The sequence below is a fragment of the Heloderma suspectum genome, chromosome 5 (assembly GCF_057233095.1).
Source record: "Heloderma suspectum isolate Gila_16-S chromosome 5, 16-S_ref, whole genome shotgun sequence".
Lineage (NCBI taxonomy): Eukaryota > Metazoa > Chordata > Lepidosauria > Squamata > Helodermatidae > Heloderma > Heloderma suspectum.
The window spans coordinates 173,732,849-173,804,937 of NC_139462.1; the positions used below are offsets into that span (position 1 = coordinate 173,732,849).

The following is a 72,089-nucleotide window of genomic DNA, read 5'->3' on the forward strand; positions in this document are numbered from 1 at the left end:
TTCGCGGTGGGGGGGGGGAGGCACTCTGTCCTTACCCCCGGAATCCTCAACGGGGGGGGAGGCACTCCGTTCCTCCCCCCCGGAATCTCAGCGGCTCCGTGGAGCAGCCAGCCAGACCCAGGCCAGAGCCATCCGCAGCCGGATTTCCGGCTGCGGAGGGCTCTGAGTAAAAAAACAAACGCGTACGCAAATGGCGGCGGCTACGGCTGCCGCCATTTGCGTTCCTTATTTTTGGCCGTCTTAGTCTACATAAATATTTACATAGACTATTACAGTGAAAATAAAGGGGACCGCAAATAGCGCCCGCTACGCTATTTGTGTTCCAATTTATTTTGGCTGTAATAGTCTACGTAAATATTTACGTAGACTAAGATGGCCAAAAATAAGGAACGCAAATGGCAGCGGCCGTAGCCACCACCATTTGCGTACACGGGTTTTTGTTTTTTTTAGCTTGCCGTGATAGGCTACGTAAATACTTACGTAGCCTATCACGGCCTCGCAGGGACGCAAAAGGCGTCCCTGCGTTAGCTGTGATAGGCTACGTATGTATTTACGTAGCCTATCACGGCATGAAAGAGGAAGTGAGTGGCGGCCACAGGGCGGCCATCATTCGCAAGTTGGTGCCGACGGGAGCAGGTAAGTGCTCCGTTTCGCGCTATTTTTGTGGGGTGGGGGCTTCATGCCGCCCGACTTTCGTGGGTTGGGGGAGGTGGGGGCTTCGTTCCGCGATGGATTTCGGGGTGCCAAATGCACTTGCATTCGGCCTCACTGAGATCCGTCGCGGAATTCTCTGACATCCCTAGTACTCAGTCCAGCACCAACATAGGTTGGAGGGCTGGGGAGGGGGGGGAGTTGCTGTGTTTCATAGAACTTCCATCTCTATCACCAGGAGACCACTCCACCTTGGAGCGGGCCTTGAGGGGTTGCACCTGGTGTTGGGCCATAGAGACAAATTGGGGCTGCTGCTGGTTTACCGCCCACCCTGCTGCCCAGCATCTTCCCTGACTGAGCTGGCGGAGGCAGTCGCATGTGTGGTGTTGGAGGAACCCAGGTCGTTCTGGGTGACTTCAACTTCCATGCTGAGGCTGTCTCTGGAGTTCCAGCTCAGGACTTCATGGCCTCCATGACAACCATGGGGCTGTCTCAGGATGTCATCGGCCCAACACATGAAGCAGGGCACACCCTTGATTTGGTTTTTGCTCCAACTTGTGAGATGGGGAGTCTGAAGATTGGGGGGCTCCAAGTAACCCCATTGTCATGGTCAGACCATTTCCTGGTGAGATTGGAACTTGCGGCATTACTCTCCTTTTGCGGGGGTGGGGGGCCTATTTGGATGATCTGCACTAGGAGACTGATGGAATCCAATGGATTTCTGAATGCTCTTGGGGATTTTCCAGTGGAGAGAGCTAGTGATCCAGCCGAGGCCCTAGCCTCACTGTGGAACAGTGAGATGCGGAGGGCCATCGACATGATCGCACCTGAGTGCCCTCTCTGGTACTGTGGAGCCCGTTCTGCTCCCTGGTATACTGGGGAGCCGTGGTCAATGAAACAGGCTGGATGTTGGCTGGAGCGCAAATGGCGCAAGAGTCAAAGTGAAGATGACCAAGCATGCTCTGGAGTGCATAATCATGCCTATTGTGTGGCAGTGCGGGCAGCAAAGGTTTATTTTGCTGCCTCCATTGCGTCCTCAAGTAACCGTCCAGCGGAGCTCTTCCGGGTGGTCCGGCGGTTGTTAACATCTTCCCCAGTAAATGGGGCCTTGGCCCCGTCAAGGACCCGCTGTGACCTTTTTGCATCACACTTTGAGGACAAAATCGCTTGTCTCCGCAGCGACCTTAATGCTGTTGTTAGTGCAGTACCAGTCGAGGTGTCTGATGCCACCATCTGCCCGATTTTGTGGGATCAGTTCCAGTTGTTATGGCCTGATGATGTGGACAAGATGCTTGCAATAATGTGAACGACCATGTGCCCTCTTGATCCCTGTCCCTCCTGGCTAATAAAAGCTAGCTGAAGGGGTATGACTGGGTGGGTCCAGGGAGTGATAAATGCTTCCCTACGGGAAGGGGTGGTCCCTGCTGTCCTTAAAGAGGCAGTAGTGCGGCCACTCCTGAAGAAGCCCACCCTGGACCCAACAGTATTAGACAACTACCGCCCAGTCGCAAATACCCCTTTTCTAGGGAAGGTACTTGAGAGGGTTGTGGCGAACCAATTGCAGGCACTCTTGGAGGATACTGATTATCTAGACCCATTTCAGTCTGGGTTTCGTTCTGGTTACAGGACTGAATCAGCCTTGGTCGCCATGATGGATGGCCTTCACTGAGAGAGGGACAGGGGGAGTGCAACCCTGTTAATTCTGCTCAATCTCTCATTGGCTTTTGATACCATTGACCATGACATCCTCCTGGATCGACTCCGTGGGATGGGTATTGGAGGCACTGTGCTACAGTGGTTCTGGACCTACCTACGGGGCCGATTTCAGAGAGTAACATTGGGTGACTATTCCTCGGCCCCTTGTCAATTGAGCTATGGGGTGCCGCAGGGTACCATCCTGTCCCCAATGTTGTTTAACATCTATATGAAGCCGCTGGGAGTGGTCATTAGGGGATTTGGAGCTAAATGCCATCAGTATGCTGATGACATGCAGCTCTGTCTCCCTGTGACATCTGAATCAGGAGAGGCTGTGCAAGTCCTGAAACAGTGCCTAGACTCAGTGACGGGCTGGATGAGGGCCAATAAACTGAAGCTGAATCCTGGCACGATGGAAGCCCTGTGGGTGAGTGGTTCCTGGGTCTGGGAGATAGGCTCATTGCCTGTTCTGGATGGGGTTGCACTCCCTCTGAAAGATCAGGTCCATAGTCTGGGGGTACTCCTAGATCCATCATTATTGCTGGAGGTCCAAGTGGTTGCGGCAGCTTGGAGTGCCTTTTACCAGCTTCGGCTGGTTCGCCAGCTACGGCCTCTCCTGGACAGGGATAGCTTAACCACGGTGGTACAGGCATTAGTAACCTCAAGACTGGATTACTGCAATGTGCTCTATGTGGGCTACCCTTAAGGCTGGTCCGGAAGCTGGAGCTAGTGCAGAATGCAGCAGCTCGGCTGTTGTCAGGAGCTGCCCCTTTTCAGCATGTAACTCCTATGCTGAAGGAACTGCACTGGCTCCCTATTCGCTACCGGGTCAGGTTTACGGTATTAGTACTAGTATACAAAGCCCTAAATAACTTGGGACCAGGATACCTGAAAGAGCGCCTCCTTCTCTACCAACCTGCCCGGTCACTGAGGTCATCAGAGGGCATGTTCCTGGTGGTTCCACATGGAACCTATGGCCCGGTTGGAGTCCACCAGGAGAAGAGCCTTCAGTGTGGTGGCCCCCTTCCTGTGGAATTCCCTGCCTTTAGAGGTCAGGCAGGCGCCAACATTGTGTTCTTTCCGGCACCTCCTGAAGACGGTCTTTCAAGAGGCCTTCCTTGCACGACCAGCCATGGTTTGTTGAATTCCACTTTGTTGGGATTTGTCTTTTTAAAAATGTTTTAACTTTTTAAACTCTTTTAACCATTGTTTTATTCTTATCATGTTGTTCACCGCTCCGAAATCTTCTGATGAGGAGCGGTATAAAAATATTGTAAATAAATAAATAAATAAAATCACAAAAGCAGAATAAAACAGCGAGATTAGAATTGCGGAGTCATGTTATGTCACTGTCCTGTTCCAACTGTGCCTCGTCAGTTGGTCAGAAAACATCTGTAATGCCTCCTATGCTACTGAAAAGATCCCACTAATTGCCAGAGTGACTATGGGCTCCTTCACACTGAGCTTTTATCCTGCGATTGAGATTGCGCCTTCACAGAAGTTTGTGGGCTCTTTACATGACACCATGATCCTGCCGTGACCCTCCAGGGCATCTCCTGCACTAAATGCCCTTTGTTCTGTTTTTACATAGATCGCAGATAATGTGATATCAAATTACCCCATTGTGTTCCGCTTCAGTTTCCGCCGTGAAAAGAGTTAAAGCGGCAAGAAGAGGCGCGAGATCAATGAAAGATAATGGAGGACTCAGATATGGGGAGAAGGAGAGGGGAAGGGGAGAGGGGAAAGGAAGCTCATGTAAAGGGAGTCAGTTGTGATCCTGCATTTAAAACGGAAGCAGAAAGCCCTATTTTAAATGTGGGATTTTACACTGGTGTAGAGATGCCCTATATGGATATATCACAACCATCTATGGTGCTGTGATCAAGTTCCAAGGGTTGGGGGACCACCTTGCTCCTCCAGACTGTACCGGGGACCATACCCTGACAAGTGTTGTGTTGCTGAATTTGCTGCTCAAATGTGAAGACTTCTAGGAGCGTGATTTTGGTCCATGAGCACTTGTTTTAAACTGAAAGCAAAACTGCTGTTTGTTTTTTGCCACCACCATAGCAAATTCCATTGTGGCTGCAGTGGGGGCTGCAAAACAGCCCGGGTGGGGCACATTGTTGCCCACCCTGATCTATGTACCCCCCGCTCCTGATTTATGGCTGCAATCCTATGTATGTTTACTTGGGTGTAAACACCATTGAACTTAGTGAGACTTACTTCTGAGCACCCAGTACATTGACTGGATAAATGCATGTTCCAGTCACAACAGAATTTATTGATGCCCTAAAGAACTGTGCCCTAGAACAGTTGGTCATGGAACCAACCAGAGGGAAGGTGACCCTGGATCTAATCTTAAGTGGTGTTGCTCAGGACCTAGTACAAGATGTGAATGTTGTAGACCCAATTGAAAACAATTACAGCAGTGCTATCAGATTTAATATGTATTTAAGTGGAAAATCGCCAGGGAAGTCCAACACAGTCACATTTGACTTCAAAAGGGGAACGTTTTCTAAAATGAGGGAACCAGTAAAAAGGAAGTTGAAACAGGGAGTCAAGAGGGTTAAATCCCTTCAAAATGCTTAGAGGTTACTCAAAACCAGAATAATAAAAGCTCAGCTAGAATGTATAGCATAGGTTAGGAAAGGTAGCACCAAGTCCAAGAGCTCACCAGTATGGTTACGAACAGTGTCAAGGAAGGTGTAAGAGAAAAGAAAGCTTCCTTCAGAAAATGGAAATCTTGCCGAAATGAGGAAAACAAAAGGGAGCACAAGACTGCACAAAGGAGATGCAAGCAGACTATAAGAGATGCAAAAAAAGTATTTTGAGGAGCATATTGCTAACAACATCAAGGCCAATAATAAAGAATTCTTTCAATATATCAAAAGCAAGAAACCAGCGATGGAAACAGTTGGACCGCTGGATAACAATGGAATCAAAGGAGGATAAGTAGATTGCAGAGAAGCTGAATGAATTCTTATCTGTCTTCACTACAGAAGATGTACGACAGATACCTGTGCCAGAACTGATGTTCTGAGGAACTGAGGCACGTAGTAGTGACAAAATATGGAGATCTCAATCTTATTGACAAATTGAAAGTTAATAAATCACCTGGCCCACATGGTATCCATTCTAGAGTTCTCAAAGAACCCAAATATGAAGCTGCTGATCTTTTAACAAAAAAATGTGATGTGTCCATAAGATCAGCCTCTATACCAGAGGACTGGGGAATGGCCAATGTAACACTAATTTTTAATAAGGGATTCAGGGGGACCTGGGAAATTACAGGTCAGTTAGCTTAACGTTTGTTCCAGGAAAATTGGTTGAAAGCATTATTACAGATAAAATTAGTAAGCATATAGAAAGACAAGCCCTCCTGTGAAAAAATCAACATGGTTTCTGCAAACTGCCCTGCAAACTGCCCTGTCTCACTAACCTTTTAGAGTTCTTTGAGTGTCAATAAACATGTGAATGGGATGACCCAGTGGACATTGCTTACTTGGACTTCCAAAAGGCTTTTGACAAAGTCCCTCACCAAAGGCTCTTGAGCAAACCTAGGAGTCATGGAATAAGAGGAGAGGTCCTCTTATGGATCAGTAACTGGTTAAAGAACAGAAAGCAGAGAGTAGGAATAAATGGAAAATTCTCTCAAAGGAGGGATGTAAACAGTGGGGTCCCACAGGGATCTGTATTGGAACCAATGCTTTTCAACTTATTCATAAATGATCTGGAATTAGGAGTGAGCAGTGAAGCGGCCAAGTTTGTTGACAACACCAAATTACTTAGGGTGGTTAAAATAAAAAGGGATTGCAAGGAGCTCCAAAAGGATCTCTCCAAACTGGGAGAATGGGCATCAACATGGCAAATGCGGTTCAATGTAAGCAAGTGTAAAGTGATGCACATTAGGGCAAAAAATCCCAACTTCAAGTATAAGCTGATAGGATCTGAGCTAGTGGTGACTGACCAAGAAACAGATCTTGGGGTTGTGCTGAACAGCTCAATGAAAATGTCAACCCAGGGTGCAGTGGCTGTGAAAAAGGCTAATTCCATGTAAGGTATAATTAGAAAAGGGATTGAAAATAAAACTGCCAAGATCATACACCTCTCATACAAATCTATGGTGTGACCACACTTAGAATATCACACTTGGGTATGGTGACATTTCTGGTCACCACACCTAAAAAAGGATATTGTAGAGTTGGGAAAAGGGCAGAAAAGGGCAACTAAAATTATCGAGGGGCTGGAGCAACACCCCTATGAGGAGAAGTTACGGCAGCTGGGATTGCTTACCTTAGAAAAAAGGCAAGTAAGGAGGGACATGATAGAGGTGTACAAAATTATGCACCATGTGGAGAAAGTGGATAGGGAGACATTTTTCTCCCTCTCTCATAATACTAGAACCCGAGGTCATCCCATGAAGCTGACTGGTGGGAGATTCAGGACAGATAAAAGGACATCTTCACACAGCGCATAGTTAAACTATGGAACTTGCTACCACAAGATATAGTGATGGCTGCCAACTTGGATGGCTTTAAAAGGGCCATCCAAAAGACAAATTCCTGGAGGAGAAGGCTATCAAAGGCTACTAGACTTGATGGCTATATGCGGCCTCCAGCATCAGAGGCAGTATGCCTATGTCCACCAATTGGTGCTGTTGCAGTCATGTCCTGCTTGTGGGTTTCCCATGGGCAGCTGGTTGGCCACTGTGTGAACAGAATGCTGAACTCTTGGTCTGATCCAGCCTGTCTTTTCTTGTGTTCTTACACATGGACATCTTTTTTCTTTTCTTTTTTCAGATGCAGTCTTCCTTCCAGGTCTTTATCATCTTCATCTTAATTGCAAATACTTTATCTCTAAAAGCATAATTTCCCTGGAAAAAAAACTTTTTTGTCTCACAAAATATGCCCATAAGCATTTCAGATCATCGCAAGTAAATCTGCCCTTGGTTTTCAATATTCAGCCAACATGCTGGATACGTTTCTGCACTGTTTAGTTCAAATCAAGAGAATAATTACACAAAACTGGCTCTAGAGGAGAGGAAGAAATGAGATAAACATGCAAACAAGTCACACCACTAAATACTTCCTGTAAGCAATTAATATTAACACAGTGACGGGTAGCCTTTGTAATAACATTAGATTAGAATCACACTATATACATGTCTGTAGTAATAGTAGTGCTGTTGATATTGTGATGTAACAAAAACATACCCATTAGAACTTTACAGAGTAAACAATTTTAAGGCTCAGCTGAAGGTGACTTTGTACCATTTTGGCACTAAAGCAAATGTAGATATATTTATGAAGTTATACCAAGAAGATGGGTGGAAGGAAAAGCTAACAACTAAGTACAAGAGGTAATGACCTGAACAATGGAGTAGAAACTGGAAAAGGTTGTAGGAGTAGGGCCCTAAGGAAAACAGGAATGACCTGCTTGACACTGTGAAGCGACATTCTTAAATGCTTTAATATTACTGGAAACAATGCAGAGAGCAAACAGGATGAGGCAAAGGTCTTAGCACATGAAGAAACCTATGACTGAATTGGCATCACAATTACTTGATGGGACAATGCTGTTCACAAATCTTTAATGTTGTTCTTCAGGAGAATATATTACTATTGTTATTTTAATTGTTTTAGCATCAGTTGTACTTTAGGTGGTATAAATAAAACTGGCATCATCTGCATGGAAAGGATTTGCATTATATACTGTTATGCACACCCTAATTCCCAGAGCAGTGAAAGATTTTGGAATTCCACTGCTCATCTAGGTTCAATTCCCTTTGGAAGGAAGTCAGAGGAGGCTTACAGTTTTGGGGTAATATTTGTATTTATTTCCAGGTATACAGGTTGAGCATAGGTAGAGCTTCACAGCTAAAACCAACAGACACTGCTGCCTAGCCGATTTCTAGGGGACCTGCCAGGCCTTTCAGATTCCTGCAGACAGCAACTCAGCCCTCCCTGTGCCTCTTTCCCAGCCTGGTCTCAGTCTGCTTCCAAAACTGACAGGCACTTGAATTACAACATTTCTCAAAGGGGAGGAGGAAGAAGAGGCCTCCCATTCAAATATATGCTGTTGTTAAGGCCCATAAGCCTACTAAGAGAGCAATCCTATAGTCCTTGGGAGAGCATTCCAGGGCCCATAGGATTGCTTAGAAAACCCCTTCCAAGGTCAGAGACAGCACTCCAGCCTCAAAAGGGGGAGTCAGAGATCTGCCCCCCTCCCCTGCCTCCTCACAGCTGGTGCAGAAAGAACTGCACTGGCTGCCCTCCAGGGTGGTGAAAGTGAACTTGGATGAGAAGGAAGGAGGCATTCCAGTAGGTGGGGAGGGGAGTAGACCAGAGACACCAGGTTACAGGATTTCCTGAGCATCCTCCAGGCTCCTTCCCTCCCCCTCCAAAGCAACGATATGAAAACCACCAAAGACAAGACAGGGGGGCAAAGACAGGCATAGGAATCTCAAAAGCCTCTGAGTTTGGAGGTTTCCGAGCACTGAGGACAAAATCAATAGGATTGTGCCCTAAATTACCAATCATTGGTTGTACATAGGCCAGATTAGGTGTCTGGATGATACCTACCTGGCAGGTTTCAGTCAGTCATCTTCTGTTCTAGAATTATTAGTTGAGACCGTGTCTGTCTACACTGCAGCATGGCCACAACATCTGGCCAAATTTTTGGACTTTTCTGTTTCTTCCCTCACTCTCTGCTTTTTGTATCACCAACCTTTCTGAAGAGCTCTGGAGAACTTGAAAACGTGAACATTTTTGTCGAATTTTGGTTCCACAAAATACCTAATAAAGGTATTGCCCAACTGTGGCACCCTTTATTAGGGTACTACTTTGGATTCTTTTCTCCTCATGGACCAGCACAACAATCTTTTTTTGTTAATGAATTGGAAGGGACCCTGAAAAGTTATCCTGACTAAATTCCAATCCCATAACAATATTTAATAGACAAGACAGTGGGAAGATGTTTAGTACTGAGCACAATGGGTACAAAGTATGGATAAGGGTCAGATGGCAATGAAAGCAGAACACGTGTGTGTGAATAGGTAGTCCAGGGAAATTTTTGGTAAAAGAATTGGCTTAATGGGGGAGAAGGGATCAGCTTGGCAAACAGAGAAAGGGAAGATATTTTACTGTTTAGAGATCGCAGAGCATACAGAGTTGGAAATGGGAGATGGACACCTAGTGAGCAGATAAACATGTGTGGAATGGAAGGAACAATGAAGGATGGAAATATAGTTGAGGGGGAAAGGCAGTCTGACTTGAAAGTAAAGGCTATAAGTTTGGGGCTCAGGCAGAGTATGGGAGGGAGGGGGAAGAGGAACAACAACAACAACCATTCCAACAAGAGAGTGTAATGAATTCTGAGGAAGAGATCTCAGCATAACAGGACTGCCAAGGTGGAGGTTACACTAGTTTAGACAAGACACATGGAGGTCTGCCTCAAGCACATGTAAAGTGGGACTGGGTGCAATTTTTTTATTATTCTTGGAAGGAGGCATGACCCTATCCTCTCCCCTAAGAAATGTGCTAATGCAGAGGTCTGTAAATAATTTTTGTAGTCTGAGGCAGACAAGATTCAGGCAGCAGGTGAGAGAGCTAAATGGAATTCTGGATGCATTTTTAGGATGCAAGAGGAGAAGTATCTATTGGAGTGTTCAGCTGGGAATTTTCACCTATGCTCAACCTGTATATTTGTAAATCAATGCAATATTACAAAACACCATAACCCTCCAGTGACCTCATTCAAAAGAAACCAAAACCCTGGGTAAACACTTGCATCCCCAGAGTTCTCACTGCTTGAAGGATATGTGACAGCATACCAACAGTTTTAAAAACCAGCCCAACATATAATGCAGTGCCATAATCAAACCTGGAGTTTGGTGGAAGGGCATTCCACAATTTGGGCACCACTCCAGAAAAGGTCCATTCGTGAGTAGCCAACCATTGGAGTAGCACTTGGAGCAGGCCTCAGATGATGATTTCAGGGAATAAGCAGGAACATGTAGGAATAGGCCGTCCTTCAGATACTGTGGCCCCAAGCTATAAAGGGCTTTATAAGTTAGCACCAACACTATGTCTTGAACTGGGCCCGGAAACAGACTGGGAGTCCGTGAAGATGGTACAATACTGGCGTAATATAGTCATAATACCTACTTCCAGTCAGTACCCTAGCTGCTATATTTTGTACTAACTGAAGTTTCTGGACCATCTTCAGGGGCAGCCCCACATATAATGTACTGCAGTAATCTAACTGGGAGGTTACTATTGCCAAATATGAACAAGGTAATGCCTTTTTACTTACATTCTGAACATTTTCAGAAGCACCTTTAAGTGTGGTCTTAAAATCAGTGTGTCTAGTTTAGTATCCAGTCCCAATCAGAACCTGACCTTCAACACAATTTTCTAACACTTGAATTATTTCTATTTATTTTCAGCGTTTCATGACAAGTCTGCAGAAAATGAGGCTATCTAGTGGGAAGAATAAAAGCTGAACTAGAGCAACAGGCTCGACATACAAATTTCAGATTTGGTTCCTACCCTCTGAATCAGACTGTAAAACTACCATTTAGGTTTAGTATCAATGTCCCTGAGTACAGCTGTCCTCTATAAGTGAATGGTAGCCTTACTCCTATTTGGGAAAGGAAAGGGTTGCATTATGTAAATGGATACACCACTGAGGCATATTCCACCTCTAGGATGGCCACTTACACATCACCAAAAGAGAGGAAATGCATAACCAAAGCAGAGGACAAAAGAGGACACAGATTTGCATAAAAATATTTAGATGCTAATTTAGAAGTAATTACTATAATGAAATATAGTACATCTCAGCATAGTTGGAAAGACTGTAACCAGATGACCTGTGTGTTTGCCTGTTCAGTCTGCTGCCCAGGTGCTAAGTGCTGTCCAGGTGCCAACTTCAAGGCCCTGATCTCCCTTCTTTATCTCCAAATCAGACTTGGACTGGAACACAGGACACCTTCAAATAGAGAACTGTCCTCTGTAAAGTAGGACATAGGGCCACACTACCCACCTCTGCTAGTCCACTGAGAGGGATGCACAAATATACACTGGGTTGGATCTAGAGGAAATTTGTCACACTTTAACCCCATTGAAATTAAGTAGGATAAGTTAGTCATGACTCTGTCATGGAAAATTTAGAGGGCACCAACCAGGAAGCCAGATAACTTTGTTGTCTTTCACCAACAGGAATGCAACAGCAATAGGAAACTCCTGACTCCACCCAGATACAATTAAGTCCAGTGCCATCTAGTGACTAACCTATTATAACGACACTATCTACAGGATGATTAACTTAAACCCCCCTTGATTTCAATGGAACTTAAGCGTGACTAACTTTCTCTGGATACCTCCCATTTTGTCTCATTAGCTCGGGGCCATGAAATCTCTCCATGTTTCTGCCCATCATAATGACAGGCATTTTGCTAAGATTAAAACATAATTTCATGGAGAAAATTTCTGGGGATACAGCAAGTTATTTGACATGCATCAGTGCAGTAAGCAATGCTATCTAGGAAAATAGGAAGCTGCTTTATATGAGTCATAAGAACATAAGAAGTCATAAGAACATGGACCAAAGGCCTAACTGTCCAGTGTTCTGTTCTCACAGAGGCCCACCAGATGCCTATGAGAAGCCACAGCAGAACACAAATGCAATAGCACCCTCCTGTTTGTGTTCCCTCACAACTGGAGGTAATATATAGCCATCATGACTAGTAGTCATTGATAGTCTTATCCTCCATGATAAAGAATCAGATCATTGGTCTATTTAGCTTAGTATTATTTACATTGACTGGCAGTGGCTACCCAAGGTTTCAGACAAGAGTCTTTCCCAAGGTTTCAGACAAGAGTCTTCAGCTGTACCTGAAGATGCCAGAGATTAAATCTGGGTTCATTTGCATGCAAAGCATGTGCTCTGTCTTTGAGTTATGGTCCTTTCCCAAAAGGAAGGTTTGCTCATCGCTCTAAAGCATAAGAGACATAACAAACTTTATAAAAGCAGATGTTGCTTGATTAAGTTATCTTGAGATGCATGCCAAATAACTTGCTGTATCCCCAGAAGTGTTTTTTATGTAATTACATTTTATTCTTAGCAAAATGCCTGTCATTATGATGGGCAGAAACATGGGGAGATTTCATTTATAAATGAAGATTGGATTATTCTTGAAATAAGTTAAAGTTAAGTATTTTGCATCCCCCCCCCCCCCCACACACACACAGAAATATAACTTTTGCATTTAGTTATATTCAAGTTTTTGACATTTATAAATGAATCTGAGCTGGATAAATTTTTGGAATGATGGAGTACAAGAGTTAGGAAAAAGTCTATAATAATTTAAGGGTGCAATCCTATGCTTCTTTAGACAGAAAAATAAGTCCTATAACTCCTAGCATACCCCAGCCACATGACTGGCTGGAGCATGCTGGGAGTTGTAGGACTTTTTTTTTGTCTAAACTTACATAGGATTGTGCCTTAAATAATTCCCTTTTTATGCATGCATAGATATCTCCTGAGATTCCTCACTTATGTAAACCATCTTTCTTAGGTTACTTTGAGTAGTGAGGGTGAAGGTTACTTTGAGTAGTGAGGGTGCACAATCAAAATCAATATATAGATCAGTTATCCCTGAACATACTTTAACTTTCCTTTAAAAATGCAGTTAGGGTTATTGAACAGTGGGTGCAAAGATAAGGTGAGCTTCTGAAGGCATGTTTATGCATTATTAAACAGAAACCGCATTGCTCTGTGGAACAGCATGATCAAATATGAACGTGAATTGGAAGATTACTTGATCAAAATGAATATATTCTCCCCGAGAAGATCCTTTACTATCAGAATTCAGTTAATGACTACTAAGATAACTTTCCTGTGTGCCAGCTTCTTTGCTTTGGTCAAAGCCTGTGTACATTTTGTTAAATCTTATATTTTGGCTTGAGGATCACAGCAATATATATTTTAAATTATGAACGGCTTAATTTACTACACCCAGTGTATAGATTTTGCAATGGCTAATGGATGACATAAACAAACTGAAACTGACTCCAGCATGGTTCAAGGCATGTTAATCCTGGAGGCTGTGCCAGGTCACCTTTGTGAAGCAATAATGAAACAATAATGTGAAGCAGTAATAAAAATGGTAACTCTGGGCATTTACTTATTTATTACATTTTAATCCTGTCTGTCCTTCTAGAAGCTCAAAGCAGTGTGCATTGTTCTACTTCCCTGGTTTGTGGTTTTATCTTCACAAAACCCCTGTGAAGTAACATAAGAACGTATGAAGAGCACTGCTGGATCAGGCCAAAGGCCTATCTAGTCCAGCCTTCTGTTCATACAGTGGCCAAACAGATGCCCATGGGGAGCCCACAAACAAGACATGACTGCCACAGCACCTTCCTGCCTGTGGCTGTCAGAGGTGTACTGCTCCTGGTACTGGAGGTAATATATAGCTATCATGACTGGTGGCCTTCTTCTCCATGAGTTTGTTTAATCCTCTTTTAAAGCCATCCAAATTGGTGGCCATCACCACATCTTGTGGAAGGTGATTCCATAGTTTAAACATGTGCTGTATGAAGAAGTGCTGTCTTTTATCTGTCCTGAATAGGTTAGGCTGAGAGATAGTGACTGGCCAAAGGTCACCCAATGAGTTTGGTGGCTAAGGTTTGTTTCTTCAGTCTCCCCAGTCTCAGTCTGGCACTCTACGCACTACACCAGTATCTAAAGCCTCAGCCTGCCTATGCTCAGAATGTATCACTTAAGCCTTAAATGCTAAGGTGCAGTTGATCACCAGCATCTCTCTTTTGAGAGCCAGTGTGATGCAGTGGTTAGAGTGTCGATCCCAGGAGACCCGGGTTCAAATCCTCACTTGGCCATGGAGCTCACTGGATGTCCTTGGGCCAGTCACCCACTCTCATCCTAACCTACCTCACAAGACTGTTGAGGATAAAATGGGGCAGGCAGGATAGGACCATATGCCGCCTTGAGCTCCTTGAAGGAAAGGTGTGATATAAATGAAATGCACGCATATAGCGGTACAGGTAGGTAATTTTAGACTCTGGACTTAACATTCTTATGCACCACCCCCCCCCCCTTTGGATAGCCATATGTATTACTTCACTTGTGAAACTCAAAACTAACATTTCCTCCAGACCCCCCACCACACCCCAACTGCCTATGCTTTACAACAGCTACTACCTTCCTGATATGGTAGAACGACAACAACATAACGGTTTGCCCTTGAGTCAGTGTGGCGTAGTGTTGGACTGGGACTCGGGAGATCCGAGTTCAATCCCCACTGGGCCATGTAACTCACTGGGTGACTTTGGGCTGGTCACAGACTCTCAGTTTAACCTGCCTCGCAGGGTTGTTGTTGTGAGGATAAGACGAAGAAGAGGGTTTTATGTAAGATGCCTTGGGTTCCTTGGAGGAAAAGCAGGCAGAATATAAATGTAACAAGGAACACGTGCAATTTTGTTTTCAAAAACTCACTGAAATCATAGCACCAGCAGAGCTACAGGAATAAAACACAGAGTCTGCTTCTCATCCCCTGCTGCTTTCTGGGTAGGCCGGGCCCCGGGGGGGGGGCTGAACTTTGGCTCCAAGGTTCAGCCCGCGACTGTCACTGGCTGAGAACATGAACAAATAAACCCGGGGAGCGAAGAGAGAATTAATTCACACGCGCCCGTGACGGGGTCTTGGCGGGCGGCGCTGCCCCTGTTGCTAGGTTACCCGAGCAAACATCCTTTTCCTCGAAGCTCCTGCTGGCGCTGAGGCCTCGACTTCGTTCTCGAAGCGGATCCCTCCCGCCAGGATGGTGGGGGGGATCCCCGCCAAAGGGCTGCGCGGGGCCGCCAGGCAGGCGTATCAGGGGAAGTTTGTCGACCGATTTCCCGAGCTGCCCGCCGTGAGTTTTGGCCGCGCTCCTCCCGCCTTCCCTCTCTCCCCTCCAGCTCTACGGAGACGCCTCGCAGCCGCTCGGCCGTTTCTCTCGCGTCTTCTCTGGTTCCCCAACGGCCCCAGGGAAGGCTCAGACAAGATTTCTTTCTGAGGAATGGCCCTAGCTCAGCCTCGCCCACCCTGGGGCCCCCCAGAGGGGTTGGACTACAACGCCCAGCACCCCTCTGCCATAAGGAAAACTTCCTGACTGTTAGAGCAATACGACAGCGGCACCAATGACCTAGGGAGGTGGTGGGCTCTCCCGCGCCGGAGGCCTTCAAGACGAGGCTGGACAGCCATCTGTCAGGGATGCTCTGATCTGGATTCCTGCATTGAGCAGGGGCTTGGGCTCGATGGCCTTGTAGGCCCCTTCCAACCCTACTCTTCTATGATTCTGTGATAAGAACATAAGAAGAGCCATGCTGGATCAGACCAAGGTCCGACTAGTCCAGCATTCTGTTCACACAGTGGCCAAGCAGCTGTAGATGGGAGACCCACAAACAGGACATGAGCGCAACAGCACCCACCCGCCCATATTCCCCAGCAACTGGTGTACATAGGCTTACTGCCTCTGGTACTGGAGGTAGCACATAGCCATTAAGACTAGTAGTCACTGAAAGCCTTTTCCTCCAGGAATTTGTCCAGTCCTTTTTAAAACCATGCAAAGTGGTGGCCATCACTACTTCTTGTGGAAGTGAATTCTATAGTTTAACTATGCACGGTGTGAAGCAGTACTTCCTTTTATCTGTCCTGAATCTCCCACCAATCAGCTTCATGGGATGGCCCTGGGTTCTAGTATTATGAAAGAGCACATGATCTGCTTGCAGACGGTCCCCAGTCTATTCTCTGGCATCCGCAGTTACAAAGACCTCTGTGTTTGTGGATCTGGAGGGTGGATCTGGACTGAGGAAGGGTGGAGGAGGGTAAATCAAGGATCTGGACATCGGCAAGGGGAGGTATGATGAGCATTCTCATTACATTATATCATGGGTCCCCAACCTTTTGGGGCCAGTGGGCACATTTGGAATTTTAAGAGAGGGTCACAGGTGCTCTCACAAAATTGCTGCCATGCCAGGTGTGACCGGTCATAAAACACTCATTTCCCAGAAGGCAGAATGTGTCTGAGCTCCAAAACACAAAACCACCCTTTTGAACCCACATTTCAATGCCCGTTTCACAGAAGGTAAACTGAAGAAACTCAGAGAGAAGTAACTTGGCCGAGAAACTGAGTACAAGGCAGAGGTGGGGACAGAGCTCCAATGCCAAACCACATATCTGCTCCCACAAAGCTCAACAAAATGCCCATTTGACAGAAAGCAAACTGATGATGCAGAAGCACACACACACGGGCAAAACATATATCACATACACAAAACCCAGGCAAACACATCAAACAAACAAACAAACCTTCTGGAAATGAGGTATATAAATGTTATTAATAAAAAAATAATCAGTATGATAATAAAAATATATGTGTGAATGCAAAAGAATCCCCATTCACACATATATACTCTCAGTGTTATAGGCCTTTTTTTTCTATGATGTCTTGCCTAGATGGCTTGTGTTCACGTGCTTTTTGCAGGCTGGAAAGCTGATACCGGTTGGAGATACAGCTGCCACTTGTCTGACAGATATCTTACCCCGGGTAAGTGCCCTATATCTTCTGTCTGTCTGACTGACTGTCTGTTTATCAATCCTTCCCCCACCTGCCAGTCTATTGTTCTATACAGTACAATATTGTTCTATACAGTAACCATTGCATGCTGTTACTTTTTAACTGGCTACACCACATTCTCCCTTCACACATTATAGGCTTACTACCCCACAATTACATTCATATGTGTGAACAAACAGTGCAAAAGAAGTTGAAAGGTGCTTTTAGTGTCATGTGTAAGCGTGAAAGGACGCCGCAGATGGAGTTTCTGGTACAGGCTGTAGTGCGGCCTTCCCCAACCTGGTGCCCTCCAGATGTTTTGGACATGAACTCCCATCATCCCCATACAGCATGGCCAATGGTTAGGAATGCTGGGAGCTGTAGTCTGGAGGGTGCCAGGGCCAGATCTACACATATTGATACGATCCCATCATGGTGGCACAACGGCATCTGTTGCAGTATCTTGGTTAATACAGAACAAAAAGCAGGAAATAGCACTAGAAAAATGGTATATGGAATGTGTAATGCGCGTCAACAGTTATCAGTGCACTTCAATACTGATAAAAAGCACTAGTGTAGATCTAGCCCAGGTTGGGGAAGGCTCTTGCAGTGGATCGAGAATGGCAGTAGTTTTCTCCAATCCATATATTTAGTCCATCTTTCCCATTGTGGCTGCCAGTTGTTCAGTTGTGCTGGCATTAGAGAGAAATCTTGTTGTTGTTTTAATAGTGTGCCATGTAGATTAGTACTGTAGTGCAAGCATCATGAAAACATTTCTGAAGGCTGTAGCCTCTGACCACTAGAGAGGCAGAACTTTGAGAGATGTGGAGAAGTCCAATTCGTATTCTCACACCTTCCACAATTTCAGTCCTGTATACCCGCTGCTAATGAAATCACTTTGCAGTATCCTGAGCCTGAATTCATAAATAGTATACCTTAGTTAACCTATCCAGTCCTCCATTCCAACACTACCGAAAGCTTCTCAGTACTGTATCCACCTGCACCAGCTGAAAAACCTCTCTGGAGGGTCAGGGGCCACTCATAAGCAACGAGGGGTGGGGCACGTGTCACTTTGCTCAGGACAGCCCCCTGGAGAGGCTTTTCTGGGCATACGGGGCTGCAGGTGGAAGGAGGGGATGGGAACCTTTCCTTCTGTGAACTTCCTTAAAAGTGCAATCCTTTGCATGTTTGGACAGAAAAAAGTCCTACAACTCCCAGCGTTCCCCAGCCAGCATATAGGCAGTAGGACTGTTTTTTCCAGCGAAACATGTGTAGGGTCGCATCCAAAGTTAGGATGCCAGCGCATGAGCTTTCCCCTTGTAAATTGTAGTACCTCCTTAAAGAAGTACAAAGTTTTGCATGATTGGCCTGGAGAAAGATCTCATATGGGCCCTCCTCTTGACCACTGCCACATCCCTCTTCTGTTATAATGTGGTATGTTCCTTCCATTTCCTCCGTCTGGAATCAAACAAAGGAACTGGAGGCTCAAGTTGCAGGGCATATTCACAATACCAATTTCAGCTCTTCCAGATATCGAAATAGTAAGAATAGTAGCAAGCGAGTTTTGGACAAAGACGAGAACCTGGTGCGCTGCAGATGTGTTGGACTGCAACTCCCATCATTCCCAGCAAGCATGGCCATTGCAGTCCAACACATCTGGAGGGCACCAAGTTAGGGAAGGCTGGTTCTGAAATTCAAGGATGCCTCCATTACTACTGCACACAATCTCTTTTGCATTAGCTTTGATGTGGTCTTTCATTTCTAGGAAATAATTATTGTGAAGCTCCTTTTCAGATACAACTAACTGAGGTTCCAAACCTGCTTAAGGCTGCAATTGTACACACACTTACGAGGGAGTAAGCCCCATTGAACATAGCAGGATTTAGTTCCAAGTAAATATGCACAGGTTTACGCTGTATGTTTCCAAAAGCTGCAACATAGCAAACCCCAAATATTCAAATTATGGGTCACTGATGGTCTTAGAAATTATATTTGAAAATATAAGACATGTGATGTTTATATTATTTGTCTTTTAGTTTGTGAGGCTATCCAGTATGCTGTCATAACATTTTTTAAAGCTACAACAACTTATTTCTGGAAGCTTGAAAACGAAATTCATTTTTCATCTAAAGGGAAAGCTGAGATTCTTACATAGCTGCACAGGACTCTAAAGTGGCATATAAATATTAGTGATTGGCTTCTATGGAATCGAGATCGGCTTCTGTTGACTGTACCTACTGCACCACCTGAAACTAATCTCTAGCTTTGCCAATGTAAAGGCTACTATGTTTTGTTTTGTTTTTACTTTTGTTTTCTGACTCATGTTGTTGAGGCTAGTGCTATGGACCAGGGGTATAGAACTGGTTTGTGATGGGAGCCCGGATTGCCCCTACCTTGCCTTCTGTGGTCCAGATGATGCAGTGACCAATGATATCATCCCAACCCCTGCCCATTTTGCCTTTCTCTATGCCTCTCTCAGCATGGAGAAAGGTACTCCAAGCCTCTTTCTGTGCCTCTCTCAGCCTTGAGAAACAGACTCAACCAGTGCTGGGACAGTTACTGTGGGTGTGGGGGACACCGCACAAAACCATTCAGCTAGCACTTGGACAAGCGGTCGCTCTTCCAGTCTCTGGATGAGTCCCCCACTGCCTGCATCCCCTCTTTTATTTTTGATTGGAGATTGAAGATAACAGGAGGGATTTCTCCAGGAAGTGGGGCTTGAAAGCCAAGCTCCATCTCCTGGAGGAACCCAAGGAGGCTCCACAGGCCAGATGCAGAACCTCTGCAGGCCAGAGGTTCTGCATCCTTGCTGTAAAGAGAACTGAGTAACTACTACTGTATATTTTTTTAAATGACTAGATAGCCATTTTTGCTTCTTTGTACCATAGTTCTGGGTGCATTGTGAACTGTCTGGCTCCTGGGGAGGCTAATCTAATTATGTCTGTATAACTCCTGCACACCTCCTCAAAAACCAGCACACTCCCCCTGCACACCTTCTGGACACATCTTAAGACAGTTATAAACTGCAGACTCTGAGGCAATAATACCATGCCCTCCCTGTTTTGCTCAACACCCAGGCTGATGAAGAGTTCTGGAGAGCCAGAAAGTTTGCTCATTATGTTGTGACATTTTGGTTTGTACTAGCAAAGGTGTTACCATTCTGTGACTTAGGATATTTTTTCCCTAATGGATTGATATCTGTATTTCCAGGAATGTGTATTCCAAAACTGTTTTCCTACTGTCTTGCAGCCAATTACTCCACCTGTTGTAAAAAAGTTTCGAAACACCAGCAGCCCTCCTACTGGTAGAGAGAGAGTATTTTATGGCCGAGCAAATGATCCTGATATTGCATCATATTTGACACATGGTATAAAAAGCATCCCTTCAGAGAGTGTAAGTATTTTAAATGTATTCTTTTTCTCAGCAGAGAGTTCACCATTGAATTTATGGATGTGAAACACACACTTGATTAGCTCTGAGTAAAGGGAACATTAAACTGGGCTATGCTTCTCCCATGAAAGGTTACAGTTTATACATTTATAATATCTATGTAGTGATCCCTGCACATAGGCTATTTGAACCAGGGACAGGAATAGCTTTGTGTAGATCTTGGTTGCTAGATTTGCTAAGGAAGGATTGCTCCCTTTAGACACCATGGCAAGCTGCAAGGAAAGGGAATAGATGGAGGAGGAGTAGTAGGAGGAAAACGCTAGGCTGGATCATCGTTTTCCTTCTCATCCCCTCCCTCTGTCATCACTCAGTTGTCATTCTCCTGTTTCCTGTCCTCTGCAATGGAGACTGCTCAGTGGGATCTCCACAGATGGATGGGATGAATTCTTTCTTTTTAGCTGCCTTGTAAGAACAATTTTCTGAAAGGCGGGATATACATTCATCAAATAAACAAACACATACATATTCTATGTCTCTGGAAACTGCCTTTTGGTCAATGCAGGGACTATACGTTTTCACGTAGCTCATTTTCTTAAAAAGGTGACGTATAGGTGAAGTTTAGGATGATTTTTGTCTCTTGTTTGTGATCTGTTTTTCAAAAGCAAACACTCTATAACAATATTAACAATAATAAAAAAGGTTATGTTCACTAGAAACATAACTGTACATAGTATGTCCATGGAATTTTAGTCATTACACCTTTCAGCGGTTGAATTGTACTTAAATACTGACATTCTGCATTCTGCCATAGATTCTGCATTTTGAATAATACATTTTTCAGAAATAGCAATTAAGAGAGCAATCCTATGCCCCCTAGACAGCGTCTGGGGGACATAGGATTCTTTGGTTTCTGGGCTCTGAGCTCAGAGACAGTACTCCAGGCTCGGAGCCAGGAAACCACGCCACACTCCCCTGCTCCCTCACAGCCAGTGCGAAGATAACTGCTCTGGCTGCTGTTACAAGCTCACAAACGCAAGTTTGTAGGAGGGGAAAGGGGCAGGGGCAGTGAGGGGAGGCAACTGGGGATGTGGGAATATGAGGCATCCCTAGCCATCCCCAGCCTCCTTCCTTCCCTGAAGCTTCTTGTATACAGGCGAAATTGCCCATCTAGCTAAAATGCAGAGCGAGAGATGCAATGCGTCTTCCACTCGGCATGGGATACTTGAGTTTGGAGGCTTATGAGTAGCCAGGGCGAATCCCATAGGACTGTGCCCTAAGTGATGACCATGTATAAACAGCTTCAGGATGTTATGTTACAAAAAGATGACATTAAATGTAAGGTGTATCTTAGTTTTTTTGAAAAATTAAAGTATTAAGTGCTAGAGTACCACGAAGTTAATGAAATTAACGCAGTACAAGGTAGTTCAGAAGTGCAGATTTGATGTATTTCATACTGTGTGAAATTTCTTCAGGTAGCATCACTGGCAAATCCACCTCCCAAAACATGTTTTCAACAAAAACTGAAAGAGAAGAAAGAAAGTATTTATTTGAGCAGTCGTGAAGCTCCCCTTGGGAAATCCCATGATCAGTCATTAAGATTACCTAAAGGACTGGATATGCCTAACACTCGATTTGGAGTAACAACCCTCAGAGGTAGAAACATTAGTGCTAAACAACATTGTCATTGCATATTATAATTTAGGATGGAATTTGTTAACCATATACCGGACTTCAAAATGCTATTGTGTTCCAGCCAGAGCCAGTATTCTGATATCAATGCCAGCCACAGAAAAGCAATAATCTGTAAGTCTGTACTAATGTATGTAATTTGAAATGAAGTTGCCTTAGCCAAAGCCAGTGAATACAAGATTCAGAACCTCACAAATCAATAAAAATAGTATAAGCATTAATAGAGTTGACATCAATACAAAAATGCCTACACATCATTTCAGCACCCCCTTAGTTTTTCTTGCTAGACGGAACAAGGATCTCGTTCTCCCAGGTGTTCTTGTTCCCTTTTCCCTCTAATGGCAGCTGCTTTTATCTGCTCTTTGGTCTGCCTTTTCAACTACAGACAACCGTAGACCAGAGCAGCTGATGTCAGAGAGAACAAGGAAGGAAACCAACTGCATCAATGTCTTTGTGATGATTCTCAATAATGTGAAAAACAAAGGCACTCGTGTGATGGAAAAGTACCGTCTCTCTGCTGAGACCATGGGGCAAGAAAGGCCTAGCAACAGATGCTCCTGCCACAGTGATTGCCAAAATCTAGGGCCATTACAGGCACATACAGGCTTCTATACATCTCAGTAACATATACTTTTTAATGATTTTTCAAATAGTATGTTTTTAATTAGGGATGTCAGAGAAATCCGCAATGAAATCCAATGAATTGGATTTCTATGAATCTGACCCGCAGATTCTGTAGTGGACCAGCATTTGCCAACTTGCATGGATTCCATGGACTTGTGAACCATTTTGTTTTTGTTTTACTTTCCAGAATATTAAGCAAATTTAGTCATAGAAAAATATGTAAAAGAAAAAAACACTCGTCGAAATATGCATTTCCCCCATAGGCTAAAGCATGAAAATATGCTTTTGGGGGGAGTTGCACATTTGGAGGTGGGATTTGTGCATTTTTGCAAGTGCAAATTTTGGAAATTGGAAAAAAAAAACAATTCTGCCAACGAGCGGATGACAGAATGAAAGGTACCTGACAATCTGTGAAATGCAGGTGGAATGGATTTTACAAAATCCGTACATCCTGATTTTTATTAAGGGATCATTTACATAGTGCCATCAAGCCCTGCTACTGTCCTATGATAGGATGTATATATAAATGTGTTACATGAATGAGTCCGATGTACCATATGGTCTGATGCACCAAACAATCCTGCAAGCAACAGCCTCTGGAACGAAGTATGTGAATGGTCCCTCTGTATTTGTAAGGTTTTTATGATTTATTTAGATTAGGTGATTTTATTCCATGTATTGGTTGACTTTCAGAGGGTCCTGCAGGAGAGGTTATAAATCCACTGAAGACGTTTGATGAAGTCCAAAGGGAAGCACAAGAAGGACACGAATTGTATGTTCTTACGCACAATGATTATTATGTTGGTGAGTAAGAAGGACAAATAAGTATTAAGTAAAAGTTGTAGACATAAAGAATGACAATATTTATTTCCATGTTGCATACGCATTTTCATCCTTCTATGAAGCATAGTAAGTAAAATGACACTTTTCTTTAAAGCTGTTTCCCCCCCCCCCTTCAAAATAAGGATTCTGCTTTATTGATACCAATAGAGTATATTCAATAAACAGTGGTGTAGTGGAGCAGGAACATGGGGGAACACACATTCGGTACTTTTTTCACAGCAGGACCAATGGCATCATCTGTAAGAGCAGTATTTATCAGTGTTGTAAGTTTCTGGGGTTGGAATACAGAACATGCTCTTGCACTATTTTTAAAGACACAAAGTGGCTGTTCTTGTAGGACACAAATATCCTACAACAGGGATGGGGAATGTATGGCCCTCCAGATGTTGTTGGGCTACAATGCTTGGACTACAATTCCCATCATCCCCCACGATTGACTGCACTGGCTAGAGCTGATGAGTCTCACATTCCCCACCCCTGTCCTATGATCTGTTATAAACAGTTAAAAATAAGCCTCACTAGCATGTGAAATGGTAGGGTGAGTGCTATGTGGTACTTCAGTGCTGTTCTCGTTTGTATCTACCCTTTCTCAGGGTGGCACACAAGGGTGCAGATTACCTTCGCCCCACTTTATCCTCATAATAAGCCTGTGCGATTCGCTAGGCATGGCTCGTCAGGGCTGTGAAGCCAGGTCTCCCCAGCCAAAATTCGACATACTAGTCACTACACCACCCAGTGCCAGCTCAGTAGTCTAGGACTGTCTGCTGATCCTAATAAATTGGGTATTGTGCTATGTACTGCTGGTCTTTGGGGGTTTTATCTATAATGGATCAACACAGCTGCCTGCTTTTGTGGACTCTCTTTGGGGTCCGTGGCTAAGGGACTGTCATGACAAGCTGCTGTACTTCAAAATTTACCACTACCCCACTGTCGATAAAGCTCACCGTTTGGTGCCTAGCAACAGTTCACTCTCTTCCCCCTAGCACTTTGGGGTGAACCTAAACAACCCAGGTCTGAGATTGAGCTTGTGGCTAGAATATTAATAAGTCATTTTTGTTAATTTCTATGAGCCTTCTCCAAGTTAGTGCCCCCCAGATGTGTTGGACTGCCATTCCAATCATTCCCAACCAGCAAGGAGGGCACCAGGCTGGGGAAAGCTTATTTATATTGTAGAGCTCTTTTGTATATAATAAATGATGACCTTTAATTTCACACAGGGGAGTCAATGAATAGAAAATATAACCCATCTACATTCAACAGATTTAATCTTTATGGAAAAGAAACACCTCACTTTAATGATGGACGAAATGTGGCTAGAACTTTTCACTGGCTCCATGATCTACAAATGTAAGTTGTGATACCAGTTTTCATGGTGACTGACTTTTCAACAGTTACTCCTTTCTGAATTTTGAATCCTTCTTTTGAATCCATTGTAGTCTGAATCTGTACTTTTTCTGGCATCAGTAGTCCAAATGATGGTGCCTCATGAGATATGTGTATCACCATGCTGAAAGTAGACAGAGCCAGCTCAAAACATTTTTCAGTCTGAGGTGGAGAAGCAAATACCCCCTCACCTCACATGCCTGGCAACCCAAGGCTGGCCAAGTTATTTTGGCACTTGCAGTAGAAAATCCTACAAGAAGCTCTTGCCTTCCCTGGCAATAAAATCATCATCATCATCCTACAAAAATGCTGCTCTCTCATGACATGCAAAATCAGCTGGCTGAGGTTGCTATTTGCAGCTGGGATCGCTCTATTGTGCTTTCCCATTCCAATCGATAGGGATGGTGCTTTTGTACTTATGTCCTGGTTGTGGGTTTCCTGCAGACAGCTGGTTGACCACTGTGTGAACAGAATGCTGAACTAGATCCAGCAGGACTCTTCTTATGAGGCTATCACCTCACTCTGCCTCATGGCCAGCCAACATATGTATAGTATGTTCCAAGAGTATACCAAGATGGCAGTGCATGTGATATCAAATTGTTAGGATACTGTCACTCTAGGAAGATCATTGGTTTCTTCTTTTGTCCGTTCCAGTTTTCATCCCCTTTATGTGTTGTTTGAGAGCTGGAGATGTTGGATGTATGGTTCATGGAGGAGGGGAGAGCCAGTTGAAAAATGACAGGGTTAATCTGCGCCTTAATCTGGAAAGCGCCTCTGCGATGGGCTGCAAACTTCTTAGTGGGGGGGTGGGGAGAGGGGAGGTATCGGGTGGACAACCACACCCAGTCCCCAAACTGCAGGGGCGGGGCAGGCTGGCGATGCCGGTCTGCAGTTTCTTTATATGCTGTTTCTTTATATGCTGCTTTTGCTTGCTCAATGTTGTCCTGTAAGAGGTGATGCACAGAGTGCAATTCCTCTAAAAATTCATGGGCAGTGGGCACCAAGGCAGGGCCTAGCAAGGAGGGGAAGGCCTTGGGATGGTACCCAAAATTGGCAAAGAAAGGAGTTTGGCATGTGGAGGCATGGCACGCATTGTTATAAGCAAATTCTGCCAGAGGCAGCAGGGAAATCCTGTTGTCTTGTTGGTAGTTTATATAACAGGGTGAGTATTGCTCCAGCGTGGCACTGGTGCGTTCACTCTGCCCATCTGTCTGGAGGTAGTGGGCGGAAGAAAGCCTGAGTGTCACATTGAGCAGCACAAGCAAAGCCCTCCAGAAACGAGCCGTGAATAGGGCCCCCCGATCTGAAACAAGCCCCTCAGGCCAGCCATGGAGCCTGAAAACGTGTCAAAAAGAGTTCTGCCATGACCCTGACCCTGGGCAGCTCTGAGCACAGTATAAAGTGGGCCATTTTCGAAAATAAGTCCACCACCACCAGTATGGTGGTCTTACCTTGTGAACGGGGCAAGTCAGTGATGAAATCAAGGGGGAGCAGCTTCCAGGGGCCAGAGGGTGTAGGCAGGGGATGGAGTAAGCCAGTGGGTTTGCCCATGGGGTCCTTCACTCGTTGAAAGCTTTCACAGGAGGCGACATAAGTTTTGACATCCTGACACACTTGAAGCCACCAAAAGTCCCGTGTAACTCCATATAAGGTCTTAGAGAACCAAAAGGCCCAGTGGCACTGATGGAGGACTTTTTCTCCAAGGCGTTTGGAAGGCACATAGACCTGGCGTGAGTGGTAAAGCAGCCCACCTTGCAATAAGAACGGGGTAGACTTGGGGGCACCAGCTGCTTGTCCCAATTCCGCCACCTTATTGTGCACAAAGAGATCCTGAGCCTGTTGGGTGCGAAGGAACTCTATCCAAGAGTGAGGTTCAACAGCAGCCGCCAGACTTTGGGGGGGGAAGGATCAGGGCAGGGGAGGGGCTCTCCTCACTGCCCGGCTGCAATTCCAGCTTACGGGAGGTGGCTCTCACATGGCGGATCTTGAGGTTAAATCGTGAAAAAAATAAAGACCACCTAATTTGACGCTGATTTAGGTCCCGGGCTGTCTGGAGATGTTCCAGGTTACGATGCTCAGTTCTCACTTCAACTGGGTGCTGGGCCCCCTCCAAAAGATGTAGCCACGTCTCTAAGGCTGACTTTATGGCTAACAGTTTTTTCTCCCAGATGGTATAATTTCGCTCAGACATGCTTAATTTCTTGGAGTGGTAAGCACAAGGCTGCAGCTCACCCCCTGCTGTTCCTGGCTGGAACAGCACGGCCCCCATTGCAAAATCAGACGCATCCTTTTGTACTACAAAAGCCTTCCGTGGGTCGGGACGTAAAAGGATCGGCTCAGAGCTAAATAGCCTCTTTAGCTCTTCAAAAGACTGTTGGGCAGAGGTGGACCAGTGAAAGGGAGATTTCTTGCCTTTGAGGAGGTCTGTGTGAGGAGTTGTCAGTTTTGCACAGCCAGGCAGGAACTTTCTGTAGAAATTGGCAAAGCCCAGGAAACATTGTAAGTCCTTCTTGGAGGATGGAGCCTGCAGGAGAGGACTGCTTGGACCTTTGCATGATCCATCTTGATGCCTTCTGCTGAAATAATATAATCCAGGTAGTCTGAGGATGTCAAATCAAAAGCACATTTCTCCAGTTTAACAAAGAGACGGTGCTCCCAGAGGCGCTGTAGGACAGCTTTCACATGTTGTTGATGTGAGTGGGGGTCCGAAGAAAATATAAGTAAATCATCCAGATAAATGATAAGAAAAGTGTCCAAATAATCCCAGAAGATGTCATTCATGAAACGCGAAAATGTGGAGGGAACTGACACCAGGCCGAATGGCATGACTAAAGTATTCATACAATCTGTAATGGCACGAGAAACTGATCTTCCACTTATCCCCCTCCTGGATGCAAATCAGATTATAGGCGCCACTCAGGTCCAATTTAGTGAAAATCTTGACTTGCCCCAAGCACTCCAGCATCTCAGGGATTAGGGGGAGGGTGACTGGAGTTGTCCCCTTCATGGATCACTGCCTTGTTGTGGCAAAGGGGCTTGCGTAACTCAGTGAAGCCATAAGCTATGCCGTGCAGGGCCACCCAAGACGGACAGGTCATGGCAGAGAGTTCTGACAAAATGTTGTCCACTGGAGAAGGAAATGGCAACCCACTCCAGTATTCTTGCCAAGAAAACCCCATGGAACGTATCACAAGGCTAAAAGAGATGACACTGGAAGATGAGCCCCTCAGGTCGGAAGGTGTCCAATATACTACTGGGGAAGAGCAGAGGGAATTTCCAAGTAGTGCCAGAAAGAGTGAAGCAGCTGGGCCAAAGCCGAAAGGACACTCAGCTGTGGATGTGTCTGGTGGTGAAAAGAAAATCCGATGCTGTAAAGAACAATATTGTTTAGGAACCTGGAATGTCAGATCAATGAATCAAGGTAAACTGGAGGTGGTCAAACATGAGATGGCAAGACTGAACATCGACATCTTGGGAATCAGCGAACTAAAATAGACAGGCATGGGCGAATTTAATTCAGTTGACCATCATATCTACTACTGTGGGCAAGAATCCCTTAGAAGAAATGGAGTAGCACTCATAGTCAATCAAAGGGTGGGAAAAGCAGTACTGGGGTACAATCTAGGGGTGGACGAAAGTCCCTTACCTGTCGTCGAAGGACGTTCGCGGTGGGGGGGAGGCGCCTCGCTGCTCCCCCCGCGAAGTTCAGGCCGGGGGGGGAGGCTTCCCGCCTTGCCCCAGCCGAAATTCAGGCCGGGGGGGAGGCTTCCCACCTCGCCCGGCCGCGAATGCGAATGCGAAATGTGAATGACGATTCACGTAGCCTATCATGGCTAGATCTGCAAAGTCAGCCGTGATAGGCTACATCAATCGTCACGTAGCCTATCACGGGTGACTTAAAAAAAAAAAAAAAGCGCGTATGCTAATGGCGGCCCCCATAGGGAGCCGCCATTCGCGTTCCTTATTTAGTCGCTGTAGTCTACGTAAATGTTTACGTAGATTACAGCGAAAATAAGGGCAACGCAAATAGCGTTGCCCTTATTTTCGCCGTAGTCTACGTAAACATTTACGTAGACTACAGCGACTAAATAAGGAACGGGAATGGCGCTCCCTATGGGGGCTGCCATTATCCGTACGCGCTTTTTTTTTTTTTTTAAGTCACCCGTGATAGGCTACGTGACGATTGACGTAGCCTATCACGGCTGACTTTGCAAATCTAGCCGTGATAGGCTACGTGAATAGTCACGTAGCCTATCAGGGGGCGTTTTTTTTTTCTTCTTTGATTGCAATGGCGGTGGCGGCAGCCGGTCGAAAGACTGGCTGCCGCTCCCGCCCCGCTCGAACACCCGCCGAACCACCGGCCGGACCCACCACCGGGAGGGACATTCGGTGAAGGTAAGTCCTGTCCTGGGGGGGGTGCGGGGTGCCGGGGGGGGTTCGGAGGATTTCTCCCCGAAACTTGTTCGGGGGGCCGAACACGTTGGCGCTCGGCCCCCCGAAGTTTCGGGGAGAAATTCTCCGCCATCCCTAGTACAATCTCAAAAACGATAAAATGATCTCAGTACGAATCCAAGGCAAAATATTCAACATCACAGTAATTCAAGTCTATGCCCCAACCACTGATGCCGAAGAAGCTGAGGTTGATCGGTTCTATGAAGACCTACAATACCTTCTAGAACTAACACCAAAAAAAGATGTTCTCTTCATCATAGGGGATTGGAATGCTAAAGTAGGAAGTCAAGAAATCACCAGGATAACAGGCAAGCATGGCCTTGGTGTACAAAATGAAGCAGGACAAAGGCTAATAGAGTTTTGCCAAGAGAACACGCTGATCATAGCAAACACTCTTTTCCAACAGCACAAGAGGCGACTCTACACATGGACATCACCAGATGCTAAATATCGAAATCAGATTGATGATGTCCTTTGCAGCCAAAGATGGAGAAGCTCTATACAGTCAGTAAAAACAAGACCTGGAGCTGACTGTGGCTCAGATCATGAGCTTCTTGTTGCAAAATTTCAGCTTAAATTGAAGAACATAGGGAAAACCACTAAACCATTCAGGTATGACCTAAATCATATCCCTTATGAATATGCAGTGGAGGTGAGGAATAGATTTAAGGGATTAGACCTGATAGACAGAGTGCCTGAGGAACTATAGACAGAGGTCCGTAACATTGTTCAGGAGGCAGCAACGAAATCCATCCCAAAGAAAAAGAAATGCAAGAAAGCCAAGTGGCTGTCTGATGAGGCTTTACAAGTACCTGAGGAAAGAAGGGAAGCGAAAAGCAAGGGAGAAAGGGGAAGATATATCCAACTGAATGCAGAGTTCCAGAGAATAGCAAGGAGAGACAAGAAGGCCTTCTTAAATGAACAGTGCAAAGAAATCGAGAAAAACAACAGAATGGGAAAGACTAGAGATCTCTTCAAGAAAATCAGAGATCTCAAGGGAACGTTTTGTGCAAAGACGGGCATGATAAAGGACAAAGAAGGCAGGGACCTAACAGAAGCAGCTGAGATTAAGAAGAGGTGGCAAGAATACACAGAAGAACTATACAGGAAAGATCTGAATGTCCCTGATAGCCATGATAGTGCGGTCACTGAACTTGAGCCGGACATCTTCGAGAGTGAAGTCAAGTGGGCCTTAGGAAGCATTAGTAACAACAAAGCTAGCGGAGATGACACTATTCCAGCTGAGCTATTTCAAATCCTAAAAGATGATGCTGTTAAAGTGCTGCACTCAATATGCCAACAAATTTGGAACACTCAGCAGTGGCCACAAGACTGGAAAAGGTCAGTTTACATTCCAATTCCAAAAAAGGGCAACGCCAAAGAGTGTTCAAACTACCGCATAATTGCGCTCATTTCACATGCCAGCAAGGAGATGCTCAAAATCCTACAAGCTAGGCTTTAGCAGTATGCGAACTGAGAACCACCGGAAGTACAAGCTGGGTTTCGAAGAAGCAGAGGAACTAGAGATCAAATCGCCAACATTCGCTGCATCATGGAGAAAGCAAGAGAATTCCAGAAAAATGTCTATTTCTGCTTCATTGACTACACTAAAGCCTTTGATTGTGTGGATCACAACAAACTGTGGCAAATTCTTAAAGTGATGGGAGTACCAGACCACCTTACCTGTCTCCTGAGAAACCTGTACGAGGGTCAAGAAGCAACAGTAAGAACCGGACATGGAACAACCGATTGGTTCAAAATTGGGAAAGGAGTACGACAAGGCTGCATATTGTCACCCTGCTTATTTAACTTATACGCCGAGTACATCATGAGAAACGCCGGGTTGGATGAATCACAGGTCAGAATTAAGATTGCTGGGAGAATTATCAACAACCTCCAATATGCAGACGATACCACCCTAATGGCAGAAAGCGAAGAGGATCTAAAGAGCCTCTTGTTGAGGGTGAAAGAGGAGAGTGCAAAAGCTGGTTTGAAACTCAACATTAAAAAAACTAAGATCATGGCATCTGGCCCCATCACTTCCTGGCATATAGAAGGGGAAGAAATGGAAGCTGTGACAGATTTTATTTTCTTGGGCTCCAAGATCACCACAGACAGTGACTGTAGCCATGAAATTAAAAGACACTTGCTCCTTGGGAGGAAAGCTATGGCCAACCTAGACAGCATAGTAAGAAGCAGAGACATCACCTTGCCGACAAAGGTCCGTCTGATCAAAGCTATAGTTTTCCCAGTAGTAATGTATGGCTGTGAGAGCTGGACTATAAGGAAGGCTGAGCGCTGAAGAATTGATGCTTTTGAACTGTGGTGCTGGAGAAGACTCTTATGAGTCCCCTGGACTGCAAGGAGGTCAAATCAGTCAATCCTAAAGGAAATCAACCCTGAGTGCTCATTGGAAGGACAGATACTGAAGCTGAAGCTGAAATATTTTGGCCACCTAATGCGAAAACTCTCCGGAAAAGACCCTGATGCTGGGAAAGACTGAAGGCAAAAGGAGAAGGGGATGGCAGAGGATGAGATGGCTAGATAGCATCACCGATGCAATGAATATGAACTTGAGCATGCTCCGGGAGAGAGCGCAGGACAGGAAGGCCTGGTGTGCTATGGTCCATGGGGTCACGAAGAGTCGGACACGACTGAACAAGACAAGACTGTAGTTGTAATCCAAGTAACCGCTCCAGAAGAGAGAGGACGCTCATCGATAGTCTCTACTTTCAGTGGGGTGGGCAGAAGCTGAGCAGAAATGTTGAGGGGCCGAGCAAATGTTTCATCCATAAAGCTGGTAGTAGCCCCAGAGTCCACCAGTGCCATAACATGCCTCCCCCCGGGAAGAATGGAGGTGCACAGGAAGCAGCAGATGGGAGCGGGGAGAGACGTGTGGGAGGCGTACCCCAGTTGCGGATGGTCCCTCCTCACTGGAGACCCCCAACAGACTTGGGGGGTGGCCAAGTCAGGCTTGGAGGGCAGGAGGTGGTGAGGGAGGTGAGGCTGGTGGTCGGGATCAGCAGAATCTGGCAAAATGACCTGTTCTCACCTGAAGCACCGATGTTCAGCGCACCACCGTTCCAGTTCTTCCAGCGACAGCATGGATTGGGTTGCTCCTAGTTGCATAGGGTTCTTCTCCATCCCTGCAGCAGGACTGCAGGCGGGAGGGGGCAGCTTCTGTGGGGAAATGGGAGGAAGGAAATCCCGGCTAGCAGAACTCTTCTTGGCTTGCCGGCGCCCTTCCAGCCGACTGTTGATCTGCAGGCATGACTGGATGAGCTCAGCCAGAGTCAGTGGGCTTGGCACCCGCCCTAGCTCATCTAAGATCTCGCCATTCAAGCCATCCAAAAATTGGGCCACCAGAGCTGCATCATTCCACTGTAAATCCTGCATCACTGAAAACTGGTCACATAACCTGAAACAGAGTCCTTGCCTTGCTTGAGGTGGCGGATATCCTGGGTTGCTGTCTCCACACTAAGGGGATCACCAACCCCCCCCCCCATTGCATTCATGAAACCTTGGTAGTCCGCCAGCAGGGGGTCATTAGCGAGGAGAAGCACTGAAGCCCATTTAGCCGCCACGCCCAAAAGCAGGTTAATGATAAACCCTACACGAATCTCATCTGTCTGGAAATCCTCCAGCTGGAGGCGCATATACAGTTCCGAATGGGCACAGAAAATTTGAAACAGTCCTTTCTCTCCAGCAAATTTCTCCAGCAGTGCTACTGGGCATTTCCAACGGGGAGGGATTGGGGGTGGAGTGGGCAGAGCGGGTTGAGTGGCCGCCTGCAAGGTTGAGTGGCCGCCTGCAAGCACCTGTCAAGTGATTGACCTGATCGCGAAGAGTCTGGTTCTCCTGCGTCAATGTGTTCAAAGCCTGTTCCATGGCGCCGCCCGAGAGCGTGGTCAACGAAAGAAACCGATGAAGAGAGGAGAGGGGGAAAACGAGGACGGCGGGCAGGCTGTCATGATTCCCTTAGCCCCCACTTCACTTCAGTGCCCAAACATACACAGACAAGAGGCTTCAGTCTACAGCTTTTAATCCATTACTTCACAGGGTCATACACATGCAAATTCCCAGAGAAACTCTCCGTCTACAAGGAACGCCTTCAGGGGATCCAGACGGAAGTTACGAGAGTTGCCCTCCGTTTGAAGAGGGAGGTGGTCTCGCTAGCCTAACTTAAGGGGGGGGGAGGTCCCTCTCTTCTCGTGGGGCCTCTAAGCACAGCTTCTCACGCAAGGCCAATCGGGTAGACCGTCTAAGTTCCGCCCCTGCCTTCTCTCTCTTTGCTCTGCATCTGCGCCTGGCATCTATTAGGTCAATCTCCTGTTCGCTGCCTATCACAGGGGGTGAGGAGGGACCCTCAAGCTCAGCCATCTGTACGTTTGTAACCTGAGAAGCAGGCCTACTCATATCTGGACTAGCCTGGGAAAACACCTCCCCCATGTCTGATGGTTCTCCTTCAGAATCTTAACTGCTATACCACTCCCTGCGCTCAGAAACACCCCTGACACTCACACACACTCTTTGGTTACCTCATAAAGTAAGCACAAGAACCCAGAACCCAGTCAATAAGAATTTTGCTCCCACCCCCTTTTCTCCTTTGAATTTATTCTCAAAAGCAATTTTTTTCCTATTAAATAGAATGAAAATGGTCCAAAAAATGTGGAAGACATTTACAGCACAGCATTATTTTAAATCAGTTCTGTCTGTCTGTCTTGGGTGTCGCATGATTCATAGGGCAACGATTTTGAAAATTAATTCTTAATCATTTTAATAAACATCTGATTTGGCTTTTTAAAGAAAATATAGTGATTCCATAGTCGACATTACCAGATCCTTATTTGCTTTGTTTTTAGAATTTCGTTTTCAAAAAGATTTTCTATTAAAGGCCTTTTATCCTCTCACATTATAATATGCTGACATGATTTAGTAAATATATTTTTTAATTATCTTTTAATTCTGCAGGAAGAAATCAGCAAAAATAGTGTCTAAAATAAGTGATGATTTCAAGGAAAAATTTCAGCCTCAGCTTGGAAAAGTCCTCGATCCGTAAGTGCATTAAGAGGGAGTCTTCATGATGGAACCTCCATCAGAAATCAAATGAGAAACTCATTAGTGGGTTTTTTTATTCTTGTCCTGGGCCTTTTTGGCAGGGGCTGTGAGTGACTTGATAAATTCATATTGCTAGCATCTGTTGTCATGATGCAAGCCACATGGCCTCATATCACCTTGGTTCTCAATTTGAGCTATTCCCTCAGTCAGAGGCAGAGGTGACAGTAACTGGCAGAACTTTGTGAAGCTTTGCCACATGATGAGTAATGCCAGCAGTTATAGATCTGTAGTGATAGTTTCTGTGTCAGCCTTCCCCAACCTAGTGCCCTCCAGGTGCGTGGGACAACAACTCCCAGCATGGCTGGTTGGGGGATGCTGGGAGTTATAGTCCAACACATCTGGAAGGCACCAGGTTGGGGAAGGCTGTTCTATATGTTTAATATAATGTAGACACTTACCTAAGAATACATTCTACTACTGCCATGATGTCTGCTAGTCAACTGAGCCTTGACTGATGGCCTTGCCAATGTAAGAGAGTGTGGAAGGAAGTTAGGAGAACTTTAGTTATTGGGTGGATTTAAAATATAATAAATAAATAATAGAATATAAGGAGTGTGAAAGTGTCAGCATATCCAACTGTATGGAGTAAATAAAGCCTCTGGGGAAATCATAGAATGCTGTAACCCTCTCTTTTCTTCCTACAAATTCAACCTTAGATCTAGAGGATTTGTCCGTAGTTTGAAAAAGGAGTTTCAGCCTTGGCTGTGCTCTGCTATTACTCAAAAGGGCAGACTAGTTGACACTTAGGCTGGTGAGCCAGGGAAACAGCAACCCAAACTAGATGCCATCACTCCCCATCTCATTGTCCGTCTCCCCAGTAATATTTAGTTAAAGAAGGTGGATGATAGGACTTGATCACTCTCAGCTCCATTTCACTGGTTGGTGGATAGGGCCAGGGGCAAGGAAACACAGAGTGCTATGGCTTCTTTAGCAGTTTAACTAAAGATTAGGGAGGAGACATGGGGAGGCAGCAGCCATGCACTCATAGTATCATATCATTTGAGTGTGATTGAGGAGATTGAGTAAAAAGCCTTTTAACATTTAATTTAGGGCTGAATTGGAGAATATGATATTTGTCAGTTACTCCAGGAAAGTTTTGCCATCTTACAAACAGTGTGTGTGTGTGTGGCTTAAATGTCAATTATCTGTCTTCTTCAGGTGATTCTAGAAATCAAGGCATTGCTTCAACCAAGTTGATTAAACAAAACCATGAACTGAAACCCTTTCTAATAAATGTTGTAGCTCTAGCCAGTAAGAAATATGTTTGCCTTTTCTATGTTCAGTTCTGCTAGGGTGCCATGTGTGTTTAATATGCTTTCTGAAAAAGCTTTCTCTTTTTTTGACTGATACATGAAAAAGGCTATATATGCACATTTCTATCTGTTAAAAAAGCAAATAGCTTATTTATGATGCTGGGGTTCTCCCTCTCTGTTTCTCTCTCAAGAAATTTAAGCATCATGATCAAAGACATTATCACCCGCTGTGCAAATATTTTTGATAGTTATTACTATGTGCTAAAAGGAAAGAGGTTGTAAAAGAAAAGAGTTATCAGTGGTGGTGGCTTTGACTCATGTAGAAAAGTCCTAGTGAACACATTTCAAGTGAACTCTTGCCAATGTCTTCATCCAGTGTCTTTAATCTTCACTTACCACACAAGAGGTGAACTGACGGACAGTTATATCCTTCACGTCAAAAACAAAGATTACACATGGGTGAAAAATCAAATATTTATCTAACAGATTCTTTTCATTTGCAGCATAGCAGATACTCTGAATGTTCCTCCAGACCATACATTTGGAGTGCTCGTTCGTCCTGAAGAATATGGCAAGTATTTAGGCGGCTGTCCTGAATTCTCCGCTCCCCCATCTTCTCTTTTGTTTTGTTTTATTTTATTCTAGGTTTAGAAATTGCTCTCTCTTCCTCTATCCTATGTCGGGTCAATGCATCTAGGCAACTGAAATTGTAAAAGGGATAGGCTGGCCTCAGTTATCCATGCTCTTGTAGCCTCCAGATGTCTATTACAATGCTTTATACATGGGGCTTCCATAAAAGACTATTCAGAAACTTAGAGCGCAATTCCGTGGCCCCTAGACATTGCCTGAGGGGCCATAGCATACTGGGGACTTAGCCTTTTGAGGCTGTAGACAGAACTATGGCTTTTGGGGGCGGGGGGGGGGAATCTCCAGTAGGATTCCCCAGCCACTGTGGAAAACTCCATGGAGGAAAGCTCCCTCTCCCGAGGTCAGTGTCGCAACCTTAGGAAGGGAGTAAACGGACATGTGAGGGGCAGGACTGTGGGTGGGAAGGAGAGAGAAAGTAGATCTGTTGGGTCCCCAGGCCTCTTGGTTCCCATCCCCACCTTCAGCCTGGTAGGTGAGCTAGATGGGCTCAGAGGACCATCTAGCTCAAAATGCAAAAACAGAAGAGGGAGAGGCTGTAAAATCCTCTGCCGCTCCTCTCACCCTGCCTAGCTCCTGCTGGCAGGGCTTAGGATAGAGGGAGAGCCTCCCATCTAGCGAGTTTCAGTTCAGTAGGATTGCCCCCTCAGTTAGTCCAAAACGCAGCATACAAAATTACTTAAACTAGGAGTGGCAGTTGGGAACATGTCCCACCTATCCTAAAACAACTTCATTGATTGTTGTTTTGACTTGGATTCCTGCACTGAGCAGGGGGTTGGACCCGATGGTCTTATAGGCCCCTTCCAACCCTACTATTCCATGATGGTTGGTCTGTTTCCAAGCACAATTAAGAGTGCTGGTGCTTACCTGTAAGGTCCTGAATGGCTTGTGCCTTCTGGGTACCTGAAGGAGTGCCTGCCTCCATATGAACCAGCTCGCATGTTCAGATCCCAATTGGAGGCCCTTCTCTGAGTCTCTGCCTTCAGAGCTGAAGCGGGAGGCAGGGACTGGGAGGCCTTTTCTGTGGCAATGACCTGCTTGTGGAATCTCTTCCTCAAGGACTCTTGCCTTGCACCTACTCTGATGTCTTTTTTCCCACCAGGTGAAGACCTTTTCATTTGTCCAGGCTTTTAAAGTTTTTATCTTTTAAGCTATTTAACTTTAATCTTTTAATCTGTGATTGAGTTGTGTGTTTTCTTTTGTACGCTGCTGCTGTGTTTTTATTTCTGTGATTTGTTCCTGCTTTTATTGCAATTTTTTACTGATTGTTCTATTGTTATAACTGGTGCAGTTTTTATGTAAGTGGCCTTGGGCACAGAATGATGGAAAGTTGGGGTACAAATGCTTAGAACAAACAAACAGTTGTGTGGCTATCTCCTAGCAGTAAGACGATTTCCGGCCGCATTTTCATACAAGTGCGATATGGTGCAGATGAGATTAAGTGCCTCATGAAAGTATCACATAGTAGCTAAAATGTGGCCAAGCAAAGCTCTGATTGAACCTATTTCTTGTATAGGTGTTGGGGACCTTCTTCATTATAGGCTTCCTAGTGAATTCCTTCGTGGTAAAGACAGAGAGCGGGCCATCTTTACTGCAATTCGACAGGATCTGAAGAAAGCTAACTACCACAACTTCGAAACATTATTACAAGCATTCAGGCATTATGATAAGGTTAGTATTGTGCCAACATGTCATGTGCATTTCATGTGAATGCTGTGTGAAATATGTATACTCAGTTGGCAGTGTTGTACTTGAATAATATAAATATTGCAGTCATAAATATTTACTTGTACATGAAGAGTAGGACATGGCCTTTATTTTACATCAGTGGGTGATAGCATGGTTAACGATGTATGGATACAAATTCCATGTACATATACAAATCCTTGCCTGCAGGGGCAGTATCCCACTTTGCTGGTTTGCATGGTGAAGCAGCCCACCGTGGCTTCTTTAAGCCACGGTGGGCTGCAGCACGTGCATTTTGAACATTCAAGCTACGACCATGGCTCGTTGTGTCATCTGAACCCAACGAGGGTGGGTTGTTGGCATGGTTAACAAACCACCCACAAGCCTAAAACAGCCCATGGGTTCTGGATGGTTTGTTAACCATGCCAACAACCCACCCTCGCTGGGTTCGGATGATACGACAAGTTGAGCAGCAACAATGGGAGACAGATGTTGCCTTCGCATCCTGTTTGTGGACTTCCAGGACGCATCTGATTAGTCACGGTAGGGAACAGGATGCTGGACCAGATGGACCTTTGTCTGATCCAGCAGGGCTCTTCTTATGTTCACTTCAGGCATTGACTTGCTGTGTGACCTTGGCCAATCATCATCTTGTAGTCCCTATAGCTAACCTGCAAAATAGGATTAATCCCTGTTTTGCAGTTGTGTGAGTCAGTGAGGTAATGACTGCAAATCAAATGATGAAGCACACTAGAAACACAATTTCATACTAATGCTTTAGGTGTTGGCAAGTGGGCCACATCCATACAGTTCAGCTACATTTGCCTTTAAACAAGTTTAAGGCACAACCCTATGCATGTTTAAACAGAACAATTCCTACACCTGGCTGGAGAAAGGCTGGCTGCGGAATGCTGGTAATTGTAGGCCTTTTTTCTGTCTAAACATGCATAGGATTATGCCCTTAAACTCTCTGGCTGCCTTTAGATATCATGTTCTGAATCCTCCAAACAATGGCTTGGAGGATAGGCAATGAGCTCCATGCTCCATCCTCCTCCTCCCTTTCTCTGTCTCTCTCTCTCTCTCTCTGTCTCTGTCTCTGTCTCTCTCTCTCTCTCTCTCTGTCTCTGTCTCTCTCTCTCTCTCTCTCTCTCTCACACACACACACACACGTGCTTGGCTTAATCAAACAATTCCTGGTTTGATCAGACCACAAGTTTCCATTACATCCGAACCAGCCAGCTAACTGTGGTTTGGGCGAACCCTCCTCCAAACCAGGATTGCAAACTGCATGGGGAGGAAGGAATGCCTGTAGCTCATTCCAAATCCTCCAAACTGTTGTTTGGAGAATCAGGAATTTGAGGTCTGACTTGCAGCCTCCCTATTTAGCTGGCATATCATCATGCTAATATTAAGGGGATGGGGACATTGTGACATTCTTTAGGGTGAAGTTCCAGGTGCAGCTGCCAGCCCCATTGCCACATGCGCCATATTCCTGCCCACCAAACCTCCTTTCATTGTGCAGGAGCATCTTTGAGGAACTGGTGCAAGAATGCTAATAGCAGTTGCTTCCAGAGAGGAGGGAGATATAGATTGCCATGCTGGAACAAGGGATACAACTGCACTGGCAGTTTCATATAGTATGTTATTCTCTAATGTGAAACAAGGTATAGAATTAATTCATGGGCCTTTTGTGAACGTTGACAACTGTTCAAATACCCATATGGAAAAATGAAGGTATTTGTAACAAACAGATGGAGAAAATAGCTATATCTTTATTGTTCTGTCCTTGTTGTCCTTCCGCTGACAGGCAAAGTCATTTTTCTTCAGGCAGGTTTTTGGCCACTAAGCTGTATTGTTTGCTGAACTAGTTTTTAATTGGTGGGTGCTATTTATTTCTTATTCATTTTTATCAAATGTGTTTTAATTGCTGTGTTTTAATTACATTACATTTATCTGTATTTTATTATTGATAGCTGCCTTGAACACCATATTCAGAGTAAAGGCAGATTCATTCATTCAGTAAACTTCACTTGTGATGATCCTGCCGTTGTGCCTTTGTGATCTTTCCTTGGCCACTTTTTTTATTATTGCGCCACTAATCAGGGAAAGGTCATTATCTTGACATTAGGTCTTATGCTAATATCTGAAATATCCTTATTTTAAATGTCTCTTTTATTTTAGTTAAAGGTTGTATACTGTCAAAGACATGTTAGGATTTACTGAAATATTGTTGATTTTTTTTACTTGACAATGTAATTTCTTAAATGGTTTGGCAATTTCTTTTAAAAAATTGCTCAGCAGGGGTCATTTAATTTGATTAAAGCAGTCTACATGCATTTTTGTTATACATATTGTGTTATTTAATTAGGATGGTGATCGGAAAATAGGCAGGGAAGACTTGAAAAAGGCCTGTTTTCAGCTTAACCTGGATTTGGATGAAGAACTCCTGGATGCTTTATTTAACTACTGTGATTTGGATAAAGATGGTTTTATAAACTATCTAGAGTTTGTGAATTTCCTTAACTGGAAAGACAAAATGTCTCTTCAGGAGTATGAAGAAAAAATAATTACAAAAGGTATGTAGTCCAAATTTTGATAAGATTTAATCCATAAGTCTGATTGTGGATTTGGAATCCATGGTGATGCTGAATAGCGTTTTCCCCCTTTTGATATAATTTGAAATATATCCACCCAGGCTTGGCATCAGGAGATGGCACTGTCAGGCATTTGCTGATGGTCTGAGCCCTCTGACTGGCCCACTGCCCCATCTTCCCATTCCATCTCCCCTTCCCTTACTTTGAGGCCAGTGTGCTCCTAGCAAGAACTGGTGCTGGAATCTGAGGTGGAGGAAGTATTTCCCACTGAGCCATTGCCCTCTACTCTGGGACATTCCAGGCCTGTGGATACGGCTCCAGCAGATTCAGAGGGTACCCCCCTACACACACTGTACAGCCCTCACCACTCCCATGCCAGAAGAGTCAGTGTTTGCAGAATTGGGCAATGGCCCTTTAAGAGATAGACAACTTCTCAGGGTGTGGTTAACAGCAGGCCCAGATCCGCCAGTCTTCATAAAGCCTCAGATGACCTCTGCATGTTGCTGAGAAAACAGCTCTTCCTGATTGAGCTCCAGCTAGCATAGATCTGTCCAGGCTCCTGACAGCTCCTATCTAGCCTGGTCTTGTCCTGCCATCCTGCGTAGTCAGACTTGACACTGCTTTATTGGACATGTCCTGCCCTTCTAGTAAGTGCCACTGCTTCAGATTGGCTCCCCTGGGGACCTTGAGCTAGAAAGGACAGTCCCGGCCATTTTAATCCCCCCAGGCCACAATGTCTCTCAGGTCCTGACTGAGTACTTCTTGGCAGCAAGGCTGGCTTTTTTGCTGCTGCAGGAGCCCACCTGCGTCCTCGGGGTAAGGGATGGGGGGGAGGGGGAGTCAGCGCTGGCTGCTTTGCTGCCACCCTGTAAGGGGCTTTCCTGGCTGTGCCTCCCTTTCAGCAGGGAGGGGGCATCACTGGTACCCCTGGCATGCAGGGGGCTTTGCTGCTGTCGAAGGCGCCATTTGCGGGAGCCGCTGAAGGCCTGGCTGAGTCTGGCATTGGCCCTGTATCCACATGTGATTTAAAGTGGCTTCTGCTTCTCCTGACATCATTGAAACTGGCCCTTAATTAATCATTTACCGAAATGTTTCCTCTTACTTTCCCGCTCTTTAATTGCTTGTTTTCTTAACCCCGCCGTTTCTTCTTCTGTTAAAAGTGTATTTTTAATTTGTGCACTTGCACGTCAGTGAAATTATGGATTGGTTACAATTAGTTCTATTGCGTGTGTGTGTGTGTGTGTGTGTGTGTGTATATATATATATATATATATATGTATGAGAGTGCATTCTAAGAGGATGGCTGCTCTTTAGAGATTGGAGCCCTTCACCTATCTGAAGTCCTGCAAGCAGAGCAAGTGGAACGTTGGAGGCATTTTTGCCTCCCTCTCCACCTTAAAAGCATTTTCAGCTAGACAGGCCTTTCAGCCCATCTAGCTGACTTACCTTGCTGTGGGCAGGGAGAGGTGATAGAGAGGCTTGTGGATCCACATCTCTCCATCACCACCCGCTGTCTCATCCCCTTTCCTCCCTCCCTGACCTTCTTCGGAGGTCGCAACCTTCAAAAGAGAAGCTGCTGGGGAGCTTTCCACAGTGGCTGGGAGGGTTGGGATTGGGAAATTCCAGCTCAGATCCCTCCCCCTCAGGTCATAGCTGTTTCTACGGTAATGTGTATATGTGTGTTGGGATGGGGGCGGGGGAGAATCTTCAGGGACACCCTCCCAGGGACCATGGGATTGTGCTTTAAATGTAATTGAAAAAAACATTTTAGTGTGTATTGGAAAAAGTAATACTGTAATGTAGACAGCACTACTACAGTGGTGTTGGCCAGAAAGGTGATAGTGAACATGTGTCCAGATTTCGTTTTAATTTATTTGTAATATTTTAATACTGCCTTTCTGTAAATATTGTCAAGGCAGTGTACAACAGATCAAAAACAATAAAAACAACACAATCAAAACATTAAAACCAACAATAGGCCAATATAAAAAAATATATTAAAACCACAGTGCTAAAAACAACTTAAAACACCAAGTTAAACCGATGTGTGATTGATCGAAGTGAGGTGACTAAAGAGTTCAGCTCCCCAAAATGCCACAAACTTTACGCATCAACACCACACTCATTCAAAAAGACTGAAGAGAAGCGCTAAGGTAGTCTACACCTACAGAGATTGCATTGCTCTTCAGTTCTTCTCCCACAATTCAGATTAAATGAACTCCCAAAAGGGACAGAAGAAGCCTGGGGCAAACACAGGAGAATGCGATTTGATGATGATGTGATGTAGAGGACCTGTAAAAAAAGGGAGAGGAGTGAATGAAGAATGGATGCTCCCCACTGGGGGTGCTGGGAGTTGTAGTCCAAAACATCTGGAGGACACCAGGCTGGGGAAGGCTGGCTTAGGGTGTTGCCACTCTGTGAAAGCAACCAACATTTGCCATTGTGATATCATTCCATTTTCGCAGGCAAAAGGCTAGGTCCCTTTGACCTCATTCCACTAGATGCTGCAGAAGCCAAAGCAGATGAAGATGCTGTGCTAAAGCAGGAAGACATCGTATTAAAGGAACCGGGGAGTTTAGAAAAGACACCCAGAACACTTTCAAGACCAACAGATCGTGTATTTTCTGACTATCGTACAACTTCTTCTCAATATAATGCAGTTGTAGGAGGCATTCCCTCATCATGTATGTACAAGGTGATGTACTTTTAATTATCAGGTTATTTTAAACATTTGCAGATGCCACTGGCATATGTAGTAATTATCAAGCATAATGTCCCTAAGGGTACTCCAGAGAGCAGTTGCTTATGCTCCCTATTGGTGCATTGTGGTTCAAAACTGGGTGTGTGGGAAGTGTCTTGTGAAAAGGCAGACATATATTTCTCTGCAACATTCCCATGCCCAAATGTGGGATGTTCCCTGCAACACCCCCATATTAATTTCCGTAAGCCCTATGTAGCCTGGAGGTTGGAGTGTCCATCTACATGTTCTCTGTAGCGATCAGATGTGCGGAACTACCATGCTTGTATTCCTGAGCAAGGGTTGTGTGGATGTTCCTTCCATGCATCAAGCCAAATGTCATCCTAAAGTCAAATCAAACTCTTGGTTCATTTTTGGACAAGCATACAAAGGACAAATAATCAGAAAAACAAATACTACTAGTACAACTCCGTTTTGGATAGGTAGCAAATATAGTTTATGATCCAGCTACTATTAAGATCATTTAAGACTAGATTTCAATAGGGAAATTAAACGAGACTTTCACGGCTTCTTACTGAAATCAATTTAAAAAGTGCTTAATTGTGGCCGGATTGAGTTCCTAGTGAGAGAATGTTCTTCTTTCACTGCATCTTCTGTATTGCATCCAGTTGCAACTTGAAATAGTAACATAAAATCCAGGCATATACAAAAATTAAGAGAACAGAAGTTTGTATTGAGTTTTGAAAGAAGACTTTGGGTTGGAGACCCAGCTTTTTAAACTTTGGGTGTATGGTGCAACTACTGCATAATACTTTTTTCCTTTTCTCTCTTTGCCATGTGCTGTCTGACAGTTTACCCACTATATGGTGTTCCAAGTATTCGTGCAGATATTCCTGCCCCTCGATTTCGCCGCATCAGTGACAACACTAATTATGGTGATCAAGCCAGTGCTTATGCATTGTTATACCCCTCTATCTTTAGCAATAAAGGAGTGTATGAGAAAGACATCTTCAAGACAAGATCAAAAGAAGAGGTAGAGTACATTGATCTTGATGCTTGTTCTTTGAGATTTCATTCTTACATTATACCCGTGGAATGGATCAGGGATGCAGTGTAGTCTGGATGATCAGGCACACACATGACAGCTGGGAGACTTTTCTGTTGAGAAATATCATCATCATCCTCTCTAGTACCAAACTTGAGGGTGGGGGTTGTGATGATGACTTAACACTTATAAAGTGCCTAAAATTTTCCAAGCGCTTGAACTGATGTTAAAAGACAGAGCCTGCCTGCAGGTCTCAGTCTAATAGTTGATACAAAAGGATGAAGGAATGGAGAGGGAAGAAAGCAAATTTTGGAGTAACTGCACCTTGGCTAGTTGATGGATGGGGCCAGGTTGGTTTTCCCCTTGCCATGATGTTCTACCTGGGAGGTCTTTGGTCCCCTGGCCAGGGGCAGAGGCCAGAGGGTTCCTCCCTTTAACTCTGCATTCCCAGGGCAGCTGGCAGTTGGAGCAGAGTATTCTTTCTGGCAAATAGTGGAAGCAAGTTTCCTGCTGTTGCTCCTTCTCTGGCTGATGGATAGGGCTAGAGTGGTGCTCGCCTTGCTGTTATATTCTACCTGGGAAGCAGGGAATAAAAGTTCCCAGGGTTCTTTGGTCCGCTGGACAATGGCAGAGGTTAAAATGTACTTCCCTTCAGCTCTGCAGATTCAACTGATCCCATGCCTCTCAATTCGTAAGCAAAATGGGGTGACCCTCCCAAAAGGCATTGGTTTCTGCCTGGCAAGTATGCAGAAGTATATTAGCTTGTAAATTAAAATAGATTAAAAAAAAAAACCCAAAGGGTCCAACAAGCGCTTATGCTCAGTGGCTTCCGGGACATGCACAATGTTTGCAGCACTTGAGCAACAGATTGTTGAAGGTGTCGAGGAAAGAAAATGGAATGGTGAGTTGGAATTGGCCTGCTTGAGCCCCCTGTTTATATCAGCCTTCTCCACTGTGGTGCCTTTCAGATGTGCTGAACTACAGTTCCCCTCATCCCAGCCAGGGCGGCCAATAGCTATGCTGGCTGGGGAGGACGGGAGTTGAAAGGCACCAGGTTAGTATCCTTGATAGGGGTTTAGGGTGAGGGCAAGACACAGAGAGCCTTTGTACATGAGGTATTTATTGTGCGCTTGTGATTCTTCACTGTAGGTTGTGTGTTGTTTACGTGACATCATCGTCCTCCAGGGTGTCTACCATCGTTTGCAAACATTGGGGGGGAGGATTTTTAATGAGGAAAGTCTGGTATTACTTGTGAATGGCGGGATAAAACCTAGTGTAATTGTGCAATTCTGCCATACCACAGCACCACCTAGTGCTTGTGTAATGGAACATAGGAAAGGAAAGGAAAGGAAAGGAAAGGAAAGGAAAGGAAAGGAAAGGAAAGGAAAGGAAAGGAAGGAAGAAATAAAGGAAGACGTGTAAAGGATAAAGTGGCGGATTAAGTCTGTAGTGTAGATATGCCCATAGTAAAGTCTAAGAAACTCTTCTTCCTATGCTATATAAGGAAGTTTCAGTATTGAGGAATATATAGCATCCTGGGAGAAGGTTTCAGGAAGTTGGGAAAGAAAAAAAATAGTCCTTTTCCCCGTCTTTCCTCCTGAAACCTCCCTGGACATACACAAGCCCTAAGCAGTGCTACAATACTCTTGTTCCAGGCTGGTGGGAGCCCTGAGCAAGAGCACTCCTGTTAGGGGTTGGGGATACATCACACCATTTTGTTGTGGTCTCCATATCTGTTAGGATACTGTATTTCCCACATGAAAAATGTGGTTAATATTTTCTGGAAGAAGGAATTACTTTACGAACTAGGATGTCTTTGATGAATAGATGATCTGTCCTAGGGCTTCTTCTTTTTCTGTCATTGGAGTCATTTGCTTCCATGAGCAATGTGTGAGCCAGTGGCTCACAGATCTCAGCCTCACCAACTTTCATGAATGCATAAACTTGTATTTTAGAAATTACATAATTTGCTTTGGTTAAGATTCTTACAGTATAGAACTCATATTTAAAGAACACACACACAATATTGAGAATATCTTCTTCCTTCCTATTCTTTTACTGGAGGGGTGGCCAATTTGTGGCCCTCCAGATGTTTTGGCTTATGATTCACATCATTCCTCACTGTTGGCTATACTGGGTAGGACGGATGGGAGTTGTAGGTCAAAACATCTGGAGGGCCACAAGTTGCCCACCCTTGTTTTACCATATTCATGTATTCCACTATATTTGACATCAGACTAGGAACTTTGATTATGTCTAGATTAGTCTCTTGCATTTCATGTCACTTTTGTCCTTTCCTGTCCTGGCACTAATCTTTGCGCATTTCTCATAATACCTGCTTCTACTGGGAAGTTGCCAGTTATAGGAACTGTGAATTAGTCGAGTCTGGCTTGAAAGCCTGATGGGCTTACTCTCATATTAAGTTGAAATTCCCATCTTTTGCAACCAGAAATTCATAACATTGTACTTTTTTTTGTAGATTGCACGCATTTTGCGCAACATTGGTGTCCAACTTTCGGATGAAAGCTTTGATGAAGTATGGAAACAGGCCTCCTTGAAAGATCATAGAGGGGAGGTTTGTGTAGAATCCATCAGAAATGTACTGGATGAGATGCAAGCATCATACATAAAAAGCAGATCATGATGCTTCTCTGGGTTCTCTGATATTTAATTTATTTAATTTGCGATCCCAAGTGGTGCATAGTTCCCCTGTATCAAGCGGATTCTCCTGTTTCACACCTTTGTTTGCAAAATAATAATAAGAAAGAATGTATTGCATACATATGTTTGTTTACTGCAAATAATAAAACCACCTTTTCATTATTGATTCAGAACTGCATTTTGAATTTATTTTTTAAAATTATTAAATATCCAAAATGAAAAGAGTATAAAGTAATTCATCAGGGTCAACACAATAGCAGATATCATATCTGCATTTTCTAAGAAAAGGAAAAGTCACTCCAAAGAGATAGCAAGGCCATCTTTCTCAAATACTGACCTAGTTTGCACATAATAAAAAATTGAGGTTTAATTAATTAACCCACAACTTGCCATGCACAAGCAGGAGTGAGTGACCCAGTGGTTAAACAAACCAGTGGTTAACCCATGGTTTATTGTTGAGTTAACAGCTGGATCGTTTAGCCCCTAAATAGCCCAGTGCTTCAGGTTCTCATGTCACACTCAACAACCTACATTTTGGCTGACCCTAGATTGTTGATTAAAAGAGGAAGTGCGGAGTAAGCAGGAGGCAGTGTGCTCACATGACAAGTCGTGGGTTAATTAACACACAATTTGCCATTATATGCAAACTGGCCCACTGGTGTATAATTGCTAAGCAAGAATGTGAGCGATATGTTTGTGAGGAACTTGGCAAGTTGGATAATTAGACAATATGAAGAATTTCTCTTATTCTGGAGTTATGAACACCACTTTGGGAGAGTTCCACCCTTAAAGACAGCATAGAAATAATTTTAAATAAATACAAAATAATAAATTAATAAAAATACTGCTTGGGCTCCTGTTCTGGCAGCAGGAGGAATAGGCTTATGAAGCATAATAGTTTTTCTTTAAATGAAGGCAGCGGATAAGTAAAAAAAAAAAGTCTCCCAGTATTCATCCACCTCTTGTCTGTTTTTCTAAGCTCTGAAGAACAGCTGAATTAATAATTTATCTCTTTTGAACTGGTTTCTCAAGTACCTTAACTTTAATTAAAATTTAAACATCTTTATTGGTCTGAAGGCAGAGGGAAGGACAATGTGAATCTACTCTCTCCACTCCTAGCCCTGCCCCCCGAAAGGAAAGGGAAAATATAGTGGAATGTATTTCTCTGGCATCCTGATAATGATGAAAGGAATGCTTAAAAGATACTTGGGCACAAATAGTTTCCAAATTTGTTTTTCTTAGAGGAGTTACCAAAAGGGGAGGAGGAGACTGGCAGATGCCATATCCAATGATCTTGATATTTGCACTAATTGAATTTGATATTTACTATTGTATTGCTGGTATATACTGCTAAGTGCTTAAGTAAATACATCTGCACCTTGTGTAGCCTGCATCTTGTCCCACTTTGAATGTCATGTTCTTTTATGTACTAATCTTATAAATACTCCTTATGCCAGAAATAGGTAATTGGACAAAATCTTTTTGTAAACACTCCTTTGTCCATTGTCCTATCCCTTTATCCACCTCAATTGGACCATTCAGTCTTTGGTTGTTATTCACTGGGTTTTTCACAGAAATATCCACTATTTCAGCACATTCAGTTTTCACAACCCTTGACATGACTTCTCCAGATACATTTCTCACATGCTTGGTTGTACACAGCAGGGATGAAGTGGTGTGTGAGAAGGTGCAGCCTCGATGTGCCCAATACTGCTGAGTTATTTTTGGTGTCATTTATATGTATATGTTGGAAATACCTTAAGAGGTACATGAAGGGACAGGTCACAGCTCAGCATATGTAAGGTCCAAGGATCAACCTTTGGCATCAGTTAAAACATTTCAGGTGGTCCAGAATGCTGCTGCCAAACTATTGACTGGGGTCAGTCATAGGGAAGATGTAAGTCCCTTGTTACAACAGCTTCACTGGCTACCGGTCCATTTCTGGGCACAATTCAAAGTGTTGGTTTATGACCTATAAAGCCCTACATGACTTCAGACCAAGCTATCTGAAAGATGGCATTCTCCCATATGAGCCTACCTGGGTTTTAAGACCTCTGTCTCACCACTATTGGAGGCACATGTGGCAGGCATGTGAGAGAGGGCCTTCTCGGTGGCTGTTCCCAGGCTTTGGAACTCCCTGCCAAGGGAGGCCAGGCTAGCTCTATCCTTGTTGAACTTCTGCCAGCAGGCAAAGACAGTTTTATTCAGACAGGTAACTCTGATGAAATGTTACAGAGGTGGGGAGTAGAGAACTTTACACAGAGCTGCCATTTTTGGCAGCAACCCTGCGTCGAGCATCATGTGTAATTCCATTCTCAGTGTGATACCTATCAATACCAAAAAATTATGTGACCCTGTCTTAGCTCCTGGAATTGAACTAGTGATGAATAAAGACAATAGGCACAAAGCAAATGCTTGAGGGATTAATACAGAAGGTCCATTAGGCACTTCAAAGTGCTGCTGCGATTGTGCGTCGCTTCAGAAAGCTTCCAGTTTTGTACTTTCCCTCAGGAGGCAACTCAAAACGATTTGGGAACTTTTTCTTTGACACTATTCACAGCTTTCAAGCACAAGATGTCTACTGAGGATTGTATAGCAGCTTCTTGAGCAATTCATTCCAGGGGAAAATAGGAAGGACTGTTTGCATTCTCCCTCCTCCCCTGTTGTTATTGAACAGTGAAATATATTGATTTCACGGCTGCTATTCCACTGCTGTTCAGGGAGCTACAGGCAACATCAGTAAAACTGACCTGAATCCGTTGCTAGGTTATTTCTTACCAAATGGTCAAATGCATTTTGCAGGCCTATTCACATGCCCCGCACAGTTGCATGGTGATGTCTGGGAAAGCACTTGAAAATCCTGAATATGATGTCTTCCAGCCTTCACAATCCAGTCACATGCAGCTGCTTCTGCCTGGAGGATTCTCTTTCTGTCCATGTTGGATAGTTTGAGAAAACCAGTGGTTGTCAGCGTATGCTGAAAGCTAACTCCTACATGAGACAGTGGGTGGTGTTCATGATATCCAGAGTTGTTTGAACCTTCTCCATTGTCCCTCTAGGCTAGGCTTCCCCAACTTGGTGTCCTCTCCTCCAAATGTGTTGAACTACACATGTTGAACTACACGTGGTGAACTACAACTCCCATTATCCCAGCCTGGTTCTGATGGGAGTTATAATTCAGCACATTTGAAGGCTGCTTTTGGCCAACAATGGCACTATTTGAGTTTGGTGTTTATTAAAATGTATTGTACGAAGGCCAATGTATGAACTGATCTGTTCTGGCTTGTTGATCTATCTTTACGACTAATATTGGAGATTGGCCACATGACTGCAAGACTGTAGTGTTTGCCAGAAAGTGGCAACTTGCACATTTCACACTGTTTGGTAAAACCACCATCTACCACAGTATCTTGATCACTTTGCACATTCAGCACAACAATCTCTTAACAGATGGGGCAGAGTGCAGAATGCCACTGACTGCCTGTAAACTGGTGTGTCTTCTCCTCACCCAGAAAACGTTTAAATCGTGGGACTTCTTTATTTATTTTTAAAGCAGGTTTGAAATGTAATTTGTTTGAAGGGGAAATGGTTTTCAAAGTTCTGCCACAGATCACAAGGGAAGGATTTTAGCTGCTGAAATCCAGGGTGAATGTTTCAAGCTATCAGTGTAATGTTTTGGCTTTGTTGGTGATTTCTACAAAATAAAGAATTATGAAGTGTTTGCATCATCTTCCTTGATGCTCAGTTAGGATCGATGGTGGGCAGTCTATCACTGATGAAGCACATTTTCGTGGCCTCAGGACATCCATGTGGCTTTAATTCAGGGCATAGGTATACAACCTGCACCCCCCCACCCCCAAGACTTAATTGCATATTCTCCAAGGGTGCTCTGACCCACCTGCCACCACCAAATTTCTTCCCCCAGTGATAATTATACAGATTGCTCTTTCCTTGCTTGAAAGATACATCTGTATCAGGATCAGGGGGCTCTCTGCTATATCCCCCAACAATCCACATACGGATCACTCTTCCTCTGCTGCTGCTGCCTGTGCAGAAAAAGTGATCTTTTATCAGGATTGCTGGGATATATGTATTTATGTGGATGTGTGTGTGCATATATGTGGGAAGTCTCTGACCCGCAAGCCATTATCACATATGGCCCTCAGGACTGAAAGGGCTGTGCATCCCTGATTTCAGGCATCAGGTGCAGTCTTCCAGCACAACTATAGGTTTCTTCAGTTCATGTTGGTTCTTTGCCGACTTACACAGCTGTCAGAGAACAAGGACACTAGCAGAGGCTGAGCAGTCCACATGGAAGATTTGCAACAGAAAGAGTTCTGGATGTAATGTGTAATTTTTGAAATAAATATTATAGGGTCAAGCTTGTTTACAGAAATAACATTCTACACAAACTATGCGGCACTAGCCGGGGCTTAACAGTGGATACGCTGAGACCGACCACACTCAGTCTGGTTTACTCAGCAGCAGAGTACTGCGCCCCAGTGTGGCTTAACAGTCGGCACACGAGAAAGATCGATACACAACTGCATGAGTCAATGCGTATTGTTAGTGGGACGATACGATCTACTCCCACGTACTGGCTGCCTGTTTTGAGCCATATACCACCTCCGGATGCAAGACGAAAGAGCACCTTTCTTCAAGAATACCGGAAGATTATAGACAATCTCCAGCTACCAATATTAAATGACGTAACCTACTTGGAGTGAAACAGGTTAAGATCAAGACATCCAGCTATTTCTACCGCTAAAGCTCTTCTAGAAGATGATTTCAATATCCACAACACGTGGAAATAACATTGGCTAGGAAACTGCCCTCCACAGTGCCGACGCTTGCCCTGCATCTTGGAAAAACCACCTGGATTTGACCAGCCCCGTGCAATATGGACAACCTTGAACCGAATTCACACGGGTCATGGTAGATGTGCAGATGCCCTTTATAAATGGGGCAAAACAACATCAAATTGTGATTGTGGGGCTGAAAAACAAACTATCCAACACATAGTGACAGAGTGTCAAAACCGAGCCTACAGTGGAGACTTTGCTGATTTCCTCACTGTGACAACTGAAGTAAAAAACTATATCTGTAACCTAGACATACGGTTGTAATATTCCTGTCTATATTTTATATTTTACATTTCATATTTATTATGCTCTATGTTTTTATTGTAATGCAATGTAAATGTGCCATTAGATAGATAGACAGACAGACAGACAGACAGACAGTTTACAGCTAGGGATACTGGAGAATTTTGTTTGGTCTACACGTTTAAGTGAACTAACATCATTTGCATTTCCCAGGCTATGGATTGGAACACAGTTATCCTTTGGACTGCACACTTCTCCGAATTTTGCAGTGGTGTTCTCAGCTCAAAAATGCCTACAAAAATGCATATTTTGTGGTGGGGGGATGCATACAAAAATGCTATTTTAGGGGCAATACATACAATTATAATTCATGCCTTTGTTCTGACAAACTTTCCCCTGATCCTAGCCAAGTTGCAAAGTCTACCTACCATCCAAAGTGGAAGGAGAAGAGAAACTATTGTAATTCTGATACAATCATAGGATTTTGAATGCAACAATAGATGTTCCATGCCTCTGGGGTGTCAATGCATGCACTGGAACATGCATGTAATGGGACACAGTTACTCATCCCCATTTTGAGGTAGGATGTTGTATTTTATATCAGTTAAGTTTCCCAATTATAATAATCAGGAGCATTTTCCTCTTGAGCACATCTGAATTCCATCAGTGAAGGGTAGCCTTGTTCTTGCCAACCATCATTTTTTCAGTTGTTCTAGATTCTTATGGATTCTCCTGTACCCCTGCTGAATGAGAACTGAGACTGCTTTACCTTGGTTCAAAGAAAGACTGTGTTGTGTCCAGGTCCCATAAGAGTTCTGCTTTCACCAGGCTGGGGTCTCCACGGCTTTCTGCAAGCTCAACAAGAGGACTGCTGTTAGCAGCAGCAGGTATGCGACATTCTGTAGAGTGGAGGAAGAAAATATAAGGTGTTGTTTTCTTTATTCCTGCCCTCTATAAAATGACAGGCCATGATAATCAGGTCACAGGGCACAAAGAGAAAAAAGAGAAGAGTTCTGGGACAGGCAGGTCAGATACTTGGGGTATTAATAAGGATAAGGTTGGGCATAGCTTCACAATGAGTTGCTTAGGCTTGAAAGAGGATATTCAGGAAAGCTTTGCAGAGAAGAATGGCATGCTTTGGGAGCCTGTGAGATTTGCTATCTCAGAAGAAGACTAAAGCAACAGGTAGGCCTCAACCCTGGTGCTAGAACATTGACAGCCCTTCAAACAGAGGACGTCTTCAAATAGAGGAGTGCCTTCTATAAAAGAGGACACATGGGCAGCCTTGTCTTCATGTGTTATTCTAGAACAACAGGGACAGCTTTCTCAAGAGGTCCTAATCCCTTGATGCCCATACTAGCTGGATTCATCTTAAAACCCTCCTCTGACCACTATCACTGTGACACAGTGATGAGGGGCCAGGAGCCAGAGAACAGTTCTTGAGTTGCCCTGCATGGAGTGCTAATTCTTCCTTCAAATGCCAAATCTCTTGACTAAAGGTCAAAGCAAATGCTCTCTACATGAGTTCTGTTTTTTTATTGCCTCAATGGAATGTAATGACTGCTCTTCCTTGAAACATTCTCACCAGCACCTCTGTGGGTAACAAAATGCCAGGCAGTAAACAACAGTCACTCCCAACAATTCACATGTTGACCTATTCGGGGAAGTAATAAAATGATCCAAAATACAAAATCTTCACACATGCAAGTAAAAGGCCCAGATACTAATGTGTTCTCCCTACAGAGGATCTCCAGAACAATTATTTCAGATTATTCTACTTGTGGCAGCTGAATTTTTGCAGATAAATAATAAACTAAAGATATGTACTTCCTCCTTGCAATGTGTTTTACAGAGCAATCCTATGCATGTCTACTCTGAAGTAAGCCCCATTGAGTACTGGTGGGCTTATTTCCAGGTAAGTGTATAAACAGAGTTTTATTAGCATCTTCCTGTTATTTCAGGGAATAGCATTAAGCACCATTTGTGTATTTCTTTAAATCTGAAAGTGTGTGTGTGTGTGTGTGTGTGTGTGAAATACTTTAAACAAAAAATGGACCCTTGAGTCAGTATATGTGTGCCTAGGGATGGGGGAGAAATTTGTTTAGTTTGCATTTTAAAGCAAGCTTATCAAATTTTGCAGTTTTGAACACATATGTGAACTGATACTCGGTTATCCTTCAAAATTCACACTCTTCCGAACTTTGTGATGGATTTTTCCAATCAAAAAATTTGTACAAAAATGCATACATTAGGGGAAAGTGCATACAAAAATGTGTATATTTGTAAAAATAAGAAAAGAAAAGAAAAGAAAGTGTTTGTATGGCCTCGATGGACTCAAAAACCATACATCCAATTGTTATGAAACGTTTAGGATTTGTTTTACCTTTATCAGGGATGGTTTTAGGCATAGTGAAAATTCCACCCGCCATCTTGAAACAAAGTAACAGCCAATCAAGTGTTTTAAAGAGGTTGGGCCCAAAGGGCAGTCTGGGGATTCTGCTCGTGTACCACCCACCCCACTGCACGACTGAGTCCCTGGCCGAGGTGCTTGAGGTGATCTCTGATGTGCATGTGCAGTTCCCTAACATATTGGTGTTGGGGGACTTCAATGTACATTCAGAGGCCGTCCTCACGGGGGCACCTTGGGACTTCATGGAGACCATGGCTTCCTGGGAGCTGTACTCTATTCCAACTGGGCCCACCCATGTAGCTGGTCATGCACTAGACCTTGTGTTTGTTTCTGGAGAAGCGGGGAGTGATCGGAAGTCGGGGATATACCCACCACCCCCTTGTCATGGTCACATCACTGTATGGTGACATTGGACTTCTCGGTTCCACAACCCCTCTGCAGGGGTGGAAGACCCATTAAAATGGTCTGCCCCAGGCGTCTTATGGATCTGAATGGATTCCTGAATGTGCTTGGAGATTCTCTGGAGCACGCAAACGGCCACTCGGTCAAGACCCTGGTGGGTAGCTGGAATGCCGCAATCACTGGGGCATTAGATTGGGTGGATCGAAAACGTCCTCTCCCCCGAACAGGGTTTGAACTGCACCATGGTTTAAACCACGGTTACAAACTCTGAAACAGGAGATGAGACAGCTAGAGCACCAGTGACAGAAGTTTCGCTCCGAAGACAATCGGACATGGGCTAGAGCTGTATCTTCAGCCTATCATGTGGCAATGAAGGCAGCAAAAAAGAGTCCGCAGAGTGCATCCGCAGAGTGCTGTCCCAGGAGGCTGTTCCAAGTGGTCCGAAGCCTGGTCGGTCCAGTTGCTCCAGAAAGCTGGAGCATTCTAAGGCCTCCTGTGAGGCCTTGGCAAGGCACTTTGCAGATAAAATTGATCGGATGTTATTCCATGCACCGTGGATACAGTTTGCGAGCAAGAGGTGGCCTGTGGCAAACTGTTTTTGTGGGATCGGTTCCAGTTTCTTCCTTCTGATGAAGTGGACAAGGTGCTTTCATCTGTTAAGCCAACCACCTGCTTACTTGATCCTTGCCCATCTTGGCTCGTTATGAGCTGCAGAGAGAGGCTGGGTGAGGGGATCAGGGTGGTGGTGAATGACTCCCTTGAGGAGGGAGTGATGCCATCAGCCCTCAAGGAGGCAGTGATAAGACCGCTCTTAAATAAGCCCTCCTTGGATCCTTAAGTTCTGAACAACTTTTGCCCAGTCTCGAATCTGCCATTTTGGGGCAAGATCATTGAGTGGGTGGTGGCAATGCAGTTGAAGGCACACTTGGAAGAAGCTGATTATCTAGATCCATTTCAGTCAGGCTTCAGGCCTGGGCATGGGACAGAAACGGCCTTGGTCGCCTTGGTGGATGATATGAGGAGGGCTTTGGATAGGGCAAATGCTCCTTCCTTGTTCTTCTCGACCTCTCAGCAGCTTTTGATACCATTGACCATGGTATCCTCCTGGACCACATTGGTCCACATTGGAGACATCGTATTACGGTGGTTCTGGTCCTTCCTCTCCACCAGGTACTAGAGGGTAGCACTGGGAGAGGAGGTTTCAGACCCGTGGCCGCTCACTTGTGGTGTGCCACAGGGTTCCATCCTCTCCCTGATGCTATTGAACATGTATGTGAAGCTGCTGGGGGCTATCATCAGGAGGTTTGGGGTGTGGTGTCATCAATATGCGGATGACACGCAGCTCTACCTCTCATTCAAATCTTCACCAGGGTTGGCCGTAGAATCCGTGTTCAAATGTCTGGAGACGATGAGTGGCTGGATGGGGAGGAATAAGCTGAAGCTGAACCCTGACAAGACCAAGGTACTTTTGGTGGGAGACAAGAGGAGTTCGGGGGATGTTGACCTCGTGTTGAATGGGGTATGGCTGTCAGGAGTGTTTCTGAGTGCAGGGAGTGGGATAGTCATTCACATTCTGAAGAAGAACTGCCAGACATGGGGGAGGTACTTTCCCAGGCTAGTCCAGACATGACTAGGCAGGCTCCTCAGGTTTCAAAGGTCCAGCTGGAGGAGGAGGGTCCCTCTTCACACACACACACCCCATGAGAGATAGCAAACAGGAAGGCAGGGTTTGGGGAGTCTGAATTAATAGATGCCAGGCATAGATGCAGAGCAAAGAGGGAGAAGGCCAGGGCGGAACTTAGACGGTCTACCCGATTGGCCTTGAGTGAACAGCTGCAGCTAGAAACCTCACGAGAGAGACAGAGACCTCCTCCCACCCCTTAAGTTAGGCTAGTGAGACCGACTTCCTTTCAAACAGAGGGCAACTTTTGTAGCTATCTTTTGAAACCCCTGAAGACATTTCCTTGTAGACTGAGACTCACTGAGAATTTGCATCTGTATGACCCTTTGAAGTAATGGATTAAAAGCCATAGATTGAAGCCTCTTGTCTGTGTTTGATTTGGCGTTTCAAGTTCAGTGGGGGCAAAAGGAATCCTGACAACGGCTACCCTTGAAAGATCATGTCCTCAGCCTGGAGGGTCATTTTAGACTCCCAGCTGTCCATGGAGGCTCAGGTGTCAGCTGTGAGCCGGACAGCACTGTACCAACTCCATCTGATATGGCGGCTGCGCCCCTACCTTCCCGACCATCTGCTCCCATCGGTAGTACATGCCCTGGTATCCTTTCATCTAGACTACTGTAATGCGCTCTACGTGGGGTTACCCTTGAAGACGGTTCGGAAGCTGCAGCTGGTGCAGAACACAGCGGCTCGCCTGACTAAAGGCAGCCGCTGGCATGATCACATCACTCCGGTGCTGAAGGAGCTGCACTGGCTACGAGTTGTTTTCCAGGCCAAATTCAAGGTGTTTGTTTTGACCTTTAAAACCCTACACGGTTCCGGGCCAGCCTATCTCAGGGAGCGCCTCCAGCAACACCAGACAGGCCCCTCAACAAGGTCAGCCTTGGATGGCCTTCTCTCTGTCCCGTCAGCCAGGACAGCTAGGCTGGTGAGGACAAGGGAGAAGGCCTTCTCTGTAGTGGCTCCCACTCTGTGGAACTCCTTCCCTAGGGAACTCCACCATGCCCCTTCTTTAATGAGCTTCTGCCACACATTGAAAATTTGGTTGTTCAGGTGGGCATTTGGGGTGGGTTAGGGTATTTTTAGACGATGTTTTAATGTGTAATTTTACTGTTTAAATTGTACTGTTGCACATCACCCAGAGTGGCTGGGTGACCAGCCAGATGGGCAATTAAGAAATTTAATGAATGAATGAATAAATAAATAAATAAATAACTGCTTCAATACCACTTGATCGATTTCAACCAAACTTTGCATCATGATTCAGTACTGCAGCAAGCACATTTGAACCATACAAAATTGCCAGTTGAAACTTTCAGACATTCCCTGCCTCTATACCATTTGGGCTGGATCTACGCTTACCGCCTCGTCTTGCTTCCAATTCGGTCTCACCGCAGTTTGGGGCTTGTGGATATCGCTGCAGCCTGCCTGTCTGCCTGGATGTTACGGTAAGTGCTTAAAGAATAGGGATGTCAGAGAATTCCGCCACGGATCTCAGTGAGGCCGAATGCCAGTGCATTCGGCCCCCCGAACTCCATGGCGGAATGGCCTGCCCCCCCGCCCCCCCACAGATTCCCCCCCGGGACGAGACTCACCTGGGGCGGATCTTCCGGGCGGCAGCGGCTCCAGCGGCAGCTCCGGCAGCGGCTTCGGTGGCGGCCGGTCTTCCGACCAGCCGCCGCCGCCGCCATTTCCAGGCTTGTGTAAAAAAAAAAAAAAAGACGTGATAGGCTACGTAAAGATTTACGTAGCCTATCATGGTTGGGTGGGTTTAAAAAAAAAAACCACGTACGCAAATGGCGGTGGCTACAGCCGACGCCATTTGCGTTCCTTCTTTTTACCGTCTTAATCTACGTAAATATTTACGTAGACTATGATGGCGAAAATAAAGGGGAATGCAAATAGCGTAGCGGGCGCTATTTGTGTCCCCTTTTGATTCGCCATTTTAGCCAACGTAAAGATTTACGTAGGCTAAAACGGTGAATGAAAAAGGGACGCAAATAGCGCTCGCTACGCTATTTGCGTTCCCCTTTATTTTCGCCGTCATAGTCTACGTAAATATTTACGTAGATTAAGACGGTAAAAAGAAGGAACGCAAATGGCAGCGGCCATAGCTGCCGCCATTTGCGTACACGTTTTTTGTTTTTGGGGGTTTTTTACCTAGAGCCCTCCGCGGCCGGAAATCCAGCTGCGGACAGCTCTGGCCTGGCCGGGCCAGGCCTGGCTGGCTGCTCCGTAGAGCTGCCGCGGAGCACAGCCGGCCGTTCGAGGATTCCGGGGGGAGGAACGGAGCGCCTCCCCCCCCAGCCAGGATTCCGAGGGGAGGGACAGAACGCCTCCCCCCCACCATCAACATAATCCGCAAAAGGTAAGTCACTTTCGTACATCCCTATTAAAGAACACTCCCCACCTTTCGTGTCCGCCACTCCCCCAGGTATTCTCTCGGTATCGCTCACGTCCATTCCTGAGCGGCCAGCGGCCATGAGCCAACAAATGTCCCCCCCATGCCCCCACCCTATGCTCTTTTTTTAAAAAGGGGGACCATCTTCAAATCTTCGAAGAATTGAAGTTTGGGGCTTGGCGGTATCGGTGCAGCCTCCCTGTCTCACTGGATCATGTGGTGGGTGCGTAAAAACCACCCCCCACTTTCGTCCACGCATTGCATTCTGCACTCTGTATTCCCCCCTGACTCTGCTCTTCCACCCGTGGCACCATCGGTCAGCACCCACCGTGCCCCCCCCGTCTGGGCACCACTCTCCTCCTTGCCACCCCCCCCCCCGGACGTGTATCACGGTACCTTGAGCTGCTCCCTCCGCAGCAGCGCAGGAAATGTTTCTTTGGGAGGCTTCTGCACTGCTGTCGTCGCCGCAAATTCTGTCCTTCTCCAGGGGCGCCCCCGTGTACTGTGCGAGGTGGCCACCTCCCCCCACCAATGCCTTCCCCAGAGTTTTCGTGGTGTTATTCCCTCCACACTAGGGGTGTCTTCCCCCCCCTCCCCGAGAGAGTCGAGGCACGCCTGTGGTTGTCAAAACAATGCGTCCTGAGACTGCTGAACTGGCATTACAGGGATTGTGTGCTGGGTAGCTGATCAGCCTTCCCGGCACACGTGACGTGTATGGGCACACGGTCCCGTGGGATGGCATTTGCCCTGGAGCATGAGTCGGGGCAGTTTTCCCTGCTTCTCTTCCCTCAGAAAAGGCTGCAAAGCCCACCCGCTCCTCTTTCCTTTTTTCCCTGCTTCAGCGACGTGCTCTGTCTCACTTTTGTGGGCAAACATGAGAGCATCCACCCGGTTATGTGGTGGGGCACCCCCTGCACGGAAGGTGCTCCAAATCATGGCCATGACATGTGGCTACCCTGTGATGCCCACCATGGACTGTGACTGCTAGGTGGGCCAGCCCCGCCCTGCAATTTACTTCCGTGTGTTCCTTTCTTAGGCTCTTACTGTGAGGGCCCCTGGGTGACCCTCAACAGCAGGGAGATCCCACTGCCGCTGCTGGAAATCCCGACCAGCATAGTTCTTGGAAAGATCTACTGCATCGGGCCACCCTTCCTTCCCCCATCCATGTCAACAGAGGATGGCTTCCACTAGCAAGGGAAGAGGGGTGTCCTGGAGGCGCACGGAGATAGTGGACTTACTGGACATTTGGGGGGAGCAGAAGATCCAGGAGCAGCTTCATAGCAGCCACAGGAACCTGGACTTCTTCGAAGAGATCTCCAGGCAGATGACTGAGCGGGCCACACCCATAGTGCTGTTGAGTGGAGGGGGAAGACAAAGTCAATGCGCCAGGAGTACAGGAGGGTGGTTAACCATAATTCTTGTTCAGGGAACAACGTGGCCACCTGTCCATATTATGCGGCGCTCCACAGCATTCTCCAGGGGGATGCCACCATTCGCCCCAAGCATGTGGTTGGGAGTCTGCAGATTGCTTGTGGCGCAGCATGCACAGAGACCCCAGAGATGGACCCCCTGGAAGGGGAAATGTTGGAGATGCCAGAGGGATCACAGGAAGACGAGGATCGCCTTCCCTTGGAGGCACGTGACGTGGGTAGGTGCTGTGGCCCGGGTCGGTGTCTGGGGGTGGTGTGCGTGGAGCATTGGCTGTCCTCTGGGGGCATGGCCACATACTCCTCCCTGCATGGTCCCAGTGTAGCCCCACACATGTAACCATGCCACCTACAACCACAGGCTGCCCCATCGGCCAACCGGGCTGGGCCCACCCACATACTCAACAATACTCCCTGGTTTTGGGTTGGGGAGATGTTGGGGGGCATGTGGAGCAGTCTGGGCACAAGAAGGATGGGGGTATCGGGTTACTTAAGGACATGCCCAAGGACACAGTGGGCAACCGGAGACACAATTTTCACAGGTCTTCTCAGCCAGGAGCAGTAGTGGAGACACCCCATGGCTGACCTGCGCTGCGCCTATCAGCAGGGCTCGGCTGCCCAGCACGCATGCGCATCTCCCCGTAGAGGGGAGGCTGTGCCGCAGGGGGAGGTGTCCCAGAGTGCTGCTCTAGGGCCTCAAAGAACCAGGCCTTCAGGGCCTTGAACTTAGTGCAGGTCTGCAGGGCAGAGCGAGGGAACCCCGCCTGTGAGAGCCCCCTCGCTACTGCCCTGTAGACCACCTCATTCCCCCTAGTTGAGCTCCTCATGACCATCTCAGCCCGGTGGCCCTGGAGCAGCATCTGGAGCATCAGCTCAACCTCCCTCTCCTGCCAATACGCAAGCCACCTGGACGCCATTTCGCTGGCAGGAGAATGACAGTGGGGCAGTTTTGACAAGACCATAGAGCATTCCACCTCCCCTATTTCCTCACAGCGCCACCTCTCGATGAATCTCCAAATCTCCAATTCTTCAAAGAAGCTTTTCAGAAAGTGGTGGTAGTGGCTGCTGTCTCTTGCACATGCAAAGAAGAGAGGGGCGGGAGCCAATTACGGTTGTTCCAACAGTTTTAATCAGAGAGGAAAAGGCATGAACAAAAACAGGGAAGCAATCAGGGGCGAGCAACAAACAAGGCAGACATTGAAATCACGAGCCCACCAACTGCCCAAACACGGCCAGCCCCAGCGGGATTCCCAGGAGATGTCCCCTCACCTCAATCCTCCCCTGTTCTCCCACATGAATTCACAAAGAGCCCTGCGGACTTCGTTCCCCCGCTCATTATGCACCTCGTCGTCATTCACGTAGGGAAGCCCCAGGGTGTCCAACACCATGCGGTTACTGTCCCCGGACGCCTCTGTCAAAGCAGCCCCGTTAGTCTTGCATATGTTGTGGAGAATGACACAGGCAGAAATCACTGATGGAACGTTTTTCTTCACCACCTCCAGTCGTCCTGCAAGACATCTCCACCTTCTCTTCAGCCTGCCAAAAGTGCGCTCCACCATGTTTCTAGCTCTGCTGAGGCGCTGGTTGAAGTGAGCCTCCTCTGGTGAGAGGTGTCCCCCAAAAGGCTTCATCAGCCAACATCGCACGGGGTAAGCTCCGTTGGCCAGGATCAGCGGAGGGATAAGCACACCACCCGCTCTCCACGTCAGGTTCCCGGGCACAAAGTTCCCTGCATCCATTGCTTCTCAGAGCGCCGAGTTACAAAAGACGTAGGCGTTGTTTCCCCCACTCCACCCGATCTTGACATTGATGAATCTTCCCGTGTGGTCCGTTGTGCCTTGCAGAAGCATTGAGTAGTAGTGCTTCCAACTGATAAACTTGCTGCCCTGTCTAATCAGGGATATGATTGAGATATGCATCCCGTCACAAGCCGCAAACGCCCCAGGAAAGCCAAGGGTGGAGAAGCTGAGCATCACCTGGAGAAAGAGGAGATACCATATTTGGTGGGAGGCAGCCAAAGCATGAGTGGCCGTTGCCAAGCAACAGATGCATCCCGCTCATGCTCCCATCTCCCCACACACTTGCCCGGACAAGCCCCGTCAAGCACAAAGCACACAGTACCCGCCACGAGGGTTTTGTGATGCGCTCCCAACACACACACACACGTCCAAGGGGACAGCGATCACCATGAACAGGGGATTAGCTCTCAAAAACCGCACAGACAAGAACCCATCCATAGGGATGTACGAAAGTCATTAACCTTTTCGAAGGGTGACATCCGTGGTGGGGGGGGAGGCGCTCTGTCCCTCCCCCCAAAATTCTGGCCGGGGGGGGAGGTGCTCCGTCCTTTCCCCCTGAAATTCTGGCCGGCCGGCTCCACTCCACAGGGATTCTGCAGAGTCGCCAGCCGGCTCCACCAGCGGCCGGACATCCGGCCACTGGCTAGCAGGGATGCAAATGGCAGCAGCCGTAGCCACCGCTGTTTGCATCCCTGCAGTCAGCCGTGATAGGCTACACAAATGTTTATGTAGCCTATCACAGCTGATTTAAAAGAAAAAAAAACACGCGTACGCAAATGGCGGCACCCATGGGCGCCGCCATTTGCATTCCTTATTTTGGCACGTCTTAGTCTACGTAAACATTTACGTAGACCAAGATGGCGAAAATAAGGGGAACGCAAATAGCGTAGCGTCTACGCTATTTGCGTTCCCCTTATTTTCGCTGTCTTAGTCTACGTAAATGTTTATGTAGACTAAGACATGCCAAAATAAGGAACGCAAATGGCGGCGCCCATGGGCGCCGCCATTTGCATACGCGCGTTGTTGTTTTTTCTTTTAAATCAGCCGTGATAGGCTACGTAAACATTTACATAGCCTATCACAGTGTTTTTTAAAAATCTAGCCATGATTGGCTATGTAAATCTTTATGTAGCCTATCACATTTTTTTGTTTTGTTTTTTTTTTAACTGGAAATGGTGGCAGCAGCAGCCGGTCAGAAGACCAGCCACCGCCGCCGCCGCCGCACCGCTGCCGCACCGCCGCCGCACTACCGCCACCAGAGCCGCCGCCACCAGGAAGATCCGCCCAAGGTAAGTCCCGTCCCGGGGTGTGTGTGTGGCAGACCGTTCCACCACCGATTTCAGGGGGCCGAATGCGCTGGCATTCGGCCTCCCCGAGATTCGTGGCAGAATTCTCTGACATCCCTATCCCCTGATGTGAACCCCGCCTATACCATGCTGTTGTGAGCGCAGCTTCGATTCTTCGAAGATGCGAACCCAACCTAATAAAAACCAACACATTAGACGGGTCTTTGATTCTTTGAAGATTCGAAGCATCAAAGATGTTCCCTCCCCCCCAAAAGCCGTGCACCCCCCCACCCCCCGAGCCGTACTCACTGCATCCATGTTGCCAAGGGTCACCATTCTCTGCAGTAGAGCATGCTCCAGAGCAAGGCACACCTCCACAAAGATCCCCAGAACCATGGATTTCCCTACCCCGAACTGCTCCACCGCACTCTTGTACAAGGCATGGTTGGCGAGCTTCCAAATGGTGATGGCCACCCTCTTCTCCACAGGGATCGCTCTGTGCAGTTGTGTTGAGCATCTGGCCAAGAGCGGGGCCACCTTGCCAACCACCTGAAAGAAGGTGCGACAAGGCATCCTGAAGTGCTTGATCCAGCGTTCATTGTTCCACACCTGCAGAACAAGCCTCTCCCACCAGTCCTGGCTGCTCGGGCACACCCCAAACCTCTGGAAAACCTAAGGCATGGGGAGAAGAGCCACATTGTGTGCCTCAGTCAACGTGTTTCAAAGCATCCTCGAACACAAGTTCTGACAGCAATGGCGGTAGCAGCGCAGTACCCGGAGACGAGACCTCCGCCGCTCGGACAACAATCTCTCCAGAGTGATCAGTGCCTGAAGAGCACATATCAGGGCATTTACAGAGAGAAACAGCAGCCTGTAGAACATTGCCAGTTCTGGGCCCAGGGCTCCAGCCAGATTCGGACACCAAAGAAGATAGAATGTGTCCAGAAAGAGCTAACAGGGGATCAATGGGGCATAGTGACACAGGCGCGATGAGGTTTACAGCGAACAGCTGAGGAAGGACACGGGAGGGGAGGCAAGGTGAGGCGAGTTGATGGGAGGGTGGGCAGTTTATCGGCTGAGGCGGGAGGAGTTGCTGCTCCTCCAATCAGGGTGGCCTTGCTTTGGAGCTGGGGAACTGCGAGACACCAAAGTGTGAACCAAGCTCCCACGTTCGCGGAGGGAGTGGAGCAGAGAAAATGGGTGAGTGAGGATAATCACTTAAAAATGCGAGAGCGTTTAACCCGATGGGACACCGAATTCAGCACGGTGGTGGGTGCAATGTAGATCGGGCCTTGATAGAAATAATTTAGCATCAAATATTCATCTATTCATGTTTTTCATGGTTTTTAGACATTTAAAAATAATAATCAAATATTGAAAAAAAAACACTGCTCAAGTATGAAAAAAGAACAAAAAAAAAGTTCTATGTAATTTAAAAAAAGCTAAACAAAACCCAACAAGCAGGCTTATTATTGCACACCAAAATATGTATTATGTTTTCCTGGGTATTATAAAATGTCTGCTTCAAACAAATGGCCTTGGGACAAATACACTTGGTACAAAGCATGAATCAGTGTGGGCATCTCCGAAACTGATTTTGATGATGAATATGCAAGTTATAGCTCACTCCAGATGTAGACTTTGAAATACACATGTGGGCATCGGACTCTTTATTTATCATGGAGATGCTACTTTCAATATCCAGATAGGGTTACCATCTGGTATGATTTTGGAAAAGAGAGCCTAGAAAAAAGTCAGAAATATATTCTGCAGGAGGGGGGAAAACCAGCCATTTTAGGCTAAGGAAATGTGTGTAGTCTTCATATTCAGAAAAAGCCATTCACAAAAAGAGAATACTTTGTAAATGCACATGTTTCCTCCAGAGAGAGTAGAATAAACAACAGTAGCTCTGACACATATACAGATTCATACACATACTGTGCTTCTTAGAGCCCAATGATGAATTTGCTGAAAATAGGTTGAGGGTTCTCACAAATGCTCACATTGTAGCTTTTAATCTTTGGGGGATGTATTGATCTGCTCCGATTTTCTTGATAGTAGGAAGTTCAGGGTAACCATACAGGAGGAAGCTGCTTTCAAAGGCAGCACACACAGCCCCCCCCTCCCCACCATCTTACCCTTACAACAACTCTGTGAAGTAGGTGGGAGATAGTAACTGGCCCAAGGTCATGCAGCTCTTTTTGGCAGTTCATGTGTGTGTGTGTGAGGGAAGGAGAGGCCTTCAAAATTCTGGGACTGGAGAGCACTTCGTAGAAATTGGATGGGTCAGTTTACCTTCCTTTAGATGAGGTAGCGGGGGGGGGGGGGCTTTCCCTGTTTTAAGATTAAAAAAAAAGCTTTATTGTTGCTGGTAGGAGCAGCAAGGCTCGCTATAACCAGCAGCTCTACTTGGAAATAACACAATGTATCCTTTTATTTTAACACTTAATGGAAGAACAGCCAACATAATGCACAAAGATGCTCTCTAAATTTCAGTTTGTTTGTACGCATCCAAAAAAGGAAACAGACTGTTAAATGTAATTGATTACAATGGACTAAATATGTGACATTGCCCAGCTATACAGAAAAGCACTATAAAGTTAATAGTAGTTAGTAAACAAAAAGTGAAATTGACTGAAAAGGAATATAAAGACAATGCACAGGTAACTTTTTCCCTTCAAGTTATAATCCCTTATTTATATTGTACACTCATCTCCACCTCCATTAAAACCAAATTCACCATTTAGTGCACAATTCCAGGAAGAAAGGGAGAGCATTTGAATTGCCTGCTCTCCCCCCCCCCTTGCCATGTGGATGCCTGAGTTGCATCCACTGTAAATTGGATGTTCTAATTAAATTAATCTGGGCAATGCCAGGAAATATATATATATATATATATACATACACATACATACACACACACACACACACACGTACACTATGTGTGTGTGTGTGTGTGTGTGTGTATATATATATATATATATATATACATATATACACACACACACACACATGCACACACACACTCCTTTCCTAGTCTCAAAGCAGTTTACAAAAAATGTATTCATACAACAAGAATAAACCTCTACAACAAGCCATCAGGAATTCAGCAATCAAGAAATAATAACTTGCACTTGAGTGAACTTGATTAGGCTAATAATTGTCTCAGAGAACCAAGATTTTTTTTCTCAGACTTGGGAAATAACTCCATTTTATTCTAATCAAAAGACTAGTTTTGGAGACAAGTTGTCTGCCTTTCTGAAGTCGAATTGCAAATGAAGCCTCAGGCAGGGTCCAACTTCAGTTCTAGTCACTTTGGAAGGAAGCCCACTTTGCCTGAGGAAGTGCCAGAAATGGTCCAAGGGGCCAAATTAGGCTTGGGCATCAGCCAGATCTGAAGCTCATCCCAAGTAGAAGCATGGCATTCACTACTGCTTGTTGGCTCATTTGGAAATAGTAGACCACCCAGCATCATGAAACGGATTCTCTGCTTATTATAACTTCCTATTTATGTAATGGTTTGCAGCAGCATAGTGGAGCCAGGGCTCACTTTTGAATTAACAGGGTTGTAAATGCAAACTTTGGTAAACTTAATGAGCAACTATTAACCTCCCCAAATGGTCAAAAGCTCAAACACCACCACCCTGCCCTGCAATACAGCAATACCACCATGGCATTCCTTTATTCTACAATGTCGTTATTCGGCTCAGATAGATATCCCTTGCTCTGGTACAAGTGCATTTATCAAATACAAATATTTACTCAACTCTAGATCTTATCTTATTTTTTGCTTATCAGAAGAAATACATCATTTACGATATACACTCTCCTAATTATCGGAGGTGAGCATGCGCCTGTGTATATATGCGAAGTGTGCATTGGAAAGAAGATTTTTATCTTTGAAGTTCACCGACTTCTACAAATGCAACTCTCATTCGTAATTCTTCACTAGTGCAGCTTTTTGGACCGAATCCAGTTCCAGTACAAATACTGAACTGGACAATAGTTTGTGTTTTTTCTTTTGATCTGTTTCCAGTGGAGAAAGTGTTTTTGTAGTTTTTATCTGCCTTCTGAATTGAGCTTTTTCTATAATCGTAGCATCTGAAACAGCTTCACCTTTATCTGAACAGTAGAGGGCAGCCCAGTATTTCAACATTAAGCAAAAAGCAGCCAAACCCCTATAATAGGAGGTGCACAGCAGTAACAACCAGCACAGAAAGAATACCGAACAGAAATAGTAGCTTGACTGAAGGAGGGAGCCTCCTTAACATGGCAGTTTCCTAAGAGGAGACCCTTGGCTAAGGATTTTCCCCAATTTTAAAAAAGGTCAATTTATCATCTGAGTTTAATAATCAGTTAACTGATTAAATTTTCATAGGAATAAAACAATTCTGAAGAAACAAAACAGTGTTTTTTTATTTGAATATGGTGCCCACATGTGTCACAGAAGGCACCATCTTAAAAAGGCATTCCTTCCTGCATGAAAAACAATGAATGCCTCATTTACATTGGCCCCTGCAGCCCACTTTTTGTAAGGGCATATGTGTGTGTCTGTGGGGAATCCACCCGCAGCGGGGAGGTGATCCATTCCTCCCCACAGAATCCTCTTTGGCCGGCTCCGCTCTGTGGTGATTCCGCGGAGCCGCTGGCTGGCTCCGAAGCGCCAGCGATACGGCCACCATGCCGTATCGGTGGCTGAGGGGTATTGACTGACTGCGGATGCAAATGGCATACAGGACGCCATTTGTGGCTGTAAAAGTCTTAGTTTAAGCTAAATGCAGCCATTTGCATCTGCAGTCAATCCCCTTCAGCGAGCGATACGGCATGGCGGCCGTATTGCTGGTGCTCTAGAGGCGGAGGATCCGGCCGAAGAGGATTTCGTGGGGAGGCGGAGGTAAGTGTTCTGTTCCGCCACAGACTCCTCATTGGAGCCCATGGCAGAATTCTCCGCCATCCCTATGTATCTATGGGCAGTAGATACTATGTCATTTGGTTAGCACAAATGACATTGTGCTAGCAGAAACTAGGTTCTGAACTATGCACAAGAGAATAATCTAACTAAAGTTACATTTGCACAAGCACGTGCACATAACACTTGTGCAACCAGTTGCGCATTCTGCCTGTGCAACCCATGTCCAATCGTTGCACCTTCTTCTTGTGCAACTCATTGTGCAATGGCTTGTGCGACAGGTTCTGCAAGCATAATGAGAAACTAGTTGTGCAACCAAAAGATTCAGTGGAGCTCTGCTAGTGGTATTTGAATTTGCAGAATGACACAGTCGGATACTGCCCTATCCACCATCTAATATCTGTCTATCATCTATCTAAATCTGCTGTCCATTAATCAGAGGAAACTTTTTAATCAATAAGAAGTATTGTCCCCACTTCTCAAACTGGCCAGAGTGAGCCAGCAGGGCTCTAGAAGTGGCAGATCATTTGCCACAACCAGCACCACCCCACCACCTCCGTTTCAGATTGCTCTGTCCCAGATTAAATTACATGGCGGATTGGGCAATAACCTTATATGATTAAGCCAAAATTGAATATACCATGAATACTTCACATTTTTATTTTCTTGAGCTGGTATAGAGGGATATGGATGAAGCATCACTCTCAAGTTCCCAGCTTTAGCATTTATGAGGTATGCCCACTTAGGCTGCAATCTTATACAAATATATTTGGGAGAAAGTCCCGCTGAACTCAGTGGGGCTTATATCTGAGTAGACATGCATAGAATTACAACAGGGTGCATAACCTGCAGCCCCCAAGCTGTTATTTGCAGCCCCCATGACCCCCTCAGCTGAAATTACCATCTGATTTGCTGTCACCGGTGCTGAGGACACTCTAGGAACCAGCACTCAGAGGGCCTGCTTCCCAGAGGACACTGCAGAAACTAGCACCCAGAGGGCTTGCTTCTGGGTTTGGGGGGAAAGTGTGTGCATGTGTGCATATTTATTTATTTTTGGCATTTATATACCTCTGAACATCATAAAATCTCTGAGCGGTTCACAACATTAAAATACAATATTAAAAATACAGCATTAAAACGCAGCATTAATACACAGCATTAAAACACAGCATTAAAAATACTCCCAACTACAATAAAAATAATAATAAAGGAGCAGTAAAATGGAGCAGCATAATTAATTTACTGACAGCCCAAGGAAAGCCTGGCCTCGTGGAAGATCGCATGTGCACCTGTGCTTGTGTGCACATCCAGGCCCCCAAACAACACTTCACGTTGCCCTCAAGGCCAAAAAGGTTGTGCACCCTTGAATTGCACTGTTAGTGGCCAAATGTTAACGTGAGGTTAAATTCGGAAAACATCACATATTAAGCCAAAACAGTAACTAGCCTTTGTTCTTCCTTTTCTTGTTATTGTGCAACCCCCCAAAAACTATCCATATTTGGCAAAGCTCCAATATAATGTATAAACAAAATGTTTGTCTCCCTTATGAGACGGTAGTTTAATTCTTTTGCAATGGAGGTGGCAAAATGCTTATTTGCAGGCACAATGGGTGTGCTTTGGAGAACATGTGTATACCCTTTGTAAGGTAAAGTGGGAAACGGAAGAAGCGACAGATGGATTTTCTAGTACGTTTTTCTTGATTGAAAAGATCCTCTTCAAATATCACAAGTTTAGGCAAGCAATCCTAACCTCAATATCAATTAGAATTCTGCCATTGAGTTCAATGTGATATGGCTTATACCCCTGGTTCCTTGCTCCTTCGTCAGTTTGCCTTGTCATCTGGAAGATTCGCTGATGCTGTGACAAAGGAGATGGACAGAGATCTCTGCTTTCAAAACTTGTGATTTACTTTACATTTTAGAATGAGTTTCCTAACTGTGAGAGGAGTTCAGCACTGGAAGACGGTAAGGAGGTTGCTTGAAGGTTTTGAGAGAAGGGTGGAGCAGGCATCTAGTAAGGATGCTTGAGGAACAGAGCACTTTGTGTTTCTGAATAAGGATGCACAGGTGTCTTTTTACAGAGGGTAGTTCTCTCTTTGGAAGGTGTTCTCTGTTTGAAGGGCTGCCCTGTCTGAGCCCAGTTCAAAGAAAAAGAACCATAAGAAAGAAAAACAAGGGCCTTGAAGTTATCCATCAACAGCAACTGGACAATAGACAAAGCAAGGCACACAGGTCACTAGCTCATAGTCTTCCACACTATGGCATGATGTACTGTGTTTCTATTTAAATTATAATAATTATTTCTAAATTTGCATCTATACATATACATTATCATATGCAAATTTTATGCAAATTGATATCCTATTTTGTCCTCTCGTTCTGGTGATGCGTGACCTCTATTTTTGGCGATTCACAAGTGGTCGCCCTAAGTAGGGAGCCCTAGGATGTCTCAGACACTTATCAAGGGTTTCTCAGTTAGAACATCATGAATGGTGGACAATTTTCCCTGAAAAACAGTTTGTATTCACCATTTCCCTGCAATTTGTACCTGCACAACATTTTCAGTTCACTCAGAGGCAATGGCAAGGCCATCTGAATGATGGATTATGGTTCTATTGCTGCGCAGTGCCTGGAATGCATCACAAGTTGCTTGCTCATTTATCGATGATAAATAATTTTTAAAGGCCTTAAATGAAAGCCATATGCAGGGATTTATTTAGTTATCTAGTTATTGACTTGGGCAGCTGTCCCAAAGAGAAGCTCAGTATGATTCCTTAAAAGCTCAGTTTTCAGGTTTCTTGCAAAAGCAACATTCACTAAGGAGGCATTTTGCTTTGGTTCATTGATTCGGTTATACTCTGCTGTTTTGTTCCAGCAAGTCGTGGCAAATTCTGGAAAGGGATCTCCACAGCTGCAACAGCTATTGCCAGGGGCACTGCTGAGGAACATGATGGTAGCGACACAGATGATGCTGGCAGACTGACACTGCAGATTAATTCATGAGATATTGGCTTATGCATCAAGACCGTTGTGAAAAGCCACCAGAACAATGCTCTGGATTTCTTCCAAATACATAGGTAGGCTGGCAGGCATGCCATTACTTGTCTACAGATGAGGGCCGAGCATGAGCCGTGCTGTGTGGAGAGAAGGTACACTTTACTGTTGGGGGGGCAGATATCCAAGGAGAGGAGGAGGGCCCAGGCTGCAACCCCATTACAATGAGCAGGAAAATGGAGGCTGAATTGCAGATCATGCTTGAGGATATCCACAGAAACTTGTCACAACTGGGAAGGCAATGGCGAACCACCCCGCTACAGTCTGCCATGAAAACGCCAGCGCAAGCAGGCGTCCCTCTAGGGGTCAGTATGACCCGGTGCTTGCGCAGGAGGAACCTTTCCTTTCCTATTGTCCAGTATGTGTGTGATTTGCTGGAGCCAAACAGTAGCAGTGTTAGAGCAAAGCTACCAGTGTTCTGAACAGTGGGTTGCTGACCTAGGCCCTTCTGTAGAACAGAGAGATCACCCTTGGGCAGTTCAACTAGGACTACTTGTAGGGTGATCAGGGGCTGTCAAGGGCTCCTTGGCGGCCTCTTTCAGTCTAATCCAGTAGCCAAGTCCAGACACAGA

At 45.5% G+C, this 72,089-nt stretch overlaps 1 protein-coding gene across 2 annotated transcripts; it reads left to right on the forward strand.

The window, feature by feature from the left end:
• Nucleotides 1-14,944: 14,944 nt before the first annotated feature.
• On the forward strand, nucleotides 14,945-47,213 carry EFHB (EF-hand domain family member B). 2 transcript variants are annotated; one of them, XM_084858366.1, is made up of 13 exons: nucleotides 14,945-15,280; nucleotides 16,895-16,957; nucleotides 20,216-20,359; nucleotides 21,829-22,009; nucleotides 23,363-23,473; nucleotides 24,730-24,859; nucleotides 34,319-34,402; nucleotides 36,222-36,289; nucleotides 37,880-38,034; nucleotides 40,418-40,625; nucleotides 43,109-43,327; nucleotides 44,193-44,374; nucleotides 46,866-47,213. In XM_084858366.1, the coding sequence occupies exons 1-13, from the start codon at nucleotides 15,188-15,190 to the stop codon at nucleotides 47,028-47,030; spliced, it is 1,803 nt and encodes a 600-aa protein (XP_084714492.1). In that variant the 5' UTR covers nucleotides 14,945-15,187; the 3' UTR covers nucleotides 47,031-47,213. The 2 variants fall into 2 exon arrangements, with proteins under 2 accessions (XP_084714492.1, XP_084714493.1); XM_084858367.1 differs by having other exon boundaries at nucleotides 14,989-15,280; nucleotides 43,109-43,338.
• Nucleotides 47,214-72,089: the final 24,876 nt, after the last annotated feature.

Coding starts and splice junctions, on each gene's coding strand:
- EFHB (XM_084858366.1), top strand. CDS start 15,188: ATGGTGGGGGGGATCCCCGCCAAAGGGCTGCGCGGGGCCGCCAGGCAG. Junction 15,281..16,894: donor GATTTCCCGAGCTGCCCGCC/GTGAGTTTTGGC, acceptor TGCTTTTTGCAG/GCTGGAAAGCTGATACCGGT. Junction 44,375..46,865: donor AGACAAGATCAAAAGAAGAG/GTAGAGTACATT, acceptor TTTTTTTTGTAG/ATTGCACGCATTTTGCGCAA.